Here is a 72089-nt window from a genome sequence, read left to right on the forward strand (position 1 = left end):
TTCCCACGGTACATAATAGCTATGGAGTATTAATCCTAGTAACAAGATAAAGCACAAGGTTCAGAATGAGTAAATAATGAGTCCAAGATCAACCTAAGTTGATTGATCTTCCAATGACATTCCAGACTCCAAAACTTTCTGTGTGTGCCAGGCACCATTCTACCTGACAGGCTGTAGACAAGAGAACCTATTATTCCCCCAGTCAAGAAATAGTAAGACATTGAAGCATAATTTAAAATAAATGAGGAATCCCCTTGCTTTATGATTCTCGAGAGATTTGATTCCCTGTTGATATTGGGGCATGGGCCAAAATCATGTCCTCAAGGAGCTTAGTCAGGATTTGCAAAAGCATAAGTCACTGACTGTAGTCTGAATGATCTGCTGCTAAATTAATTAAACCACAGGGAATTGGTGCCTATGTGATAATTCTGTTATAAACTCTTCAGGTTCTTCTATCCATGCTGTCCTTGGGAAATCACTCCTCTTTCACAGGTAGGATTTGGTGTTGTTAAATACATATTTTGGAAAGTAGAAATAAATGTTTTAGTCAACAAAAAAATCAAATTACGGGTTGAAACATATTCTAATGAATTAGCACAATTGTTGATATTGAGTCTAATGATTTTTAAGAGTACAAGTACTTATACAAGTACAATAGAGTAATAGTTATAATAGAAAGGAAACTAGAGAGAACATCCATTCCATATATGATTGATTGGCTCCATTTTGGGAAAGCACTGTTCCAGGTGCCAATGAGGCTCTAGTTAGAGATTTGATAAACTCTTGTCCCCGAAAGTCACACTCTGATGTTGAGTCTTATGTTAGACTAGACCTGGATTTTTCACCCAAATACAACAGTAGCTACAACTTACTAAGTGTTTCCTACACATCGGGCATACTTGAAAAGTTTTATCTGAATTAAATATCTCATACAAGGGAGTTGTTTTCAGAACCAAATTTTATGCATGAGGTATCTCTAATCTTTGCTGACTCTCATAACCACCCATGGATATGTCTGTTGCTTCATGAAGAAAACTAACAGGATGGTAGTAAATACCATTTTGTTTCCTTCCAAGTTAATAATACTACTCTATTATTTTATAATTATTAGCATCAGATCATGCAATACTCTGTATCCCCTTCAGGGAGAATTGGTCACGCTCAACTTTATAATCTATATTAATTTTTTAAGTGAATGAAAAATGCATTTGATGAAGATACTTTCTCTAAATCTTTTTCCACTTCAAACTGAACCACTGCCACATGTAAAGGAGACATAATCCTTGTTAAAGAAGACACCAACCTTCTACCTCTTTGGATGGCTGCCTAGTGACAGCAAGCATCTACATGACAGAGTCTCAGAATGAGGGTGAATGTCAAATCTACAGAGCCCCCAGGTATCCCCATAACTACTTCTGTCCACCTACAAACACTTTTCTTTTTTTTTTTTTTTTTTTTTTTAAATTTTTTTTTTTTCAACGTTTATTTCTTTTTGGGACAGAGAGAGACAGAGCATGAACGGGGGAGGGGCAGAGAGAGAGGGAGACACAGAATCGGAAACAGGCTCCAGGCTCTGAGCCGTCAGCCCAGAGCCCGACGCGGGGCTCGAACTCACGGACCGCGAGATCGTGACCTGGCTGAAGTCGGACGCTCAACCGACTGCGCCACCCAGGCGCCCCCTACAAACACTTTTCTGAGAGTTTTTTGTTTGTTTGCTCAAATCATGTACAAAATTGTGCTCTCTTCCTTTAAAGAAAAGTTATTGTCGCAAGTACTCAATTAAATTATCTGAAATGATCAAGTTTGTATTGCCTCATTATCCCACAGTAACAAATAAATGGAGATTGTAATTATTTTGACACTTGATTAATGTGTCAATAAATAGATATTAAGAGTACCATCCCAACAAGAAACAGTACTTGTCTATTATGATAATCAATCTTAAGAACTTAGAAATACACAAGATAAATATGATTACATTCATTTAGGTGACTTGTGACATTCATTAGGTGACTTACATTTTAGTACCCTGGCAAATAATTCCAAGGTCCAAAAGTGCAGCATGGGATAATGTAATGGACAGGTGCTGGAGAAAGACATTTACAAATTGCCTTACAGAGTGATCCCTCGCCATCCCTGGCCTCATAGCTATTAGAAAGAGGCAGTGCAACATTGCCATACCTTAGTGTGTGTTTTTGAAAGGAAGTGTAGGTTTTCCACAATGATATTTATGGTACTTTTATCCTGCAGAAATGTGGGGAGATGGACTTGAGGGTATCTTATGTCTCGTCTCAGTTGTAATATTACTATGATTATTCTGGTAAAATCATTTACATGTATTGAAAAACTTAAATAGAATTTATGTCACAGAATTTTTCTCAATTTTTGTGAGAGCTAAGAGGAGGTAGAGTTGCAATTGAATTACTATAATGCATGGATATGTTTGTTAATCTTTTTTTTCATTATTATCACCTCCTCCCATATCAGGGAGTATTTTAATATATTGTTTCCGTTAGTCTCTTACCCTATGAACACTTGATATCACTGATATATAGGTATCTGTATGTCTTATACATACATATATATATATGTATATATACATATATGTCTTATAAATAAGTATATATACATACATATATATTATGTATCATACACATATCTTTTCTTATACCAAAAACAGGATTGACTTTTATGCCTCATGAACCACGTTTTGGCCGTGATTTTGGACAATGATACCCAAAGCAAAGGAGATCCTAGGCTGAGTCTTACATGTTCACTAAGGTTTGGTGATAGGGGACCACCTGAGTAGAGAAGACACCAAGGAAAAGGACATGAATTGCAGCATGAGGGAACAAACTGCTTGAAAAGATCTTGAGTTCGGGGAGGCAAGAGGACAAAAGCTAGTTCTAAAGGGATATGCGTCATTCCCTCTAGCTGCAAAAACCATGTGATGATTTATATACCACATCAAACCACATTGCAGAAACAACTGACTGCAATGTCCCAAAACAGCAACGTTTAAGGAAATTGTAAGTGAACAAAAGTAATACATCTTGCAGAGAAGATTAAGTCTTGTCAACACGAAGAGACTTGAAGAAAAGCATTTAGAATATGACTGCCTTTATAAAAGGAGCTCTCTACTAATGTAGATGTTTAAACTGTCAACTGCGGGCTTACTAGGCTATTCCTTTACGGCACGTGAAACTTACAAGCTTCAGACTAGAACTATCAGATGACATGATGGGGGTAACAGATGCCTGACCAAAGACATGCATCTCTATTTGCTTTCTTTCAGTCCCCATTTGAAGCCGAGCACACACACAATGTTACAGACAAACTACACAGCAGTGACTGAGTTTATCCTCCTGGGACTGACAGATCGAGCCGAGTTGCAGCCTGTCCTTTTTGTGGTCTTCCTGGTCATCTACCTTATCACAGTAGTTGGCAACGTGAGCATGATTTTGTTAATCCGAAGTGACTCAAAACTTCACACGCCCATGTACTTCTTCCTCAGCCATCTCTCCTTTGTGGATCTCTGTTACGCTACCAGTGTCGCTCCGCAGATGCTGGTTCATTTCTTATCCAAGAGAAAAGCCATTTCCTTCCTTGGTTGCCTTCTACAATTCCACTTTTTCATTGCCCTGGTGATCACGGATTATTATATGCTGACGGTGATGGCTTACGACCGCTACATGGCGATCTGCAACCCCTTGCTGTACGGTAGCAAGATGTCCAAATGCGTCTGCCTCTCTCTTGTTGCTACGCCTTATATTTACGGTTTTGCAAATGGCCTGGCACAGACCATCCTGATGCTTCGCCTCTCCTTCTGTGGACCCAATGAAATCAACCACTTCTACTGTGCGGACCCACCTCTCATAGTCCTTGCCTGCTCGGATACGTATGTCAAAGAAACTGCCATGTTTGTGGTGGCTGGTTTTAATCTCACATGCTCTCTTGCCATCATTCTCATCTCCTACATTTTCATTTTCACGACGATTCTGCGCATCCGTTCTGCAGAGGGGAGGCGCAAGGCCTTCTCCACCTGTGGGTCCCACTTGACGGCCGTCACCATCTTTTATGGGACGCTATTCTGCATGTATCTGAGACCCCCTTCCGAGGCATCTGTAGAACAGGGGAAAATTGTCGCAGTTTTTTATATCTTTGTGAGCCCTATGCTAAACCCTTTGATCTATAGCCTGCGGAACAAAGATGTTAAACAAGCAATCAGGAAAGTTGTCCAAAAGAAATTACTTTTTAAATAGATGCTTTGGTCAGAGGTATGTAATATGTCTTATAATCTCACAAATTAATGAACATTTACATTTAGCAAATCACTTTCTGTCATTACATGTTCTTTGTCGTTCCTAATTTGAATATGGGACTTAGAAGACTATATAAGATATTTGCAAACATTTAAAGTGCTGTCTCAGTGAAGAAGGACAAATACTGCATAGCAACTGAAAGACAAGACCAGAAGGCATTGCTCTTGCTTTATAAATCAATAAAGAACAAAAGATTCTACCAATAAATTCGTAATTGTACAAAGTCATAAAAAAACCCCAGAATTGCCAAATGATACTATGTCAACGATCACATGTTCAATTTTTACAGTGCTTAAGAATTTTCAAACTGATTTCCGAAAACTTTTCAACCATAGCAGGTATTTTTTTTTCTTTTTGCATTTCTATAGATCACATAGTAATAAAGATCTCTGGGTAATTCATATTACCCTAAGAAATAACTTTAGGGGTGCCTGGGTGGCTCAGTGGGTTAAGTGTCTGACTATTTTGGTCCAGGTCAGGCTCTCCCTGTTCCTAAACTGGGGCCCTGTGTTGAGCTCTGGACTCACAGCAGGGAGCCAGCTTGGTGTTCTCTGCTCCCTCTCTCTCCCCCTCTCCTCCATTCCCTCCCCTCTGTCTCTCTCAAAAATAAATAAACATTGAAAATAATTAAAAAATATTTATTAAACAAAAGAAATATCTTTAATTTTTTTTTTAACATTCATTTATTATTGAGAGACAGAGAGAGACAGAGCATGAGCAGGGGAGGGGCCGAGAGATGAGGAGACACAGAATCTGAAGTAGGCTCCAGGCTCTGAGCTGTCAGCACAGATCCCGACGCAGGGCTAGAACTCAGAAACTGATCATGACCTGAGCTGAAGTCAGATGCTCAATGGACGGAGCCACCCAGGCACCCCAAGAAAATAAATACCTTTAGAGTGATAATACTAGTTCACTGTAATCCTCATTCATAAGGCATTTGAGGGAATGGCATATTTTCCTTAGAAGGTTTTTATTTTTATTTTTTTTAATTCATATTCACCCTCATACCCTCATCATAAAAGTGGTTTGGTAGTTTCACTTGTATTTTTTTTTTATTATGAACTATTTCCAATGCATTGAAAATAGAAAATAATGTAAAGACCTCCTGTGCAAATGTATCTAATCATTATTACGGCTTCACACATGCCAGTTTGGGCTCAGATTATTTCACATACTCAGCTATTCTCAAACTAAGCCCTCCCTGCCTGATTCCATTTCTCTCGCCATTCCCTACACTCAACCCTGCTGTGAATTTAATGTTTCTTATCCCTATGTAGAATTCTACACTTGCTGGTGTTCTTGTGTCCATAGAATTATATAATATATTTTTTTAGCATATTGAAAACTTGGCTGTAAATGAAATCGTGCTATCCTTCTGCAAGTTATTCTGTTTTCACTAAATCTTGTTGGATTCATCCGTGCTGATTCATGGAGCATGAACTGTCACTGGTAAAGTCCACGTCAGTATATAAATATACCACAGTCTATCTATCCATTCTCTTATTGATGGGGGAATACATTTTTCCTGTTCCTTGGTAATATGAAAATCTAGCAAACATTTTGCTCTGAAATTCTGAGTGTGGACCAGTTAAAGCGTTCCTCCATGTAAATTCCCAAGAGGGTAACTTCTGGGTCATAAAAGAGTATCTTTGCGTTTAGTAGATATTGCCAAATTGCTCTACTTAGTGCTGTCCCAAAAACAGTGTGCGAGATTGGTCTTTACTCCATATTCTTGCCCATTCCTATATACTGTCAGACTTTCAAAATGTTTTCCAATCTGATGGGTGCAAAATGGATTCTAATTTCTTCTTTAATCTTCTGTGTTGTCATTACAAGTGAAATGCCATGTTTTTACGTTCTTTGGTACTAATTGAAAAGCTTTCTTTTCTTCAGTTGTCTGTCTACATTTTTTGTTCATTTTTCAGCTGGGTTATTTTATCTTTATTTTTTACCTTCGCCTTAGCTCCTTATGTATTCTGTACTAGATACCAACCTTTTCATGATATATGCAATGCAAATACTTCAGTCTGTTTGTAGCTTATGTTTCCCTTTTATGCATGATGTATTTGGTGGTATTTTAACATAGTTCACATGTTAATCTTCTCTTTATGGTGGGCTTTGTTTGTTTTGTGTAAACAATTCTTTCCGATTATAAGGATATTCTCTTATATTTTCTTTCAATGCTTTAGTGTTTTATTTTTGCATATTTAAACCTTTCTTTTCCCTAGCATTATAAATGTTGCAAAACAGACTTTAATTCTGATTGTGTAATGAAAATAATAAATTTTCTATCGTTTTTTCAATAGCCTGCCCATTTTTTTATGAGAATTCTATCGTGCATCACGTTTTCCTATTTGTATCAGTCTTTCGCTAGGTTCTCTTTTTAAGGACCAAGTTGTCCATTCCATCATCATTGCAAGCTGTTTTTAAAAAATAACCTTACCACCTCTAATCCGGAAGCTTGAAATGTTAGAGTTTGTTGAAGGATCTTTGGCAGAAGACTTTAGAATATACAGAAATATGTTATTCTCTCCAGAATGTCCATTATTTTCTCAGAAGGCACATGATACCAACTTCATTGAGCCAGTGATGGTGGCTACAAGATGGAGAAAGACATAAGGTACTTATAGTCTATATTTGGTCCCGTGTCCACCCTCTTATTCTGATACTTGCCACTTCAGATCTTCCTTTCCTAGGTTTAACATAGTTTGCAGTTCGTCATAAGTTTTGCATGCCTTGATCATCTCTTGTGTCTTACCCAAACTGGGCCACTTTCCAAACTGGAAGCTGCCATATCCAGATTTAAGAGTTCACAAGGAAAATAGCAACAGAAGTGAGGTGTTGTGTTACTTTCCTCTTCAGCCATTACAGGTGGTCCATTGCCTGCAGGATAATTTGTGTATCCGTCCGTTTCGTGGTACCTTACTGCTCATCTTTGGCATTTTCTCCTGAGACATACAAGGTTTGGAAATCAATGGTGTTGAAAATTACTCTCAAAGGAAACGGGAGCTGAGCAGAGCAGGGTCTTATGAGATCAAGGTCAATCCAGTTGATTTTTTATTTTAAGATTTTCAGTATCCTACAAATGCTTTACTGTTTCAAATATAAAATCTGAGAGGGATGCTTGTGGATTTATCAATTTCTCTTCGTAATTTTTGCGTATTTTATTAGCTCCTGTCAGCTAATGAGTGAGGCTTATCCCTTTTAACATTTTGTACATTCTCTCCCAACTTTGGTGATTAAAACCTAAGTGTGCATTTTGCCTGATATTCAGATACCTTCAGCAGTATTTTTTATTCTTTTCAGTTAGTTGATGCCTATTATGTTCGTTTCTACCCTGACTTTCAGGCCCTGAGTCCTTTCAATTACTGAATTTCATACTTTTATGAATATACATGCTGACGAATACTTTCTAACAGTTTATTTTGCACCTAGAAAGCATTTACTCTGTGTTTTCTACCCTTTCTTACCACGAATTAAATTGTGTTCTCTAAACTTTTTTTTTTTTAGTTTTTTGTTCTACTTTTTATTTGATTAGAATACATTGTACTTTCTACTTTTAGTAAAGTTTTAAAAATTTGGAGAGATATAATGATTGAACAAAGTCATTAGTCATACTTTTCTTGGAATAATAAAAGGATTATAGAATATTTTAACATGGATACTCCTGCTTCTATCTTATATGGTGTCATGAAGAATGATATATGATTGACAATAAATTATCACTTAATAATAAACTGTTTAAATATTACCTGTTATATATGACTACAATTATAATTATATTGAATGTTTATCTAATTTATCTAATATTTATCTAATATTAATGTTCCTTTAAAATTAGCCATTTTTGTCAATGACTCACTGTTATCTTTGTATCCCCTTTTTATCCTGGGTCTAGTTTTCTTCTACATGATTTATACCTTTAATTAGTCATCCTCAATGACCGTTTGTTTGTGTGAGAGAAATTCTGTTTTTATTCGTCTGAAATTGCCTCGTTTTAACTTTAATTCTTGATGAATAACTCATTCAGGTACAGATCTAGATAGACTGGTATTTCCTTTCAGTACATAGAAAATTATTCTTTTTCAGGTCTGTCTTAGTGTGTTCCACAGAAGATTTTATTACCAGATCCTCTGTTATTTCTCTGTAGGTAAATTTTATTCTTATGTCAAATTTGGTGTGTTTTAGTGTCAGTTTTTTTCTTTGCTGAGTAAGCCCTATCCTCTGGGTATATGCTCGCATAGTATCACGAACCTTTAATGCATAGGACTTTTCACACCTCTAAAGTTAATACTTGTATGATATTTGTGTGATCGATTCATGATTGTAGCATAACCAGATTGTTGGCCCCAGAGGGCAAGGTCCATATCTATCTGCTTTTGCTCACTTATTTTAAAGCCAGTATTTTCCCAAACCTAGAACAGATGATTCTCAATAGATCTATATTGAATTAATAAACTATCATTAAGCTCATTGCATTATAATTATGTCATTACAAATTCTACCACTTTTCATCATGATCTTCACAAATTCTTAGCAATTGAAAACCTCACTGCACCTCTTTTCACGTGTCTGTTAGCCATCTGGATGTCTTCTTTGGAAAAGTGTTTATTCATGCCTTTTGCCCATATCTTCACTGGATTATTTGTTTTTTGGGTGTTGAATTTGATAAGGTTTTTATAGGTTTTGGACACTAACCTTTATCAGATACGTCATTTGCAAATATCTTCTCCCATTTTGTAGGCTGCCTTTTAGTTATGTTGATTGTTTCCTTCACTGTGTAGAAGCTTTTTATGTTGATGAAGTCCCAATAGTTCATGTTTGCTTTTGTTTTTCTTGCCTTCTGCAATGTATCTAGAAAGAAGTTGCACTGGCCAGTGTCAAAGAGGTTACTGTCTGTATTCTTCTCTAGGATTTTGATGGTTTCTGGCTCCCATCTAGGTCTTTCATCCATTTTGAATATATTATTGTGTATGGTGTAAGACAGTGGTCCAGTTGAATTCTTCTGTATGTTGCCACCCAGTTTTCCCAATACCATATGTTGAAGAGATTGTCTGTTTTCATCTTTGTCAAAGATGAGTGGACTATATAGTTTTGGGTCCATTTCTGGATTTTCTATTCTGTGCCATTGATCTTTGCGTCTGTTTTTGTACCAGTACCATACTGTTTTGATGACTACAGCTTTGAGAGATAGCTTGAAATCCAGAATCGTAATGCCTCCAGTTTTATTTTTCTTTTTCAGGATTTCTTTGGCTATTTGGGATCTTTTGTGGTTCCATACAAATTTTAGGATTGTTTGATCTATCTCTGCAATGAATGCTGGTGGCATTTTGATAGGGATTGCATTAAATATGTAGATTCCTTGGATAGTAGGGAAATTTTAACAATGTTTGTTCTTCGAATCCATGAGCATGGAATGTTTTTCCATTTCTTCCTGTCCTCTTCAATATCTTTCATGAATCTTCTATAATTTTAAGAGTATAGATTTTTTAACCTTTTTAGTTAGGTTTTTTCTTAGGTATCTTATTGTTTTTGGTGCAATTGTAAATGGGGTCAATTCCTTGATTTCTTCCTGCTGCTTTGTTATTGGGATATAGAAATGCAACAGATTTCTGCACATTGATTTTATATCTTGTGACTTTGTTGAATTCATGTATTAGTACTAGCAATTTTTTAGTGGAGTCTTTCGGGTTTTCTACATAAAGCAAATAGTCAAAGTTTGACTTCTTCCTTGATGATATGTATACCTTTATTTTTTTTTGTTGTTGTCTGATTGCTGAGGCTAAGGCTTCCAGTATTATATTAAGTAGTAATGGTGAGAGTGGGCATTCTTGTCTTTAAAAAAAAAAAGCCTCTCAGTTTTTCCCCTTTGAGGATGATATTAGCTGTGGGTCTTTCATATATGGCTTTTATGATGTTGAAGTATATTCCATCTATCCCTACTTTGTTGAGGGCTTTTTATCAAGAATGGATGTTATATTTTGTCAAATGCTTTTCCTGCATCTATTGAGAGGATCATATGGTTCTTATCTTTTTACATTACATTTTTTACATTAATGTATCACATTGATTGATTCATTGATTGATTTATGAATATTGAACCAGCCCTGTAGCCCAGGAATAAATCCCACTTGATCATGGGGAATAATTCTTTTAATGAACTGTTGAATTCAATTTGCAAGTCTCTTGTTGAGAATTTTTGGATCCATGTTCACCAGGGATATTGGCCTGTAATTCTCCTTTTTAGTGGAGTCTTTGTCTGGTTTTGGAATCAAGGTAATGCTGGATTCATAGAAAGAGTTTGGAAGCTTTCCTTCCATTTCTATTTTATGAACCGTTTGAGAAGAATAGGTATTAACTCTGCTTTAAATGTCTGGCAGAATTCCCCTGTGAAGCCATCTGGCCCAGGACTCTTATTTGTTGGGAGATTTATGATATCTGATACAATTTCTTTGCTGGCTATAGGCCTGTTCAAATTTTCTGTTTTTTCCTGTTTCAGTTTTGTTAGTGTGCGATTTTCTAGGAATTAGTCCATCTCTTCCAGATTGCCCTTTCCTTTGGCATATAATTTTTCATAGTATTTTTTTATAATTGTATTTCTGTGCGTTATTTGTGATGTCTCCTCTTTAATTGGAGATTTTTATCTATTTGGGTCCTTACTCTTTTCTCTTTATAAGTCTGGCTAGAAATTTATCAATATATTCAGCCATCCAAAAAAATAAAAAAAGCAGACAGAGAGAGAGAGAAATCTTGCCATTTGCAATAATATGGATGGAGCTAGAATGTATAATGCTAAGAAAAATAAGTCCACTGGAGAAAGATAAATATCGTATAATTTCATTCATATGTGGAGTTTAAGAAACAAGACAGATGAACAAATCGGATTTGGGAAAAGAGTACAAAGGGAAACAAACAACAATAGAGTCTTAATGGCAGAGAACAAACTGAGGGTTGATGGAAGGAGGTGGGTAGAAGATGGGCTTAATGGATGATGGGTATTAAGGGGGCACTCGTGTGATGAGCACTGGGTGTTGTATGTAAGTGATGAATCACTGACTTCTACTTCTGAAACCAATATGGCACTGCATATTAATTAAATAAAATATTTAAAGAGTACAAATTTGAAGAAAAAAGAAAACTGCACAGTGAAACTTTGCATATGCTTGCCTCATCCCTCCCACCACGGAGTAGAAACTCTTTAAGGACACAGATAGTTTGACTTTCTCTTATACTCTACATCGACAGTACAGTGGTAAGCACAAAATTTCCCCTAAATGTTTGTTAAGCCAGTGAATGAATGAATGAATGAATGAATGAATGCCAGTAAACCTGGAGAATGTTTAGCATGGTGTGAACGCATCGCATTTCATTGTTAAAGTATCAACAACATGCTATTAAAGACTATTGAATGGCCTGACTGAATGCCAGGCTCACCAATTATTATTTGCATCTACCAGGGAAAGCTACGTAACCTCTCCTTGCTTCAGTTTACCCTCTGTAAAATGAAGAAAATGGTGTTAGTGTTCTATGGACTTGTGTGAGGAACAACTAAACTAAGGATGGAAAGCTGATTGCAGCACATAGTAAGTGTCCCATGCCTATCACCTATATTTAATGACCTTCATTGTGATTTGTTTCAATTGGGCCCTTAAATAAATTCCCCACTTATTCCACTTTGGCTCCCCGCAGTTTTCATTTTTGAGGGAGAAGGAAGTAAGCTCAATAAAAGCGCAAGTACCACGGAGGGGATAACCAAGAGTTGCTGTGGATTCGCAAAACCAAAGAACACACGGCCCACTTCTTAAGTCATCCAGCAAGTATCTGTTGATCAGCGATCATATCCCAGGGCCTGTGCTAGCTGCAGAGATCACAGTTCCTGCCCATAAAGATGCAATGTAGTGCTGTCAAGAGAGATGTGGGCAGTAAATTAAACAGATTGTGTTAGACAAGGATGGGGGCAGGGCGCTAAGAGCACATGGAGGAGGGAGGTCAAACTCACTTCTGCGGAGGCGGAGAAAGCATCTTTTGAGAAGACATCCATTTGAGCCTTTCTTGCTGCCAGAAGCAACTTGGATCTGCTGGGAATGAGCAAGGTGTCAACTGTAGGGGAAGCTCAGTGAATATTTAAAGCCAGAGATGGACAGAAGGACAAAGTGTGACTGCAGGGTGAGGAACGGCAGCGACTTTCAGTTGAAAACAGAGTCCGGTCTGGGGGAGCCTGGGTGGCTCAGTCGGTTAAGCGTCTGACTTCGGCTCAGGTCATGATCTCGAAGTCCGTGAGTTCGAGCCCCGCCTCGGGCTCTGTGCTGATGGCTCAGAGCCTGGAGCCTGCTTCGGATTCTGTGTCTCCCTCTCTCTCTGACCTCCCCTGTTCATGCTCTGTCTCTTCCGGCCTCAAAAATAAATAAACGTTACAAAAATTAAAAAAAAAAAAAAAAGAAAGAAAAGAAAACAGAGTCCACTTGGTATGTGACGATAGGCATCAAACTCTACCCTGGCACTTAGGTACTACCTGGTACTGGGACGTTAGTCCATCGAAGCTCCTTTAGTAGAGCCTCTGTCTTTTTTTCTGAAAGTTCAGGATGGAGTCCCTTCCCTTTAGGGTTATTTTGAAGACATTAAATTACCTACTTGAAAGTTGTCCACACAGAGGAAGTCCTCACCAAGGAGTTTGCCCATGACCTGTGTGTGTCACAATGCTGTTTATGACTGTCCTTCCCCAAGACTTCGATGTTCATCAGAGGGGACATTCTGAGCATTCTGGATTTAAGACAGGAAACAGTTTCAGTGTGAAAGAAAAAAAAATGGAAAATCAGACCGTTGTCAAAATTTGAAGATGAAAATTTTGTGTGCCTTCCCCAGAGCTTGTAGGGCAAATAGGAATTCTGACATTAGGGAAAATAAGATTGAGTCATCTGATTAGCTTTCTGATCCCAGGGTGTCCCGATTAATCCCCACAGGCGTGATTCCCCATGTAACACACATCGCTGCTATTCTTAAATCCTTCTGAGACTTGCTTTAAGACCTGCCCCTACCTCCCACATCCTGGTATAAATGCAACAACATTTTACAGCTTGGAAAGGCCTCAGTGAACTTCCTCAATCAGAGGTGAAAAAATAGGGCATTTCACAATCAGAAGTAAGTCTTCGTGTTTTTATGTTCTTTAGTTTTAGTCAGGAGGAAATTACTTAAAGTGTCAAACTGAGGCACAACAGTTTGCTCCTTGTTTGCTTGAAATATGCCCATGCCGTCCCTTCTGTTCTCAGGTCCTGAGTTTGAACCTCACTGAGTTTTCCTGACAAGAGGGTCATTGACATTTCCACTGATCTCCCTGGATAACATTTTACAGAGCTGTCACTGGTGCAAAAGAACAAAGAAAGGTAAAAGGTCTACTATCATAGAAAAATGAAAGGACATTTTCAGACATGGGGTGGAGCTTTCTCTAAGAGAAGAGTTCTTGTAGTTAGAGCGTGGCAATCTATGAGCCCTTTACATCTATCTATCTATCTATCATCTATTTTTTGTGGGGGAAGATTTTGAGTTTGTGTATTAACTCTGGTTGAGGATCCATAGTTTCAATAAATATTTCATGAGACTTATATTTTAAAAAGGAGGAAAAAAGAAGCTTAAGCTCCATTTTTTTCAATGAATTCTCCCTAAGAGTTTTATTTCTTAACTTTACAAACTATTTTTTTTCATAAAAAATCTTTTGTCGTTTACCTATAATTGAATGGGCTACAAAATTACTCTAGACATCTTGCCCATTGAGCTCTGTTACCCTCTAGCGCATTCTCAGTAGGGCTGAATCCTTGCCTGGGTGTTTTGGTTTTTTTTTTTTTCTTTTTTTTTCCTTAGTCTTTTTTTTTTTTTTTTTTTTCTTTTCACAGGAGTGAGGGTGATCTCCTTCTATATCCCCCATCATCAGCTCTGTTAGTCTCTGTGTTCCAGGACCCACTCTGAACCCCCTGTTAAGAATGTTCACCTTTTGCTCTGGCCTTATACAGGCAGCTGGGTCGTCTGTGACGTCCTTTCTGTAAGCACACGCTATGCTATTCATTATCTTTTTATTTTTTTTTCTTCCCATTTATCAGAACTTCTGCCCTACTTTCCAGTGGGTATTTCTGGATCCCACACAAGTCACCATCTCACGAATCAAGACTCTTTCAGTTCCCACAGGTATTCATTAAGTGACATGCGACAAATGAGTTTTTCTACAAATGAAAGCCTTAAGTCCAAGTTCTATAGTGTCTATAAATCTGAAAAGCCCACATTCTGATCTTTTACTTTCCATCTTTCTCTGTCCTGGGGACCACTATCTACATCCTTTCTGAGGGTTCCTGGGTGCAAACAGATGTGAAATCATCTCCTAAGCCACCCTACTGACGTGTGTCATTTAAAGAAATACACTGTTTAGAGGGCAGTTTCCTGCTGGCCACTTCCTGAAGAGACACTGCCACTATCCACAAAGAAAGATCCCACACGGTGACTTTGCCTCTGTTCCTTCTCCTTCCTGGAACACCCTTCGTAAAGTAAGATTATTGCTTGTTCTCGTCCTCCTTCAGTTTGTTGCCAAAAAAGGTCATCTTTTCAGACGTACTTCCCTGATGTTGCTACTTAAAAGCCGAACACCTGCTTCACGAAATTCCATTTTTTTCCCTCCCTAACAATGCCATTTGAATCACCATTTACTTCCTTGCACTAATCTGTGTCTCTGTCCACTGTACGTGAAAGTCGGAAGGGCAGGGATTTTGAAGGTGGTTTTGTTCACTTTTGCATCGGCCGTGCCTCATCACATGATACTTATTATATGAACATCTAGTTTGATATCCACAATGACTCTTGAGCGAGGTAGAACAGATATCATCATTCCCACTTACGAATGAAGAAATGAAGTAACCCACGGTTAAGGATCATTGCTCATTATCAGCAAGTGTTGTTAGTGTATTCAACAAATGTTAAGTACCTACTCTCTGGATAAAGGAGATAAAGCACAAAAAGACATTGCTGTTGTCTCTCTAAAACCTATACTAAAGTAAGTTTCAGTGACTCATTTTGAAATGAGACAAGAATTGGGCAGGGTTCAAAAAATTGAATATGAGAGGAAGGGCAAGAAAAAGAACATTTGAGAAAAAGGAAGATGAAACTAAGCACTGGTTATGATGTAAAGGAGAACAAAAAACCCATAGAATTTGTCCTACTTCTGGATAGGTAGAAGTTGTGATTAACAACTTAAATACTAACCATGCAAAACCTACTTACTTATCAGCACATTATATATCTATATTGCTGTAGAATGTTCTCAAAATAATGAGTGAGAATTCATTTGATTAGATGATTCTTCACTCGTTTATTTGCTGTAACTTTATTAGACCAAAGTGATTGTCCTTTTTAAAATTGTGAATCTGGGAACATCTGCATTATAATCTCCTGGTTACTTGTTACATGTGAAGTTCCCCATATCCCACATGAAAGTATCTCACATAAACTTCCTGTAACTTTTCTTAAGAAGCCTTTGCAGCAATTGTTTTGTACACTAAATTCAAAAAGCTCTTAATTCTCCTGAGGGCACGACATCATGACAAGCTCCATTGGGATACAGAGATGAGTAAAACATATGTAATTAATCCATTTTTCATGCTTCCACTATTCTTTTCTTTTCTTTCCTAAAATTGAATCTGTAAATGTGCAATTAGAAGTCACAGTTCGATAATGAGCTGGACTTTGTCCCTGTCCCGGAGGAAAGAATATATGAGGAGTGGAAAGTAGATAGAATGAGCAGAAAGGTGATAGAATGTGCTACAGAGTGAGTTAGAGGTATGTAGGGTGTGCTGGATGCATAAAACATACTGCACCTTATCGGATAAGTACAGTTTGAGAGGAAAAAATTTTGAAGGGGGAGAGGGGACGTGTAGCTCAGTTGTAAACATGGATAACGGAATAGGTATTATGTACAGTTATCTATAGGTATAGCTATAGGTGCGACTACAGTTATACAGAGAGAAATATAATAGTAATTCCATACAAAGACAAATGAAATAATGGCTTAGCAGAAGCACAAAGTCTGCTTATGGTAACGTTCATTTTGAATGACACATGGAGATATTGAGGAAAATCACTTCAACAGTCAGAAGTAGGATTTGTACCTTTCTGTCTGCTTGACTTCCATTGTTTCCAACGCAGGTCCAGACTCTCAGAAAATGTCCATCTCAAATGCCAGTGCAATAACAGAATTCATTCTCCTGGGGCTCACAGACAGGCCTGAACTCCAACTTCTCCTCTTTGTGCTGTTTCTGGTTTTGTATCTTGTCACCCTCTCGGGCAACCTGGGCATGATGCTGTTGATCAGACTGGACTCTCGCCTCCACACACCCATGTACTTCTTCCTCACTAATTTGGCCTTTGTGGACTTGTGTTACACCTCAAATGCAACCCCACAGATGTTGACTAATTTCTTATCGGAGAAGAAGACCATCACCTTTGTTGGCTGCTTTACGCAATGTTACATTTTCATTGCACTTCTCCTCACTGAGTTTTACATGCTGGCGGCAATGGCCTATGACCGCTACGTGGCCATATGTAACCCTCTGCGCTATAGTATGAAAATGTCCAGGCGTATCTGCCTCTGTTTGGCCACATTGCCTTATGTCTATGGCTTCTCAGATGGACTGTTCCAGGCCATCCTGACCTTCCGCTTGAACTTCTGTAGATCCAATGTCATCAACCACTTCTACTGTGCTGACCCACCACTGATTAAGCTTTCTTGCTCTGATACGTATGTCAAAGAGCATGCCATGCTCGTATCAGCTGGCTTCAATCTCTCCAACTCCCTCTGCATCATCCTGGTGTCCTATGCCTTCATTATTGGTGCCATCCTCCGGATCAAATCGGCAGAGGGCAGATGCAAGGCATTCTCCACCTGTGGCTCCCACATGATGGCTGTGACTCTCTTTTATGGGACGCTCTTCTGCATGTATGTAAGACCACCAACAGATAAGACTGTAGAGGAATCCAAAATAATAGCTGTCTTCTACACTTTTGTAAGTCCGGTGCTTAATCCATTGATATACAGTCTGCGGAACAAGGATGTAAAGCAAGCCTTGAAAAATGTCCTCAGAGGAAATAGGTCACTAAGATGGGACTGACCCTGATTTCCAATGAATCGTCACTAAAACTTGGGCTCAATATCTTTGTATTCTAATGATGTATTTTTATATTCTCTATGAATAAGTCTCAAATATCTCAGCTAAAAATCTCAAGTCTGGGGAAAAGATGAGCTTCACTTATAAATCTGCATTCTTGCACCTCAACATGTGGTCCATACACCAGCAGCAACAGCATCACCTTGGACTTTGTTAGAAATGTAGGAGCACCACGTTCTGCACCTTAGATGCACTATATCCAAACTTGTGTTTTAATCAAATCATAGGTGATTTGTAAACACATTAAATTTGAGGAGCACTGTTCTAATTGAAAACTCCCACTTAGTATGGCATGGAACATTCCTGTGTTCTTATTGTTTACAATGATGACGAGATAAAGATGTTCTCAGTTCCACTCCTTACGTTTGTTCTATTCTTATTATTATCTATCTTTTGGGGCTAGGAGTGTTTGTGAAACACATCCTTCTGTCCTTCTTCTCTGAGTTACTAAGTAAACCCAAAAAGCATGGATCATGATAGTCTTCCCGTTCCTTGTGAATGGGACTGTCAGTATGGGAATGGAGAAGAGAGGAATAGGGTGATTTTTTTTTTTTTCACTAGATCTGAGTTTGTGGATCCAGTCTATGACCTCTGAACTATAGGGACCTACTTTTTCCCTCTGATCTGCAAGGCTGAATCTACGCACCCAGGTCTAGGAAAAGAAAGAATGCTTTCAGTATCACTTGGATGTGAAAAGTTTAGAAATGCCGGGCAATGTCTTTTTTCTTCATTTCTAGTTTATAAGTGAAAATTTGGATTATTGATTTGAGTGTTGCTTTTTTCTCATATAAACATTTACACCCTTTACCTAAACACCACTTTAGCCGAAAACTGCCAATTTTTGGTAATTTTTACATTCATTTTGCACTATTTTCTTTTTTTTTCCAGCACCTCTTCTTTAACCTTTGAGCTATTATAGAAGATAGTGCTTAATTATTGTATATTTGAGAGTTTAAAAGATATTTCATTGTTACATATTTGTCATTTCGTTCTGTTGCCAGAGAACATATGCCTTATGATTTTAATCTTGGACATTTACTAAGTTTAGTGTTTTATTTATAAAATGAGATAAATTTATAAATTTTATTTATAAAATGAGAGATAATTGACATATAACAGTGTGTATGCTTACGGTGTACATTGTAATGATTTGATACATGTATATGTTACGAAATGATTATCACAAGACTGTTTGTTAACACATCTATCATGTCGCATAAACACATTTTTTTTTTCCTGTGGTGGTCACGGTGAAACATTTAAGATCTACTCTCTTAGCATTTTCAAGTATACAGTACAGTATTGTTAACTACAGTCACCATGTTGTACGTTAGATTCCCTTGAGGTTATTCATCTTATAACTGAAAGCTTGTAGCCTTTGACCAACATTTTCCCCATTTCCCACATCCCCCCCACCTGACAACCAGCCCTGTACCCTCTGTTTATGTGAATCCGACTTTCTTAGATTCCACATAAAAGTTAGATCATACTGGGCACCCAGGTGGTTCAGTTGACCATTCAACTTTTAATTTCAGCTCAAGTCATGATCCCTCGGTCATGGGATTGAACCCTGTGTCAGGCTCCATGTTGAGTGCGGATCCTGCTTGAGATTTTCTCTTTCTCTCCCTCTGCCCCTGGCTCCTACTCTCTCTCTCTCTCTCTCTCTCTCAAAATAAACAAACACATTCAAAAAGAAGTTAGATCATATGGTCTTAGTCTATCTCACTTATTTCACTTAGTATAGTGCCCTCAACAAATGTTACAAATGGCAATTTCCACTTTTTAAATGATGGAGTAATATTCCGTTGTATATAAATACCACATCGTCTTAACCATTCATATGCAAATGGACACTAACATTGTTTCCGTGTCTTGAATCTTGTGAGTTTTGCTGCAATGAACGTGAAGGTGCACCGATCTCTTCAAGATTATGATTTCATTTCCACCGGCTGTACATAACCCCAGAAGGGGGCTAACTGGGTCATATGATAGTTTTATTTTTGATTTTTTGAAGAAGCTCCATACTGTTTCCATATTGTCTATATAGATTTATGTTCCCATCAGCAACGCACATGGGTTCCTTTTTCTCCACATCCTCTCCAGCACTTACTATCTCTTGTCTTTTTGATAATAGCCACCTAATAGCTGTGAAGTTGTATCGCGCTGTGGTTTTCCTTTGCATTTCCATGATGTTTTGCGATAAGCAGCTTTTCATTACCTATTGGCCATTTGTATGTCTTCTTTGGAAAAATTTCTATTCGGGCCATTTGCCCACTTCTAAACAGGCTTATTTGTTTTTGTATTAAGCTGTATTTTTTGTTATATATTTTGGATATTAATGTCTTCTCTGATATATTGTTTGCAAATATTCTCTCCCAATCCATAGGTTGTCTTTTCATTTTGTTGATAGTTTTTTTTTTTTTTTTTTTTTTGCTGTGCAGAAGCTTTAAGTTTGATGCAGTCTAATTTTTCTTTTCTTGCTTGTACTTTTGATTTCACATACAAAAAGCCATTGCCAAGACGAATACCAAGGAACATTTTTCCTATGGCAGGTTTTATGCTTAAGTTATTAATTTATTTCAAGTTAATTTTTTATGTGTGGTATAAAATAGAGCTCCAATTTAATTGTTGTGCATGTGATCATCCTCTTCCCAGCACCACTCACCGAAGAAACTCTCCTTTCCACATGGAGTATTTTTTAACTCCCTTGTCAAATATTAGTTGACCGTATACGCACGGGTTTATTTCTTGGCTCTCAATTCTGTTTCTTTGGTCTATATGTCTGTTTTTGGTACAGATAGCATCTTGTTTGTACTACTATACCTTTGTAAAATAATTTAAAATCAGAAAGTGTGATGCCTCTGGCTTTGTCCTTTCTCATGATTGCTTTGGCTATTTAAGGTCTTTTTGTTGTTGTTGTTGTTGTTCCATATGAATTTTAGGATTATTTGCCTTGTTACAGTGAAAAATGTCATTGGATTATTTTATTGGAATTGCATTAAATCTACAGATGGCTTTGGGTAGTATGCACATTTTAACAATTTTAACTCTCTTTCAATCCATAAACACTGGGTATCTTTTTGTTTATGTCTTCTTCCATTTCTTTCATCAAAGACTTTTTGTTTTTAGATTTGCACAGATTTCTTTTTACTTTATTTACTTTGAGAGAGAGAGAGAGAGAGAGAGAGAATGAGAGAGAGAGAGGAAGAACTGAGCATACAAGTGGGGGAGGTGGAAAGGGAAAGAGACAATTCCAAGCAGTGCTGCACAGTCAGCAAGGAGCCTGATGTGGGACTTGAACTCAGGAGCTGTGAGATCATGACACGAGCTGAAACCAAGAGCTCAATCTACTGATCTACTCAGGCACCCCAGTGGACAGATCTTTTCATGCATTGGTTAAAATCATTCCTAAGTATTTTATTGATCTTGGTGCTATTGGATTTTTTTCTTTATTTCTTTCCCCAATAGTACATTATTAGTATGTAAAAATGCAACTTATTTTTTACTTGTTGATTTTGCATTCTGCATAAACTTACTGAATTTATTTATTAGCTCTAATAGTTATTTGGTAGTGTCTTTAGGTTTTCCTATGTATAAGATCTATCGTCTGCAAAGATAATTTTACTTATATCTTTCAGATATTGGATACTTTTTTTTTTGCCTAATTGTTCTAGCTTGGACTTCCAGTATTTTGTTCACTGGGAGTGGTGATTGTGGACACCTATGTCTTGTTTTTAACCATAAAAGAAAAGTTTCACCTTTCCACCATTGAGTATGATGTTAGCCGTGGGCTTGTCATAGATAGCCTTTATTATATTGATGTATGCTCTTTTTATACCCAATTTGCTGAGAGTTTTCATGATAGGACATTGAATTTTCTCAAATGTTTTTCTGCATCTATTGAGATGACCATATAATTTTAACCTTTTATTCTATTAAGGGATGCATCCATTTTTTCACAAACAATTGATCCCTGTGGAGACAGTGAACTATAAGAGGTAATGGGTACACAAGTGTCCATTTTAAGTACAATTTGGGTGTTTTGACAAATGTGTATCCATAGGACTGTCACCACTATTGATTGACATATACAGGATTTCATCACTTCCCAAATTTCCTTTTTATCCCTTTTATGACAATTACTTCCCTGCATACCCCGCCTTTGCTAATCACAGATATGCCTTTTTCTTGCTATATTCATATAAATGGAATCAAACCATATATATTCTTTTGTGTGTACATTCTCTGAGTTGCCAAAATATTTTGGAAAATCATCCAGTTGATGTATAGATCCATAATTTGATATATTTTCTGTTATTGAGTAGCTTTACATTTTAAAAATGTACCACTATTTATACATCTATGTGTTATCAGAATTTGGGTTGTTTCATTAAGTGTCAGACTGTCTTCAGTATCAGGCTTAATTAAAGTGTAATGTCCAGGGCAAAAGAAAATTCTTCTACCAACTTGTTATAAACTCACACGGAACAGATGTGATTACAATTAAAAATCATGACTTTTACCTTGAAAGACCTCTTTTTTATTTCTTCCTCCCTTGATCTAGTCACCATGGATATAAAGTCATCACATATAGCTTATCTTGCCAGACTTTTTTGCAGGTAGAAGTGAACATTTTCTGTATTACATTCCTATTCTACTTTGTAACTGACATTTGTGTGCCTTTCACACTATATTCAATCATAAGGCCAACAAATGAAATCAGGTTGTGAAGTTAGGATGATGGGTTAGAAGATAATAAGTTTAGATGTCTTCTAAAACTATAGAGCATTTGCCCTTTAATGGATGAAGCTGCTACTCAGGTCTCATCATTTGCTTCCATACTAGAATGCAAGCCACATGAATTCAAATTATATTGATCTTTAGAAGAATTTCATGATCTTGCAAGTAGTGCAAAATGTGTCAATTTGAAAACACCATGTCAACTAAAAGATATTTGTGGGTGAAATCCTACTCTATTTTTTTTCAATAAAGTCACTCAGTATGTATTTATGACTAGCATGTTCTAGTCACTGTGCAGAGTGTTGTGTATATAGTGAATTAAAATTTTAGTTTCTTATTCTCTTGGAATTAATAGTCTGGAAGGGAAGACAAATCTTAAGGAAACAGTATTCATTGTACAGATAGATCAAACAATTCTAAAATTAGTATGGAACCACAAAGGACCTGAAACTGCCAAGACAGTCCTGAAAAAAAAAAAAAAAATCAAAACTGGAGGCATCATGATCCTGGATTTCAAACTATATCGTAAAGTTGTAGTCATCAAGACAGTATGGTACTAGCAGAAAAACAGACACATAGATCAATGGAACAGAAAAGAGAACCCTGAAATAGACTCACAACTACATGGTCAACTCATCTTTGACAAAGCAGGAAATAATAGCCAGTGGAAAAAAGACAGTCTCTTCAACAAATGGTGTTGGGAAAACTGGACGGTGACATGCAGAAAAATGAAACTGGACCACTTTCTTACACCATACACAAAAATAAATTCAAAATGGATGAAAGACCTAAATGGGAGCCAGGAAACCATCAAAATCCTAGGGAATACAGTCAGCAACCTCTTTGACACTGGTCAGAGCAACTTCTTTCTAGATGCATCACAGAATGCAATGGAAACAAAAGCAAACATGAACTATTGGGACTTCATCAACATAAAAAGCTTCTGCACAGTGAAGGAAACAATTGACAAAACTAAAAAGCGGCCTGCAAAATGGGAGGAGATATTTGCAAAAGACATATTTGATAAAGGGTTGTGGTACAATGCCTCCTTAAGGAATGTGGTGAAAATCTCAAGACAAGGGAAGGCAACCTGGCTATGTATATGTACATGGCATTCTTCATGACTCTGTAACATAGACTGCCCATTCAGACCGTATGATACCATATACGGGAGACAAAGGAGCAAAAATTGTACAAAAGGCAACCCCTCGTTGTGCTTGGAGCTCAGCCTTTTAGGTTGAGCCCACTAAGCTCATGCCAGCAAAAATAAAAAAGCTGCTTCCTGGAAAGAAAAGCCTCCATGTCTCTACTCTCTATATGTAACTGGCCGCTACAGGATTATTATCCAGAATCTATAAAAACATCATCAAATTTAACACCCAAAAAACAAATAACCCAGTTAAGAAATGAACTTAACATCTTGAATGAACTCTACACAACTCATTATGCTATCCTGCCCACATGATTTTACTCACTGGGTGTTATAATTTAAGCACTTAATTCTGGATATGAAAGTCCTTTCAGCAAACATTCATTCATTAGCAATTGTATGGATAAAACACAATTTAGAATAGGAAAAATCATAAAAACATCAAAGACCATGAATTGAATCATTATTTTATGATGTTATTCATTGTTCTGTTTATCTGATGAGAATAAATTGTCGTCCATAATGCAAAAATTCCATGAGAATAACTCCTAACCACTGAAAGGAATCAGCTCAAAATTATTACAAACTGATTCAGTCCCAAGGGGGAAATCCCAAGACTCTAATTAGTATAAGTCTGCCTAAGTTACTATTTCCTGGGAGTTTTCTCTTTTAGTAATATTGTCATTGTTTTTTCAGTATATATTGAAGAATATCTTAGGAATAGGAGCTTCAAATTACAATTTGGGTATAAATGACTCCCGGCACCTCATCATTTGGACCACTCGTGTCTCCGAAAGAATCTTTCCTGGGATCAGGTAAGAGCGACAATTCTGACTTCTACACTTGCAGTTTCTCTTCCTGTTTTATTTTTGGATCTTCACCATAGGAGTTAGGTGGCCACGAAAGGAGCTTTCAATGTTACCTTAATTTCTTGGCCAGCTACAATGAGTTTGTATGTATTTTTATTTAGATTGGTCACTAGAAAATATCAAACTCTCATGGGAATTAATGCGTTTACACTAATCAATTTACTTTGCAAATAACATTCTCTTCATCCATTCAATAGTTTAACACATATTGAATAACCATATGAGAGGGAGCACCTGATATTCTCATAATTTTTAAAAGAATAATATCTGTTGGGTCATCTAGGTGGCCCACTTGGTTGAGCAACTGACTCTTGGTTTCAGCTCAGGTCATAATCTCATGGTTGGTGGATTTGAGCCCATGTCTGGTTCTGTGCTGATGGTGCTGAGCCTGCTTGGGATCCTCTGTCTCCCTTTCTCTCTGCCCCTCCTCGCTCTCTCTCTCTCTCTCTTCCTCAAAAATAAATAAACATTTAAAAAAAAGAACAATATCTGTTGGAAGAACAGTCCCCCCTCCAAAAAAATCAAATAATTGAAAAGAGAAAAAATTCAAGAAAGAATTATTATATTCATTCTGGCAAAAATAAAACTCTTATAGAACTCAATAAATCTCTTTTTCAATTATTTGGGAGAGAAATGTTTGGGGTAAATTTAATTAAACTGAGACACATGGCTAATAATGGGTATAGGATTTGTAACTACATAAATCCTGAATCAGAATGTTATAAATGATGGGCATTTTAGAAATTATGTAACCAAAGTATGATATTGAATAGATGAGGACTCAAGTTCACAGAAAGAAAGTCGCTATATCAAGGTTAAATGATTGCTTCCTAAATTAAAACAAATAAAAAAAATTAGTGTTTATATGTTTATTTATTTATTTATTTATTTATTTATTTAAAAAATTTCATTTATTTTTGAGAGAGATCGAGAGACAGAGTGTGAACAGAGGAGGGGCAGAGAGGGAGACACAGAAGAGGATCCAGGCTCTGAGATGTCAGCACACAGCCCAATGCGGGGCTCAAACTCACTAGCTGTGAGATCATGACCTGAGCTGAAGTTGGACACTTCACAGACTGAGCCACCCAGGTGCCCCAAAGATCGCTTTCTAAACGAAGATTCAAAGGGGTTTTGTGATGCCATTGGCTGGTACAAAGCCATAATGTGTAACAAGATCTATAACAGTTCATTCATTGTAACCACGTAATGCACCCTGCTCTTAAATTTGTGAGACAATGGAATGGAAAACTAAGACAGGGGAAGACACTGGAGTTTATTTGGCAGAGTAGACAAGGAAGGTGCTCCTTCTGGGAAATTAATATTCACACGAGATGCATGGCTCCACCAACTACATGACCTATTATTTACTTGTTTTGCCATTTCCTACCTTAAAGTACCATTCTTTTTCTAGCTATTCTTGCAGGCTTATCTATGTCTATGAACAGTTGAGCTTGCATGCTTATTGGATTACTGACTCTAAACTTCAATAACCCTTCCTCCTATTTTGTGTGGCCCTATCTTTCGCTTCAATATCTCCGAGTCTCCCACTCAATCCATCTTACAGGAGTATGAAATGGCAACCCTATGCACATGGAATAGTTAACAAAAATGAAAGCAGGTCAGTGTTATCCTGTTACCTTGAACATGTGCCTTTAAACTGGACCCTGAAGAGGGCAAACCATTCCCCAAATGAACATTTCATCCACCAGGGTGTGAGATATCAATGACACTTTTGGAAGTGAGCTACACAGTTTGATTGGCTGATTTTCAGTGGGAAAGTAAAATCTTGGAACTCCAAATTTTCACCAAATATTTACCACGTGTACCGGTTTACCGTATGTGACACCTATTTTTTGCTCAATAATCCCTACTAAATTACAAAATAATGTTTTGTTTTCTTGCGTTGTTACATAATAGGAAACAAATATATATGCATATCAATATCTTTGTGAGTCAAGTTCATCTGCATGAAAAATCTATGTAGTCTCTCTGTTATCTTGTTTATCTATGATCATTCCAATCCGGAGAAAAGCAATTTGACATTATTGAACCAGTGAAACCTTATGTTGAGAATTTTATTTTTCTTATGTTTCTTGAAATAAGGGACATAGATAAAAAACAAAACAAAACAAAACAAAACTCATTGCTACTTTCACTGACTTATTATTACCCAGAAATTTCAAATTGGACACCAAAGCCAGAGGGAAATCTTTAGGAAGGTATCTGGTTCCCCACCTCACTGAAATTTAATTATCTTTCTGTGTGGCATTTCTCATATGGAGAGAAAAACATGTATGACTATTATAAAACTAGTTCAGCAATCTCTCCAATAATTCAGTATGGATTTCTTGGCATTCTATATTGATATAGAAGCTAGAAAATAAGAATAACGGAGGATAAATTTTGCTATTCCTTAAATAAATATCAAATAAGTGAGCAATCTTTCCAACTACAAGGAGTGCTGGGTACAGTAATTTAAATAGGGAGCTTTCAAGAGCAGTTCCCACAGCCATTAAACATGAGCCCAGAAGTGCAAGAAAGCTCTACAAGCTTTTGCTTATAGAAATAAAAATAATACATTAAGTATTCCAAAATTATTCAGCTACTTATTTCCAGTGGAATAAAAGGCTTTACTTCTAATGCAGCAGGTTTGGTTTGGAATTATCATAGAGAGCTACCAAAAATATTTAACATTTACCAACAGTATTTGTCATATGCCCATTTCAGATCTCAAATATCTTTTTTTTTTAAAGATATTGGGAATCATGTTTCCAAACACTTTTGGCCTTTAAAATTTGAATCAGGCAAGAAACTCAAATTAGATGGTTTTGTTTTATTTTATTTTATTTATTTATTTATTTATTTATTTATTTATTTTTTTGAAGATTTCTTTTTTTTTTTTCCAACGTTTATTTATTTTTAGGACAGAGAGAGACAGAGCATGAACGGGGGAGGGGCAGAGAGAGAGGGAGACACAGAATCGGAAACAGGCTCCAGGCTCTGAGCCATCAGCCCAGGGCCTGACGCGGGGCTCGAACTCCCTCCCGGACGGCGAGATCGTGACCTGGCTGAAGTCGGACGCTTAACCGACTGCGCCACCCAGGCGCCCCCTTGTTTTATTTTATTTTTAAACATTTTTATGTTTATTTATTTTTGAGAGAAAGAAAGACAGAGTGTGGGCAGGTGAGGGGCCGAGAGAGATGGAGACAAAGAATCCAAAGCAGGCTTCAGCCTCTGAGCTGTCAGCACAGAGCCTGACACAGGGCTTGAACTCACAAATAGCGAGATCATGACCTGAGCCGAAGTCAGATGCTTAACTGACTGAGCCACCCACATGCCCCTCAATTACATTGGTTTTAGAAACAGGGTCATGGATTGCAAGATAGGTCTGTAAAAAGACAGAAGAGAAGCAACTAGGGAAGCATGATTTTAAAAAGAATATGTAATAATTTCAACACAGATAAGTTAAAATATGTGGAAATTATATGAGAATATTTACAATATGTGGAACCTATGTTATATCCACATACATGGTAATTTAGCACATACCTTAACTCAAATAGACACTTAATAAGCAACCATAATTATTTGCTTGATATGATATGATGTGCAAACAGGGGCTAGTGTTTAGGGTCCAGCTGTACAGATCATGTGCTTGGGAGCAGAAAAGACTTGTGTCCACCTCTGATTGGTAAACAGAGCTCTGATGTCATATCGCTTTCTATTTCCCCAGGAGTTCTTTGCTATTTTCTGCTTGCTTCCATTCCTTCCCATTCACAGGGGTCCTCTTCCAAGCTCTGTATTTCCCCCAAACAATTTTTTTTGAGAGCATGTATCAATGATAAATTCAAAAGTGCTTTAGTATACTACCAGTGGCACTACTGAAAGAAGGTGATTTTCCAAGTAGCGCAGGATAGATTTTACGTTCCTGTGTTTGGTTTTGCTATTGAGATGCAAGGGTTCTAGCAATCTCTGGTGCTCGTGTGGAATTAGGGTTTCTAAGTCTAACGAGAGTAGAGATGCTTCAGGCTCTTCGAACGAGTGAGCTCAGGAAAAGCTGCATATTCTTGCCCACCTTATATAACTTCACAATACATGCGGGCATCTAGAAGGCTCTGAGACTTCCTGCAACAGAGAAACCCATTATCCCTTCTCTTTTTCAAAACACAGCATTCTTTGGGGTGCCTGGGTGGCTCAGTCGGTTAAGCATCCAACTTTAGCTCAAGTTATGATCTCACGGTTCATGAGTTCAAGCCCTGCATCAGACTCTGTGCTGACAGCTCAGAGCCTGGAGCCTGCTTCGGATTCTGTTTCTCCCTCCCTCTCTGCTCCTCCCCATCTTGTACTGTCTCTCTCTCTCTCTCTCTCTCTCTCTCTCTCTCAAAAATAAATCAACATTTAAAAAAAACTCAGCAGTTTTCAAATTTAGTTTTACCATAGACCTATTTTGTTGCCTGATATCCAGTTGATCTGGTGCATACAGTTTTGAAAGTACTAATCTAAGAACTCTGGTGACAGCATGTTGAAGGTTTCTGTGTGCCCCATTCCCCCCCTTTCCTAATTGTAGTCGCTCTGTATTAGTTGCAGGTTCTTCTAGAGGTAAAACAAAACAGAACAGCATCATTGCTTTGTAAAACTGATGTGGCTGTGTGCATGGAAAGAAGAACTATAATCAAAATGTAGTCTCTTCTTCTTAAATCTTAGAGCGTGCTTGCTGAACCTATTCAAAGGAGATAGTAGGGAACAGCAAATTAAATTCCTATTTCTCTTTTATATCTTTATTGCTTTTATTACTTGTCAAATGTAATATGATGAGCAACCAGGTGCTAGTATTTAGGGCATAGCTGTCCAAATCTAAAGATGAGATGAATGTCTTCATGCCATCAAAATGGGAGATTTACATGTACCATTAAGGTGAATATTCTCCAAATAGACTCATCTTTCTGGCAAGTGAGGAAAAAGCACTTTTGCTATTTACACCTATCCTGATTCTCAAATTATTGTAGTTTGCTCTCAAAGACCAAAGTTGTAGAATTAATCCGTAGAAAATTTATCCCTGCGTCTACGTGGAGTATCTTTGATTTCTCTCGAAAGCCTCCTGTCTCTGTGTGTACTGTTCACACTGTCTGAAAGTCCTCCCTACCCTCATCTTTCTAGAAAATTCTTAGTTATCCTCTAAGTCCCAGTTAAAGGGTACCATTCTTTGAGGCTATCCTGCCTCTCTGGACACAATTAATTAGTAACTGTTCAAATCTTTATTACTGAACTTATCACATATAATCTTAATTTTCTCTTCCTATGCCCCTTTTACTATGAAGATACCAACCAGCTCTCTCAAGACAAGCACTATTACCAGTCACCTTTGTCTCCCTAGGAAAGTGACTCACAGACATGCAGTGTCCAATGCGGTTTGTACTCAAAGATTATCTTATTATAATGACTAAATCATACAACATTCTGGAAACATCACTGAGTCGAAGTAGCTGACTTTTGAGGGTACTTGGTTCAATACCCGGGAACAGCTTACATACAGCAAATATAGCTGGTGACATTGCCTTTTCAGTGAATCAGGCATACAGACTTCTTTTTCTATGTTCTGGTTAAAGACAGGCTTAAAAATGAAATTATTCGCCAACACTGTGTATGGTAGGTTTCACATTAAGTAACGAATCCTCATACCTGTTTACATTTGGAAGCTCTTAAGATCTTGGAACATAGGGCTTACGTTATTGTGTAGTAAAAATTCCACTGGCCTGAGTGGCTGCTGGCTTTTTAACCTGGGAGTCACTCTCTACTTCATTTCTGTTCATCCTTCTACCTAGCCCACTTCGCTCATCCTTATTATCTAACTGGCTCTGAGAGGTATTTGAGTTCTGATCCCTTACCTTATTCAGTCTATCACGTACAATAACACGACAACATTGAGAATCCATGATGAAAATATATTCTCCCAACTCCTGGAAAAACAGTTTCTCATTTTATTCTTTCATTATATTTGATATTATCTGAATTGATCATTTTATCCACAAGCATAATCCACTCTTTGACCACTTCTTTTTTTCCCCCAACCTAGGTCTCCCTTTCTCTAGTCATACAAATGCTTCTGAACGAAAATTCCTTCATTAGTGATTGATGCAGGGCTTTGCTATTTTCACATTTGGGGTCATTATCTTTGGTCTATTCACATATGAATGCCATAATTTCCTGTACTTTATTGATATCACAGTGAAACAGGATCCCTTTCCTTTAAATCACTGTAATTTGGGGTTTTCACCTACAACCCATAGGGAGTGTAATTCTCAGAAGTTGAACTTCTACATATGCATGCACTGTTGACTTGCAGAAGTGTTTCCAAACACATGTCACCATTGCATCTGGAACCATTCCCAGGCTCCATGATGAAACCTGTGATTTTATAGAGAACGGTAAGCGACTGTTGGTGGTTCAGTCCATTTTTAGGCAGACTTTGGGTCATAAGGCCCCCATTCTGAAGCAAGCTGGTGTCACATGAGCCATTCTCTTGGGGACCATCTGCACATTACACACCTAGCTTCTAGGGGCCACCACCTTCTTGAAAGTCTCAGTTCCTGCAATCTCAGATGCTGATCATAGTCCTGCGTGAGAGTGATGGAGAGTGTGAGACGGAGGAGAAGGGGAGAAAGAGAGAGAAGAAATATATGATGGACTTCTCATTCACTTCTTACTTTATTTTAATTCATCCACGTGAACAATGCTGGCAGCTAAGAAAATGGTCAAAGGAAATTCCACCTCAGTGACCGAATTTGTTCTCCTGGGATTAACAGATCGTCCAGAGCTTCAGCCCATCCTCTTTGTGCTATTCCTGGTGATCTACTTGATCACCGTGGGGGGGAACCTTGGGATGTTGGTATTGATCAGGATAGATTCACGCCTCCACACCCCCATGTACTTCTTTCTTGCCAGTTTGTCCGGCTTGGATTTGTGTTATTCCACGAATGTGACTCCCAAGATGTTGGTGAACTTCTTATCAGAGAAGAAAACCATTTCCTATGCTGCTTGTTTAACCCAGTGTTATTTTTTCATTGCCATGGTGATTACTGAGTATTACATGCTAGCTGTAATGGCTTATGACAGGTACGTGGCCATCTGTAACCCTTTGCTTTACAGCAGCAAGATGTCCAGAGGGGTCTGTATTCGCCTGATTGCTGGTCCCTATGTCTACGGCTTCCTTAGTGGCCTGATGGAAACCATGTGGACGTACCGCTTGACCTTCTGTGACTCCAATATTATTAATCACTTCTACTGTGCTGACCCCCCCCTCATCCAGCTGTCCTGCTCTGACACTTTCATTAAAGAGACGTCCATGTTTGTGGTAGCAGGATTTAACCTCTCCAACTCCCTCCTCATAATTGTCATCTCTTACATCTTCATTCTCACTGCCATTCTGAGGATGCATTCTGCTGAAGGCAGGCACAAAGCTTTTTCCACCTGTGGTTCCCATCTGGTGGCAGTGACTGTATTTTACGGGACACTCTTCTGCATGTATGTTAGACCTCCCACGGACAAGTCAGTGGAGCAGTCTAAAATTATTGCTGTTTTCTACACTTTTGTAAGCCCTATGTTGAACCCCATCATTTATAGCCTGAGGAACAAGAATGTGAAGCAAGCTTTTTGGAAATTGATGAGAAGAAATGTACTTTTGAAATAAAGTTACAATGTATCCTTCTTTATAAATTATAGAGGGGCGCCTGGGTGGCTCAGTCAGTTAAGTGTCCGACTTCGGCTCAGGTCATGATCTCATGGTCTGTGAGTTCGAGCCCCGTGTCGGGCTCTGTGCTGACGGCTCAGAGCCTGGAGCCTGTTTCAGATTCTGTGTCTCCCTCTCTCTTTGACCCTCCCCCATTCATTCTGTCTCTCTCTGTCTCAAAAAAAAATTATAGAAAAGATGTACTTATGAGAACTGGATCCAACTTTAACTGCATTTACAGTAACGTCAACTTTTAATCTACAATGAAAATCTGCAATCTAACGACAAAGCATGAAAGACAGAGGTACAGGAGATATACAGTTGTATAGGAGATGTGTGAGTGTGCATTGAGTGTGTAAAGGGTTGGAGGTTAGATATGTAGGTAGGGTGGATAATTTCTCTTATATACGTTTACACTTTTACATTTGTAGCATCATATGTTCCTTTCACACTAAAAATTATTCCTTCTTGTAGTAAAACATTCAATCTCTACAGAAGAGTACAAAATAAAATATTTTCCTCCCTTTTCCCCCCACCATGATCTTCCATTGTCTCTTTTCAAAGTTATCACTATTACTGGTTTCTGATGTTTTTGGAAAATTTCTCTATATCTGCAAACCAATGTATGGCTATATATGTACATACACACATAGTTGACTATCATGAGCTAACTTTTAGTAGTTTTTAATACTATACTAATTGCTAAGCAGGGGTTTAATTCCATTATCTAAAGGGATGTGATCAGAACTGCTGATCGAGACTTGCTGTCACCTCTGAGACAGAAAAGTCATGATAACAGCTCCAGGACCATGCCTGATGTCCATTTATTCCTCCCCACTCTCAGTAAGACCCTTTCCTCCTTCTGCCATAACAGTATACAAAGACTTCCAATTAATTTCTAGATATGAACTCCTGAAGTAGGCAATGAATATCTTTTACAGAAATACATAGCTTGCCTCAAAAGAAATTGTAACTTCGGTAGAGTTTATCAGTGATATCCCAGCCTGCTGGGATCTGGGGTTTTCGTACCTTCCTTCATTTTTGTCTATTAATCGATTTTTTCAGGATGGGACAGATATTTTTCATTTGTATCATAGCTCAAATTTTATCCACAATTGTATTTTACCACAGTTAGTTATTATATACCTAATTTTATTATTAAACCTGCCAACATGTTTGTCAATATTTTAATGCTAAAGAATGCAAAAGACAAGCTGATTTTTAAAGAGGTTAAGCTTTCAGGTGACTTTGCAGCTACAAAGCATAAGCAGAGCTGAGGAATGTTTACTGAGTACGTATAATAAGCCAAGTACTGCTCCAATACCAAGCAAGAACCCCCAAGGAGCTCTAGGATTGCATGGTTTTGTAGAATTCTGTAAAGAGAAAAATCAATGCAATTTGTTAAGTGCTACATAGTATAAGAAAACGGGAGTGCTAATGCAACAGAGAAAAAAAGAATGTACTGTGAGTAAATCGAAGTTGGTCTTATATAATTGCAGAAGATGGGGACTTTTTCATTCTTTGTGCACCTGCTCCAGCATACTTATAGCTCCTAGTACAATGTTATGTCAGAGCAGGCAGGATCTGAACAAAATAGGCATTAGAAAATATTCGTGATCACATATGTACATGTTACTTTCAATGAAAAAGGAAAAGCCACGGAACCGTAATCAGTCACTCCCTCAATGGACATGTTTTTCTCAGTCGTATTTCAAAGCTTCTTTTCTACCTGAGAGCTTATTTCTCCTCAATATTTTCTACAAAGTAACATTTTCATATTTATTAATTCTATATTATCCCATTTAATTGTTTCAAATTTTCTATTACTAGATGTTCTTTAAATACCTTTATCTTGAAATTCAAATTGTGGATGCTGGTAAAACACACATCTAAACAAATCGCTACTTTTGTAAATTTTAACATCTAGTTAATAGTGTGTTGGATTCTACTTAAACAGATACCTAGAGCGCTATTGCTGTTTAAGCAGACACACATATGCAATTATTTAAAACCAGCTCCTTTATTCCAATTTTCCGATTTCAGGGTCCTGGTCTCTATTTTTATAGCCTAGCTTGGCACTAAATGAAGATGCAATGGCTCCTAAATTCTCACTCTACATCTTTGCAAGTTAATTCTGAACTTTCTTTTAATTTATTGAACAGATTTAAGCAACACAGTGAGGGAAGAACCTATGTGAAAATAGAGAATATTTACCACACTTCCTTAAGGATCAATAATTACAGGGTATCTTACACTTTGCTTCCCACCTATCTAAGAGATCATGAATCCAACTGGTACTGTGTTAAAGGCTGTTTTAATGTATGTTGTTTCACTTAATCTGCCCACTAATATTATGATTACAGAATTGTTATTCCCATGTTATTTATGTTTAAATTTTTAAATGTTTATTTAGTTTTGAGAGAGAGAGGAGAGAAAGAGAGATGGAGTGTGAGTCGGGGAGGGGTAGAGAGAGGGAGACACAATCCAAAACAGGCTCCCAGCTGTCAGCACAGAGCCCGATGTGGAACCTTGAGATCATTACCTGAGTCAAAGTCGGACTTTTAACCGACTGAGCCACCCAGGCGCTGTTATCCCCATTTTAAAGATGAGTAGAGACCCACAGATTAATTGCTTACCGAAAATCACATAGCTGAGAAGCCCAAATGTGTCTGGCTTCAACATTTATCATTTCCTTTTCCTTCTATGACATACATTTTTTAAAAAAATTAAGTAATCTCTACACCCAATGTGGGGCTTGAAATTACAACCCTGAGATCAAGAGTTGCATGCTCTACCAACTGAGCCAGCCTGGAACACTTCCACCCCAGCTTTTTTCTCAATACTTTTTTTTTTTTTTTTTTTTGAGAGAGAGAGAGAGAGAGAGGTTGCTCAGACAGGAGTTGGGAGGAAGGCAGAGGGAGAGAAAGAATCTTAAGCATGCTCCACACCCAGCATGGGGAATTATTCAGGGCTCAATCTCATGACCCTGGGATCATGACCTGAGCAGAACTCCAGTTGGATGTTCTCTTTTCTCACTACAGGTTTTTGAAGGGGAAAGTCATGTAAGAAGCAAAACTATCATTTTCTGTATCCTCAAAATATTGTTGATCAGGTAATTGACAGCTGAATGCACACTGAATAATATAATCTACTATGAAAAGACATCCTATTTTATAAGGTATAGACAAATTCAATCAGTTCAATAAAGTGAGCTTTGTAGACAGACCCTGATTCCATCGTTTATCAGCTAAATTAATAGTTAAGTACATAAACTTTGGAATCAGACTTAGTGAGCAAGTTACTTAGCCTCTCTGCCTCATTTTCTCCTCTGTAGGATAAATACATATAGTATTTTCTCATAAAGAACTTGTGTAAAAAAATGGATTAATATATTTGTTGTACACTTGAAATTAAGGTAACATTGTGTGTCAACTATACTCAGATAAAAACATTTAAAAAATACCTATAAAGTACTTAGTACAATGCATGATACATAATATTCACTCAATAAAAGTGAACTGATTTTTATTATTATTTTTAAAAATTTTTTTAACGTTTATTTATTTTTGAGACAGAGAGAGACAGAGCATGAACAGGGGAGGGGCAGAGAGAGAGGGAGACACAAAATCCGCAGGCTCCAGGCTCTGAGCCATCAGCCCAGAGCCCGATGTGGGGCTCAAACTCACGGACCGCGAGATCATGGCCTGAGCTGAAGTCGGACGCTTAACCGACTGAGCCACCCAGGAGCCCCTGATTTTTATTATTAACTATAAAGTTACTTTACCTATTCGAGACTTTGTTTCCTCTCATAGCTTTCTGTATTTTTTTGTTATTACATTTATCATTCTTTATATACACGACCCTTATAGTTTTGGTTAATTAATTAATGTCTGTGTTCTCCATAATCTTGTAAACGCCACAAAGTCAGATATAAAATTTGAAAGCAGTTATTTTTCTAATGCTTAGCCTGGTACATAGTCTATGCTCCCTTAAGAGCCAAATAGGTAATAAACAGATGATAGATAGATAGATATTAGCGAATGTTTACAAATTGGAAATTACAACATTAGTTGTATAAGGTGATGGGAATTGGAAAATATATGAGATGCACTGATGGAATCTTAATTGTGTATAATTTATTCACGCATAATTGGTCTATTTTTATTTTCTTAAACAGAATTTCTCTTGAAATGTTCAGGGTAAATCAGACGAGAAGGAAGAAATTTAGCTTCCTGAGGTTGACCAGTTGTCCAGCGTTGCCAACTGTTCTTTGTCTTGTCTACAGTTATTTGTATCTCTTTCTTGTGGAAAATTTGAGCCTAACTCTGTGGATCACCTGCTCATACCATTTTTCACTGATCTGCCAATGCCACACATTTTGGTTAATTTTTTTTTATTGAAAAAGTCTTGTCGTTGATCAATTTATTTGAACAGTGTCACATGATCACCTTGGTGTTAACTCAGTGTTTTGTCCCTGATGCTGTCTGTGACAATCCCACCCATATGACCCGACCATTTGCTTTTCATGTAGTTACGATATTGGGTCCAAAGTGTTCTACTGTTACATGGCGGCCATTGCCTGTATATTAGATTTCATACAGAGTTGTGTCACATCAGACTTGTTTTCTCAAGAGCTGGCCACATGGAACATTATCATCACATCCTGCCACTCTGTAGCTACTGTAACAGTAAAAATTAGATTTTACCATAAACCATATGGAGACTCCAGAACATTCTTAGGAGTATATGGGAGTGTCAAGTTTTCACTTTTGCCAACAAATTTTCAATCTTTCCAGTCATTGTCAACCACATAAACCTCTCTGTTTTTGAATCTAATCTTACAAATGTAGCTGGGTAATGACATCTCCTCAAAAAAATGAGTAGCAAAATTAAAACAGTGTCTCTCTTATATGTCATGACTCTTGTTTTGAACCACCAAATAAGAAAGAGCAAGAGAAAGAATATGATATTTGAAAATATGATGAAATGACTACATAAATCTGTTATTCATAGCTTGAAAAATCACCAGATGAATAATTTGAAAGACTTATGTTATTATGTAATGTAAAAGCCATGTTTTCTTTAAAAAATTAAGAAAAAACATGCTTTTTTTTTTTTTTTTTTTGGTTTGCCTTTCTTGAGAGAAAGTGGTTCCTTATATGAATAACATAATTGGGGCGCCTGGGTGGCTCAGTTGGTTAAGCGTCCAACTTCAGCTCAGGTCATGATCTCACATTTCGTGGGTTCAAGCCCTACATCAGGTTTTATGCGGACAGCTCAGAGCCTGGAGCCTGCTTCAGATTCTGTGTCTCCCTCTCTCTCTGCCCCTCCCCTGCTCTCACTCTGTCTATTTGTTTCCCTGTCTCTCTCTCTCTCTCTCTCAAAATAAATAAACATTTACATTTTTTAAATAAATATATACATACAGAATAAAAATTTTGTAGAGTAAGTGTCCGAATAATGTCCAATCAAGAGTCGAGAATGGTAGCTAGGTAAGTGACTTACTCCAAATCTTTGGCTTTGAAGACTGATTCCTCTCTTTATAAATCTTTTCTGCCTCATATCCTACAAGTATGTGTCCAGTGGCATTTTCATTGTTGAATTAATTCTCATGAATGTTAGGGAACACTTAAGAAATACTGTGATGCTCTGATGAATGAGCTTAAGAACTCGGAACGCATGTAAAAGTATCCATTGAATTGGGGATTGTAATACATTTAAAATCTTTGCTTGTTCTGATGATCTTGAGTTGGGAGATCTATTATAATAAAATGATTTTTTTTTCCTAGAAGACTTGCTCTATTTAATGACCTTAATGACAGCCGGTTTCACAGAGGCAAGACTATGTTGAGGACAAGTTGTCTCTTGCTTAACTGACAAATATCTTTGTATGTTTGTGGCCACATGTTCATTTAACTGATTTTTAGAAAAGTGATTGTCTTTTCTAAGGCTCAGTTCCTTCAACTGTAAAATGGGTTTAATAATACTAACTCGAGGGGCACCTGGGTGGCTCAGTCGGTTGAGCATCTGACTTTGGGCTCAAGTCATGATCTCACGGTCTGTGAGTTCGAGCCCCCTGTGGGGCTCTATGCTGACAGCTCAGAGCCTGCTTCAGATTCTGTGTCTCTCCCTCTCTCTGCCCCTCCCCTGCTTGCACTCTGTCTCTCTCTCAAAAATAAATAAACATTAAAAAAAATTTTTTAAATAATATTAGCCTGAGATTTTTAAGTGAGTTTTTGACAAAATCTTATATGAAAAAAGGAGTTCAGTATGTCAAATTTAATGAAGGTTAGGTACTTTATCAATCAAATATATTAAAAACCCTTAACCACTAAGAAATTCAACAGCTGTACAAAGTACACCATGGCCTAGAAAAATAAGGAGTTGGAAACACTGTCAATCATGTGGATAATGTAGGAGTCTCCAATTGCTTTCATTTGCTCTTGGCCTTTTCTTTTTTAAATTTTTTTTTCAACGTTTATTTATTTTTGGGACAGAGAGAGACAGAGCATGAACGGGGGAGGGGCAGAGAGAGAGGGAGACACAGAATCAGAAACAGGCTCCAGGCTCCGAGCCATCAGCCCAGAGCCCGACGCGGGGCTCGAACTCCCGGACCGCGAGATCGTGACCTGGCTGAAGTCGGACGCTGAACCGACTGCGCCACCCAGGTGCCCCTAACGTTTATTTATTTTTGAGAGAGCACAAGCAGGGGAGGGACAGAGAGAGAGGGACACATAGACTCCGAAGGAGCTCCAGGCTCTGAGCTGTCAGCAAAAAGGCCAATGCGGGGCTTGAACCCATGAACGGTGAGACCATGACCTGAGCTGAAGTCGGACACTTAACCGACTTAACCACCCAGTCACTCGTAAAATACTATCCCTTTTTATCAAGTGAATGTATGATCACTGCAATAATACTATATGGTAGAATTTGCTTGTGTCACATTGGTGGACTAGTGAAATAGAAATTCTTTAGGTGGCACCTGGGTGGCTCAGTTGGTAAATCGTCCAACTTCGGCTCAGGTCATGATCTCATGGTTTGTGAGTTCAAGTCCCGAGTCGGGCTCTGTGCTGACAGCTCAGAGCCTGGAGCCTGCTTCAGATTCTGTGTCTCCCCCTCTCTCTGCCCCTCCCATGCTCATGCTCTGTCTGTCTCTGTCTCTCAATAATAAATAAATGTTTTAAAAAAATAAAGAAATTCTTTAGAATGTAGCTCTTTCTGCTGAGTGATGGAGGCAGTGAGGGGGATGGGCCCAGCAAGGCATGGCAAGCAGTCAGTAAGACCATTACTGACAGAGACGAAGAAGACACAGGAGATAAGTTTAAGCCATCCCTAATTCCCATGTTAACAGTTCTTGAGCTGTGTCTTCAGGAAAGTTTTAATTGACGGAATTGATTGCTTCATCTTGATTTGTTTTAATACCATAGGGAAAAATAATCACCCTTATAAACACAAGCAACAATTTCCCTCACTGATTTTAGAAGGTGCATTGGTTTTCCTACTTCCTTATAGGTAGGGCTGTCTATTTTGTGTGTTAGGAATGAGCCAAGGTGTTACTATGTATACGTGGAATCCATTTTTTTATTTGGTAGGAATCGATGTGTGGTTGGAAATGGGTACATGGCTACCTAGACAAAAATAAGAGCCAGTCATATGGCCAATACCAATGCTCATAATCTGGGTATTTTTTATTCTTCTAAATACCCTGTTTTTAATACCTTTGTTTAATATAAACAAAGGGAAGGTAGACGCTAAGGATTTCTTGTGATAGTTTTATATGCCTCACACATGGTCAGATATTTACATACACTGTAAGTTTTAAACTCGTCAGAGAAAAATCCTGCAGCAACATTTTAAATGTGAGAAAACTGAGGCTTATGAAGGTCAAGATATCTGTAATCACCGAGCTAATGGGCCAGCACAGTTGTACTTTTTCATATCGGATCTGCCAGTTGCAAAACCTGTGAGATGAACACAAGTATTAAGGATACTGGAAACATTTTAGCACAAGATAATTTTTAAAGGTTTGCAAAGCATTAATATACCTTAGTAGGTTATTTTTAAGGAAGGCAGAAGGAAAGAAAAGGGCATGAGCACATGGAAGGGTGCAACTAGATGTTTCAGTGCTCTCTAGTAGGAGATAAGAAAAAGATCGTGAGACACCCCATCCATCTACTAAATAACCATTTTTGGACAGATGATGGTTCCTATTATACAGAAAGCTTTTTAGTTTTTCAAAACATCTTAGTTTGTTCACTAGGCAACAGTTGGTCTAGAGCTGAGCTAGAGGATAAGAGCCAGCAAAAGGTGAACTGCTCAGGATAATATGGAGTTCTTGGAACTCCAGGAAAGAATATTCCAGGAAATTTTCCATATTCCAGGAATATTCCATATTCCATATTCCAAGAAAGAAGAGATAAAGCTGAGAAATACTAGTGGGTAAGAAAACAAAAACAAAAACAAAACACAAACAAACAAAAAAACCCAGAGATATGTTATGAAGCTGGGGATTAAGTGCTATAAAATAGCCCCTGGAAAAATCCTCTGTGGTTACGGTAGAGGAGGAGAATTTAAAGAATAAATATGACTAATGGTTAAATTTTATTTTAAACCATTTTTGTATTATCTTTCCCCTGCATTACAGAGAGTTGCAGTGTGTGTGTGTGTGTGTGTGTGTGTGTGTGTGAACATAGAATGGATGGAAAAAGGTTTATGGCATGTTTAAAAGGTCTCAAGAGGATTACGCTGCGATTATTTAAACATGTCATCACAATTTTTAAGTCATAACTTTGTCTTTGGGCATAATCTCCGAGGGATTAATTAAATTCTAACTAATAATTATCACTGCAGAGTTTTATCTGACATAGATAAAACTTTCTTCTTTCCAAGAGGAACCTTGTTGATTGAGTGGGAAATAAAATCCAAGATTACATATATCTTTGTCTGGGGATCTATATTTCTCTTCTAAGTTATAGCTTAATCACTAGATTTTTTTCTAAGGTGGAAGGGGGAATTTTTTTTAATGAATTAGGATCAAACTAGCAATGATTGAGATTCCATCTCCTGAGGGGTTCGTGTTTGTCACAGATTTTAAAAAAAATTAGTGTTTAATTTTGAGAGAGAGAGAGAGAGCGCGAGCGAGCATGAGTGGGGGAGGGGCAGAGAGAGAGGGAGACATATCAGAAGCAGGCTCCAGGGTCTGAGCTGCCAGCACAGAGCCTGAGTGGGGCTCAAACCCACACACTGTGAGATCATGACCTGGGCCGAAGTCGGCCGCTTAACTGACTGAGCCACCCAGGTGCCCCATGTGTTTGTTGCAGATTTTAACTGTTTGGCCCACCAAGAGTATTGATTCTAGATTGCCTGTATCTTGAAAACCTATAGGAAACAAGCCATGGTAAAGGCAAAGCTGAAGATCAGGATGAGTTCTACAGAGACTTACAGCCATCCTGGAAGTTTAGATTAGTTGGAATAATGAGTTCCCTTCCCGCAAGGGCGAAACAAAACAATAGTTAAGTTAGAAGTTTACTTCTCTTTCATATAAAGTTCTGAGCTGGTATGTCGGTTCAGCTCCGTCAAGGATTCAGTCTTGTGACTTAATCACTCACTTTTCTGCCAGCTCATCCATGTGATCCAAGGTAGCTCCGCACCGTGTCCACAGGAGCTGCCAGCGGGAGGCAGAAAGGTGGGAGGGAAGGGCTAGCCTATGGTGTAAGGGGATGGCGAACAATTGCACACTTCTCTTTCATCACATTCTCTTGCCCACGATCTGCTCTTTGACCGTAGAAAATGTAGTCTGAGAATAAACAACGAGAAGGGAAGTTTTGCGGTTGTGTCGCTTGTTTTGTCTTAGCACGGTTGCATAAAGATCAACTATGGCTCCTAGGAGTAACTGACATGGGTGTGGGGCGGGTAGTGCTGCCGCCCAGGCTTTGTCAAATCTGTGGCTCGGGGCTCTCGTTTTGCTCTTCCCTCTGTTTTCTCAAATGCAGACGAACATACCGGACCAAGTCATTCTCTGGTCCAGTTCAGATCTGATGCACTGAAAAATTAGCCTCTGCAAACCTATCGGATTGTCTGTAAAAATGCTAAAAGACTTTTTGAAAGCTTGCCTGCGCGTTATGTTAGTAACCACACGTGGTAAAACATTTTATCATCACTCAGCTTTTCAAAGGTTTCTCTTTTCTTCCATCTTTCTCTCCAACTAGAATCTAGTCATTCTAAAATGGGAAGTGTCGATTTCTTCTATCTTACATAGAATGAATGAAGATGCATATTTAAATTTAGCCCTCAGTTCTCTTTTACAAAGAACCTAAGGAGTTGAGGCGGCATCGTCAGGAAAAATAATTGGTATCAGGAAAAGAACTGCTGCTACAAAGTTCTCAACCACTAATTATATTATTGGGTATATTCATTTAGGTAACTGGTAGATGCTTGTTTATTGGCATTGGTTAGCAAAATCTGGGATGAAAAAAATTGATGTGAAGTGAAGTAAAATATTGAAAACAGACAAAGTAGAAATGCAGATGGGTAAGAAATGTCTTCACAGAAACCAAAAAGTAAATGGACAAAGAGAAATAAGAGGGATATTTATCAAAGAAGGAGACTTAAAGCCGGCTAGTGACTGGGACCCTGAGGTTTAAGTGTGTTTGCTAACATTTAATTGGATACTGTTTCAATTAAACCACTGTTTCTAGTGTCTCCTGGGGCCAAAAGTCATAGAAAGGGAGAGAAAAAGCATGTAAAAAAATCCAAAATGTTGTTCTAAGAAAATATTATTATTTTTTACCTTTAAAAAACGTTCTGTACTGACCCAAAGTTCTCATATCCCATTGAAGGAAATTATGAGAAGAAATTTCACCTCAGTGAATGAATTCATTCTTCTTGGACTGACCAGTCACCTGGAATTACAGATTCTCCTCTTCCTGCTGTTTCTGGCCATTTACACGGCCACAGTCGCAGGGAATCTTGGCATGATTGTACTCATCCAGGTCAATGCCCGGCTTCACAAACCCATGTACTTTTTTCTGAGCCACTTATCCTTTGTGGATCTGTGTTTCTCTTCCAATGTGACTCCAAAGATGCTGGAGATTTTCTTGTCGGAGAAGAAAACTATTTCTTACCCTGCATGTCTGGTTCAGTGTTACTTTTTTATTGCCTTGGTCCACGTGGAGATCTACATCCTGGCTGTGATGGCCTTTGATCGGTACATGGCCATCTGCAACCCTCTGCTTTATGGCAGCAAGATGTCCAAGAGTGTGTGCACATCCCTCATCACCGGGCCTTATGTGTATGGAGCGCTCACTGGCCTCATGGAAACCATGTGGACTTACAACCTAGCCTTCTGTGGCCCCAATGAAATTAACCACTTCTACTGTGCTGACCCACCACTGATTAAGCTGGCTTGTTCTGACACTTCCAACAAAGAGCTGTCCATGTTTGTTGTGGCTGGATGTAACCTCTCCTTTTCTCTCCTCATCATCCTGATTTCCTACCTTTATATTTTTCCCGCTATCCTGAGGATTCGTTCCACAGAAGGCAGGCACAAAGCTTTTTCCACCTGTGGCTCCCATCTGATAGTTGTCACCATATTCTATGCAACTCTTTTCTTCATGTATCTTAGACCCCCTTCAAAGGAATCTGTGGAACAGGGAAAAATGGTTGCTGTATTTTATACAACGGTAATTCCCATGTTGAACCCCATGATTTATAGCCTTAGGAATAAAGACGTGAAAGAAGCATTAACCAAAGAGTTGATAAGAAAAAAAAGATTTTCTTAAAAGCTATCACTATTCTTTGGGGTCCCAATTTTTTCTCAACCTTTTTTTCCCGAAGTTACAGGATGGAATTGATGATGGAATGAGAAATAGGGTACAGCAAAGGGGAACATTACATTTTCAAAAGTTTTAATAATTTTTTAAAAATCCAAGCACAAAAAGTACAATTTCCATTACAAAAGTTTGTGTGTTTGTACTTGCCATTCATTTTTCTTACTAGTTATTTCAATTTCTTTGCTTTATTGTACACATGGTAGCATTACATTTCTCTGTTTTGGATTTAGGTAGAAGGGTGTGACTATTTCTGGACCATGAGTTTTATTAGAATTTATTAGAATTCATATGTGTCCCTTCTCAGCTGAGCATTCAATTGTGAGAAAATCTTTCAGCGTTTTTGTTTTGTTTTGTTTTGTTTTGTTTGCCAGGGTGACCAGCAATATTTACAATGTAAGTTTTAAACATGGGTTCTTGAGTGAGGAAACACGGAAAGTGCCCTCCACCAACTCACAACAGAAATATAGAATGGGTGTGAAGTTCCCTTTGTTATAAGCTACTATATTATGTTGAATTGCTTGTTACCATGTCAACAAGTAGCCTCTTCTTACAGATACAATATTAATTACACAAAATTCAAACTCGTGAATGCATATAACAGAAGTTAAATACCACAACTCTAAAATCACATCTGAGATTTTATTTTTCTAGGATTTTCTGTTTTTACATATACACGTTTGTACTTAAAATTACTTATTGTAATTATTGTTTAAAATTACTCATATAAAGCATATATGCTTTTTAAAAGTCAAATAATATTATAGGGTTATATGAATTCCTGTGTTACTTCTTCCTCACCCCATCTGCCCATAGACAACATCATCTTGTTATTTTATATGGTAACTTATTTTAAATTATATGTTTATATGGCTATTTTTATTGAGTTTTCAACACACATACAATTCACTGGCATCTTTTTAGTAAAGATAAATTATTAAAATTCTTCCACCAAACACTGAATCCCTATCAGTTCTGTCTCCTCATATTTATAACAGGGTCACATTTGAATTTTTCTTAAATTGATATTTTATTGTTAAAATACTACAAATACGGGGTGTCTGGGTGGCTCAGTCGGTTAAGTGTCTGACTTTGGCTCAGATCATGATCTCAGGGTTTGTGAGTTTGAGCCCCATATGGGACTCTGTGCTGACAGCTCAGAGCCTGGCACCTGCTTCGGATTCTGTGTCTCCCTCTCTGCCCCTCCCATGCCCGTGCTCTGTCTCTCTCTCAAAATCAAATAAACATTAAAAAATATAAAATACTACAAATATGTTATTAGTAATACCTGAATCATAAGATGCGTAATACTGTGAACATTACGAACACTAATTACCAACACTATGAGTAATGCTATGAATATAATTCTCTTCTCGCACAATTAGTTGATTTTCAGAGTCACTATACTTGCTACCTGCTTGTGTGTGTGTGTGTGTGTGTGTGTGTGTGTGTGTGTGTGTGTATTTATTTTTCCCCAAACTTCCACAGAACTATAAAGCACCTCTTATAGGGACAAATGGATAGCTGACCTATACTTTACACATTTTCTCCCTGGAAGCTTTCTGTCTCCCCTTGTTGGATTCTGTACTCCACACATGTTGCAGAACTGTTTCTCTCCACACATGTTGCAGAACTGTTATCTGGAGACTGTGATGCTACTCTTGGTTTAAAATGTTGCATTCATTTTAAACCTCTGTTGGATTCTGGGTTGATTACTGGACCATATGCTACAATTGAGAGATGCAACAATACACAAGGCAGAAAAAGTCCTTTATTATGTTTTCCAGGTGGGCTATTTTGATGGCAAAGTATCCACACAAACAGATAATCAAATATTTCAAGTATTAGTGTTATGGAGAAGGTAAAGTGAGGCAATCAGAAAGACAATGGCTGGGGATCATCGCAAGTGAGGGTGGTACTGATGTGTCAATTTCAGCGGAGGGGAAAGGACTCTTGGAGAAGGTGACACTTTGAATGGAACCCTCATTGGTCAGAAGCAGGCAAACCCAGACAGATCTTTGGGAACTACAACCGGGAGAGTCACTAGCAAGTAGAGAGTTTCAGAATAAAGCCTGGCATGTTGAAGCCACAGAAGGAAAAGCCATGTGGCTGAAGCTTAATAAATGGGAGAAACAATAGGAAACATTGATCCCGGAAAAGTGGCCCCCCTATTTCCTGGATGGCACTGTGGACTCCCAGAGTTGACAAGGCAAACAGACTGCAACACTTTGCTTTTGTGTCCACGTTTGGGTTGTTGCCATGTGATATGTGGCAATAATCTCGCAGGTTAGACAGAATGAGAAGTAGTAGTTGATTCATCAAGTTTTTGTTGGGTTAGGTTTTCAATTATTGTTGTTTTGAGTTAGCAAAGATCATCTTATGGAACATGTAACCGACTTTTCTTCTTCCAGCCCCGGATATCCTCCACATTTCCTCTACCCTTACAATTTAAGACTTAGCTGAAGAATTACCTCTTCTAGCCATTCTTCCCTAATACATTCAGGCTGTGTAGGTACCACATTATAGTTCAGCCATGAGTTTACAATTCTATCAGCACCATTACGGCATGGTACCATGATCATATGCATAGTGTACACCTGTTTCTCCCACTATTCTAGAAAGTTCTTATTAATGTTTTTATTTTATTTTATTTTTTTTGAAAGAGCAAGAGAGACAGAGCATGAGCAGGGGAGGAACAGAGAGAGAGGGAGACACGGAATTCGAAGCAGGCTCCAGGCTCTGAGCTGTCAGCACAGAGCCCGACCCGGGGCTCGAACCCACGAACTGTGAGATCCTGACCTGAGCCGAAGTCAGCAGCTTCACCGCTAAGCCACCCAGGCGCCCCTATTCTAGGACGTTCTTAAAGGAAGAGACCATGTCTTTTCATCTTTGTACCTTTACGACCTTAGCAAAGTGTCTGATAAAGACATGAGGCCCAAGTCATGTTTTTTGAGAGTAAGATCTTTCTGCCTTTCCCTGTCTCCCTGGTTAATTATAGATTTTGGTCTGTGATACTTTCTTCTCCTCCCATCCTACCCTTCAATAATAGATGGTTACTTTGGTTTAGTAAAGTCGTATTCAAGTTCTTTATCATAAATGCCCTGCTACAAGCCCATTGAGAGGAATTCTTTCCAAGCAGAAACTAAGATTGTAAATTTATTGGCACCAGGTAGGAATGATGGCACATTACAGGTGCATTGTCATTCACTAGAGACAGATAAAAGTGAATGCTACATCACAGTGAAAGGACTTAAGGGAACTAATTCCGAGCAATCTTGGTAACAATGCCTCTTCCTTGCGATCCATACATAATTACACATTTGTGGAACAGCTTATAGACAGAAAAGCCTTCACAGCTGCTCAGGCGAGGAGCATGTTGGGTGAAAATCACAACAGGCATTTGCTGAGACCAGAAAAGTTCCAAACCTGGGAAAGAATATACTCTCTTCACGCTCCTTATCCCTTGAGCTCACCAAGAAAGCCCTGATTATTGACTCAGGGCAGAAATTCAGGCGCTCCTTAAGGTAGGGGGAGTGACAATTCTGTGCTGCTTTCTCATCACCAACTATCCCAAGAAAATCTTGTCTTCAACTTCTTGCCTGAAAAAATGTCTCTCACGTTGTAACAGAATATCGTAGTGGGAAAAGTTTAATTTGGAAGTTATTGAGACCCGAGTGTAGATCCCAGTTTTAGTATTTATTTTTCGGGTGGGTATGCTTAAGGGATCAGCTTATTCTACTGCAAAATATGATTAGGGACGCCCATCTCATGGACTACCAAATATTATCTGTCAGGTGCCTTTTCCTCAATTACATTTGAGGCAAGAGTGCTCCGACTTCGATTTTAGACTCACTGCTAGGAAACTTTTCTGAACACGAGACGCATGATAGAAACAATAAATTAAATATGTTATTTAGTCATTTGGATGTTTGGCATATACTTCTTGATTATTGTGTATATCAGGTACTGTTGTTGTCAATGTCTTCTGCATCTCATGTCCCAGGAGTTTTTCTTCTGGAAATTTGTCACTTAGACCTAGTATTATTTATTTCCAGATCTTCAGCATCCCATCAGTGTGCAAACTTCTATAGGGGAAAGACACGGTTTTCATATTCATATTCTGAAAATTGAACAGCATGAGTTTTGAACTTAGTGTTTATTTTGTGCGAATTTTTTAAAGAAGAATGTAGAAAATATTTTAGAGATCTTGAAGTTCTGAAAATGATTACTTGAATTCTGGCTCATGAGAAGTTTTGTTCCTGGAACATTTCAGATTTGGCCTTTAGCATTGCCTAAAGTATTGCCCTGGTATTCATTGCAGACAACTGGTTTGAATCAGGGAAATATCAAATACGGATCAAAAAAGACTTATTTTGAGAGAGTATAGTGCTACCCGTTAGTTTTTCTCCCTCTGAGGATGTTCTCCACTGGGATTACACTTCTAATTGATTCTTCTTGAAACATTTGGGGATTCTTCTGAGATAAATGCTGATGTCAGTAACTTGGGTAAAATATAAATCCCATAGCACTGGCCGGAATTTGACCTGTGGGGTCGTTAAGAAGCTCTAATTTTCATAGGTAGGAGAGGAACTGTGTTGCATATTCATTTCCAATATCTATTAATTTATGTGTTCTCCTCATTAAATTGCATGCTTTTTAGACACCGATGTGTGGAAATAGGTAGTTTTAGAGGAAACTGGCACAGAAAATGCATTTTCCATGACAGAAAATCTATAGGATTCTCACTGAACTCTGTCTTTCTCTTTTTATCATATTACCAGTGTCTTTGAGTCATGCTGGTAGAATTCCATAATATGGATCTCCAGCAGAGTTTCACTATAATTGATCTCAAATAATATTCTTTTGTGTTTTCCATTAGTGGTCTACTGTCCCAAATTACCACACAAAAAAAGACAAATTGGAAATTTAGCTCTAGGTAGTTTTCTTTTTTAAGTTTATTTATTTATTTGAGAGAGAGACAGAGAGAGAATCCCAAGCAGTCTCCATGCTGTCAGCACAGGTCACAACGTAGGTCTCGATCTCATGAACCGTGAGATCATGACCCGAGCCAAAATCAAGAGTCAGATGCTTAACTTACTAAGCTCCTCAGGAGTCCCAGAAATTTAACTCTATGTAGTTTATTCATGGTTAAAACTAAGAAATGGAGTTAGGACGTTATAGGTGTTATCTCCAACAGCAGACTAATTCTTGGGTGCCTGCATGGCTCAGTTGGTTAAGTGTCCTACTCTCGGCTGAGGTAGTGATCTCACAGTTCATGAGTTCAAACCCCACATTGGCTTCTGCGCTGACAGTGCAGAGCCTGCTTGGGATTTTCTGTCTCCCTCTCTGTCTGCCCATTCTCTGTTTGTGTTCTCTCTCTCTAAATAAATATTAAAAAAAAAAAAACCTCTCTCCACAAATTGTAAAATGCCAATAATATTATACATAAACTTGTTTATGTTTCTTTTAGTCTATTACTTAGCATTCTAAATTGCTGTTTAGTTGATCAGTTCGCCCATTCATGTAAGAAGTATTAGCTGAGTGTCTATTATGTACTAGGCACTGTTTTCGTTATCTGTTATCAACGAACCAAACAGAAAAAGAAATCCTTGTTTTCATGAGGCTTATATTCCGGTGGTGTGAGACATACATAAACAATTATCATAATACACAAGTGAATCATATAATATGTTAGTTATTGTATGACAAACTCAGAAAAAAATTATTGTAGTATAAAGGAGCACAGGAATGTCTCTGGCTTGAGAGGCATGAGAATGAGGGTAAATTTAATTGAGAAGGTGATAGTAAGCAAAAACCTTAGGAAAGTGGTCTAGACATTAGCGATGCAGTTATGGGGGGGAGTGCCCTAGGTATGGGAATAGCTAGTATAAAGGGCTTATAATGCAGGCATTCAAGGAATGTTTCAGGGGTGTCTGGGTGGCTCAGTTGGTTAAGAGTCTGACTCTTGATTTCAGCTCAGGTCATAATCTCACAGTTCATGGGTTTGAGCCCTGTATCGGGCTCTGTGCTGACAGTGCAGAGCCTACTTGGGGTTCTCTCTCAATCTCTCTCTCTCTCTCTCTCTCTCTGCCTCTATCTCTGCCCCTCCCCCATGTGTGCATGCCCTCTCTCTCTTTCTCTGTCTAATTTTTTTTTCAATGTTTTATTTATTTTTGGGACAGAGAGAGACAGAGCATGAACGGGGGAGGGGCAGAGAGAGAGGGAGACACAGAATCGGAAACAGGCCCCAGGCTCTGAGCAATCAGCCCAGAGCCTGACGTGGGGCTCGAACTCACGGAGCGCGAGATCGTGACCTGGCTGAAGTCGGACGCTTAACCGACTGCGCCACCCAGGCGCCCGGTCTCTTTCTCTGTCTAAATAAAATAAAACTTAAAAAAAAAAGGAAAAAAGAATGTTTCAAAGACAGATTGGAAACCATTGCACTGGAGCCCAGGACAATGAGAAAATTAATGGACTATGAAATCAGAGGCATAATAGGGCCTTAGTGGCCAATTATTAAGATGCGTGAACTGTTGAAAGGTTTTTACTTTGAGAAAAATTGGAAGATGTGGGAGGGCTCCAAGCTAAGGTGCACTATAAAGTGACTTGTGTTTTAAAAGGCCCACTTCAGTTTTTGAACTCGGGAGTGTAGAGGCACTCGGGCAGGGGGACGTTCCATAATTCGGTCAAGAGAGCGGATTGCTAGGATGATGGCAGAGCAGTAAAGGTGGTGAGAGGCCCTCAGATTCTGGAAATATGTTCTGTATAGATCTCTTGCTGGGGTTGTTGCTTGGAAGTGCGAGGCCACCGCAAACTCTGGTGACTGGTTGTCACCAATCAAGTGCAACTATAATTTATACATGAAAGCTCCAGACCGAGGTGTTTTAAAAGTATGGATGGCTTCCCCACCATTCCTCCAACATCTGGTAGCTGAGGATAGATGCTCAAAGTGACTTTGTTGAGGGCAGAGGACCTGTCAACTGGAGATCCTGAGTGACAGCATGAAACAGAACCCTCAGCTATGATCTGGAACACCTGTTTGCCAACATTATATTCCTAATATTATATGTTTCATACTTTCTCTTTGTTTTGCTGATACTAGCTAGTAATTTGCCCATATGTGCAAATGCCCAACCCCAGATTCTCAAGAATTAGCTGAGTTTTTAAAAAATCAATCCTGTTTCCTTTATCAATTTTTGCCTTTATGTTTATGAATCTCATGGTTAACTATCTTTATATTTACTATTCAATTTTTCGAAATTTGGAATCAAATGCTTAACTGATCAATTTACATGTTTTTCTTATTAAGTGATGATAACTATTTAAGTTTTTATTTCAGATTTGGACCATATCATATATTTTGAAATGCATCATTCCTATTATGTTATGCTTTAAATTTAATTCTGGCTTTGATTTCTCCTTAGAGCTAAGAATTATATAAGTATATATTTTAGTTTATAAATTGTTTTAATAAATTAATGTTATTTTAAAGATGTATTCTTTGGGGTGCCTGGGTGGCTCAGTCGGTTAAGTGTCCAACTTCAGCTCAGGTCATGATCTCACAGTCCGTGAGTTTGAGACCCACGTCAGGCTCTGTGCTGACAGCTCAGAGGTCAGAGCTTGGACCCTGCTTCAGATTCTGTGTCTCCCTCTCTCTCTGCCCCTCCCCTGCTCATACTCTGTTTCTCTCTGTCTCAAAAATAAATAAAAATATTAAAAAAAAATTAAAGATGTATTCTTTGTTATTTTTTTAAAAACCTTGTACTCTTTCATATGTTTTAGATGTTATTATATTATTTTTGTGCTTTTCCACTAGGAATTTTCACAAATATTCAAAAGTTGTTTTTTTATATGCCTTCTGATTAGTCTAGATTTCTGCATTAAAAATGTATATATTATGATTCATACCTTCTATATATTCATTCTTATTTTTGTTTGCTTTTGTAAAAGCTTCAAATATTTTAAAGATGCAAATTTAATTTTAATTTCCAGTATTATCCTTCTAAATTATTTATACTATATAATTCATCCGTTACATATATTATTATATCTTCACTATGGATGATAATGATACCCTTCATCAGTTAAGGGATATTTTCCCTCTTGTTTAATGATTTATAATTAAATACACTTTAATTCTACTTTGCTTCTTGTTAATTCTACATTTTTTCATAAACCTTGGTTTGGGAACATAGTTCATTTCAGAAACATGTTTTCAATCCAAAGTGAATTTACCCATAAGAAATAATGGAAATTCAGATGATTTGCTCTACAACCCAAAGTATTCATATAAAAAATGATTACAATACTGTAATAAAATACAAAATAATAAGGAAAATAGAAAATATAAAGAAAAATAAACAAATTAACCTACACTTACCTTTGAAAATCTTCATGGCTGGTGTGAGGGAGCCAAGGGAAAGTAGGGTTATTGTGTAGACTGACTTTCACTATCACTAATGGAATTACTGCTATCTATTGGCTCAATGGAATCTTTTCCTGCATGGAAGCCATTGTATGTGCTTGCACGGATGTTGACTCAGTACAGTATTAATAAACTTTTGTCATATACTGTATTTAATGTAACTGGCAATAAGACAGCAGAGGAAAGGGTCTATATCTGCAGGCAGCCTGACCTAGAATGAAGCAAAGCATTCCTCACCTGACTCTTGTATGGAAAAGCAAAGGACTGCCCATAGGTGCTTTGAAGGGACAGAAAATATACTAGTGTCAGTTGTGGGCACCTTCCAACTTTCTGAACTTTGAAGTGACAAAAAATACACTAGTGTCAGTTGTGGTAACCTTCAAACATTCTGAAAAGTCACTGATTTCTGCCGAACACCATGGCCTGAGACTAAGCATCTGAGTATGGGAGATGATCACCCACAATCCCTCAGAGAGAGAGAGAGACAGAGAGAGAGAGAGAGAGAAGCACCATTGACTGAGTTGTGATTAAGTGACATTTGATGTCATGTACTACTCATATTGCAAGACATCAGTCTTCTATAAAGTTAAGATTTATTAGAAGTGTTTGCTTATCTTGCAGAACACTCACAGAACAAGCTACTTGCAGTCCAAGGCACTATCGTCTCTACTTTCTTTGTATTTGAATTCACTTGCCCTGTGACTTTTAATCTTGCTGAATTTTAGGTACATCAACAGTAGACAAAAAGTTTTATTTTGTTATCTCCCACTGTACACAATTGAAACACTTCAATCAATTAATTTACATCGCAGTTGTCATCATTTGGGGCAATGAGTTTTCAGGGAGAAGCGCAAGCATATCCCACGTTTTGTTACGCTTTGGTTATTATCCTACAATGTCTCTATTTATTTTGGGGTCAAATATTGAGGAAACGTCCATACAATTTTCTCACAGCTAAAGAGCCCCCAGTGATTGTCCTCAGTTTGTTTCATGATGCCCTCTTGAACATGCATTGAAGTGAGGCTGTAACCAACTTATTTGGCCTACACACATCATGTTTAAATGTAGCTTTGGGTAAATCTTCATTCTGTTAACTCCTTCATTTTTGCTATTTTGACACTTGGGCTTGTGAAGAAAAACATCATTAGGTTGAAGATAGTAATGTGTTCTTATTCTTCATCATTTTCTTTCCTTTATTCACTTGTTCTTTCTTTCACACTTTAAAAGGAAACATTCCACATGCCTCAATGACAAAGTCCAATGAAGCTTTATTGTTCTGTAATAACTTCCTATCATGAGGGAAAAAAGGAATTTGCCTTAGATTGCATGTGTCACCTTGATTAAGGCAGATAACTATGGATTGCAGAATCCCTTCCTCCTTTGAATCCAAATTAGATTGACAAAAAGAGGATCTCATGAGAAGTTTGGAAGGTGGAAGAGGAAAAAAAGCCAATACTCTGTGGTTGGCAGAAACATGGCTCCCAAAGATGTCCGCATCCCAATCCCTGAACCTGTGAATATTTCACTGCACATGGCATGTGCACCTAGCAAAATACTTGATATTGCACAATTATTAAGGGTGCAGTGATGAGTCAGATAGTGTCTTGTTTCAAGCTCTTCATCATTAAGCATTATGAAACATGCACTTAAGACTACACGAGATACAAAATGATAATTACTGCATAAACAATACCAACTGAGTGCTGTGCAAATATGGAGGAGGAAATTATAATTTTATACTGGGACCCCCAAGGAAGTGTTTAAAGGGAAAGTAATTTTTTCATGGCCCATATAGGTAGATAATTGGATGAAACAAACTTTGTGGTCTGGAGAGAACTCTAACTAGAATAATAAAAATTCACCTTCTGGCTCTGCGAACGTTGTCTTATCTGGATTTCTCTGTGCTAAATGAGTTGTTCTTATGACTCCTTGCACTGAGAACCACCTTTCAACATAAAATCCAGAGGAATTACATGAGGCTATTTAGTGTCTTGTAGCAGCTGGCCTTAAAAATTAAATCCAGCACAGTATTTGAGGGAATAAAAAATAATTAACTTGTCATTAAAAGAAATTCTGGGTCCGTGGTAAGTTCCTGTTTCTGATGCAAGGACTAAGACCTCTGTTGCTGGTAAACACTTAGTTCTAAGTAACACAGTTATGCTCTCAAGGTAGCAATTATTCTCTCAAGATCCACACAGAGCTGTAACTTACATATGCTTAATCAACACTCCTCAATTCCAAAGTGTGGCTTCATGGTAAACCTGGAGATTCTCAAACTTATTCTGAGAAACATCTAAGTAATAGATTTGTACCTCTCTTGCCTGTATAGTTCACCAATTGAAAATATAATCAGTTAGCCATTTTCTTTAGTCAACAAAGATTTCTTGAACATCTACCGTGTGCCCAGTAGTATTATAGGTCCTGGGTAGGGCTGTGAACAAGGCAATTGCTCTACTGAAAATCTTATTTGCAATGGGAGAAGAATAGATTTTTGAGGACACTATCAATTTCCTTCAGTGGTCTCAGTAAGCAGAAATAGACTCTTGTTGCATGAACTGAAGTGAGGCCATATGAGTACAGTGGTCAGGCCAGAAGAGGGAACAAGTTGGAGGGCATAAATTGCCAGAGGACTCAATTCATGTGATCAAATGCATATACCGCTGAAATTATCCACATTTTTTTGCTATACAAAGAACATATTTTTGTTCCTTTAAGTTCATTAAGACTGTGATAGAATATATTATACAGAATATATGGTATACACCAATCATATCGTGGAAATGAAAGTTTTTTGGAATCAGAAGTTGGGACTTTTGATCTGTCCAATTAACAGTTACTTTGGGGCTATAGGATGAGATGAATAGCAGTACAAATTCTGGAATCAGAGTCCGGAATCAAGAATCTAGTCCCTGACGTATTTTAAGTGTGACTTTAACTAAGTCGTTGGAACTCCCTAAGCTCTGAGTTTCTTGTCTACAAAATGGAAATAATAATAATGACCTCAAGAGGTAATTAGGAGAATTAAGTTAAATTGGCATGTGCTAACTTCAATATACGCCGTATTGTTGCTATTATTAAATCTCTTACTTTCCTTATTTATAAAACAAAGGATTTGACACAGATACATTTTTCCTGCTTTGATGTACTATAGGTTTAGTCGTAGGGAATAATGATACTTGCTTCATCTTTCACTGGAAAAGCCAAATGGCACAGAGTATGGAGTGCAGAACGCAAGACTGCCTTGTGCAGATTGAGTGACACCATCACTAAGTTTAGCGTGATGCAAACCCAAAGCAAATTTTTCTTAATCTGATCCCAGGACACATTCAAAATAACTTGAGTTTGGGGAAAAATACAATTGTGCAAATCTCTTAAAACAACAAACCTTAACAGTGGACTCTTCCTCTAGAGACGTACTTCCCCCAGGGTTGTTTGTAGACAAAACTTAATTGGTTCTTTTTTTTTTTTTCCCCTAAGGCAAACATTTAAGGGAAGTTTCTCTTGTGGGCTTCCAGTTTATCTTTTGCTTGGTGTACATTGTTCATCATCTCTCATGTAGCATTCGCTTTTCACTTCTGTATTCTTACCAGGAATATTTCTCTTTGTTCTCAGGTTGGTATAAAAATGTATCTGGAATTGTCAGGTTAAATTTTCATCTCATATTTTATCTTCTTTACTGTTTGTAATCACCATGAATTATCCCATGCACGTTATGTGTGTGTGTTGGTGTTTATCTGCGCACGTGGAAGAGACAGAGAAATGGGAGGGTGGGAGGAAGGAAAGTGACAGAAAGAGAGAGAGAGAGAATTTCCCATAGAGAGTTGATTATTTGATTACTACAAACTATTAATGGAAGCTATAATTTCTCAGAGTGCATTTAATAATAATTGTGCCTTGTATATTTATTATGTGTTAATATGTAATATCTCTTTTCATACTCATAATAAAACAATGAAACGAATATTATCAGTATTACTGTTACATCATATTAAGGCATAGAGAAATTAAAGACCAAACAAAACAAGTATGAAACCAGTCCAAGTTAATAAGTCATGGAACCAGAATTCAACCAAAGTTTGACACCAGAAACAGAATTCTTTAACTGGAATACTTAGTGTTTCCTCATACCTGGTCTTTGGGGAAAAAATGCATATTTATTGGTAATTTAATTTGAAATACAGAGTGACACAATATGGGAAGTCTGTGCATGCGTTTTTGCCTTTAGATGGTGAGGACAATCCTCGAAGTGCTAATGAGGTCCCTAAGCACCCCCTACTTTTTTTCAGACCTCATTCTTTTTAAAATTGAGCCTAACTGTTACTCTACTTTCCCATGACTTCACCATTGCTATCTATTACCTGGCTAACCACCTGTCAGGTTTTCATGTACTCAGCTTTTGAGAAGTACGGTCACCACCATCTTTTATAGCATTTTGTTGTGCCGATTCATCCTTAACACCAGGCCCTTGGCTCTGACTTTCCGAGGAAGAATTCCTCCATTACTAACCTTTGGAAAATGCATAAGGGTGTAAAGGTAGCCACAGGCATATTCTGTTGATTCGGATACCAGTACATCTGTTGAAGTGTTTGTGAACTCTTTTCAGTTCCAGAAGCTCTCTTCATCTTTGTACTTTCCCTGTCATCTACAATGGTGTCTAAAATATATTTTCAATAATTTCTCTAGGATGTGAACCTGTAAAACTTTCAAAAGCCAATTTCTTCTTGTTGAGGGACTCTTTTGCTTCTGTTCCCGTGGACTGCACTTGATGACAGGAGCTCACAATAATGCTGCAGCACATTTGAGATAAATACTCAACACACATTTTCTCCCCCTCCCAGACCTTCAAAGAGTATCTCCAAACCTGAGAACATAGCAACGCAATGAAAAGTGCATCCAATAAATGGGGGGAAATATTTTGTTACGTTTTCTTCCTGCCTGATAATAACCTTTTCTCCCCAAAATGAACACAACTTTTTTTTAAGGCTGGAAGACAAAGCTAAAAAAAAAAACCAGTTTATAATGTTAGTGGATTTCAATGTTTAAGATTAGTTTAAAATGAAGTTTATGATTATGTGGGAACAATTGCACGGAAATTCAAAAGAGGAAAAGTAATGGCAGGAAGAACTCAGCCATCGTAGGTAATAGATAGTAACAGTTTGCAACACATTTATATCGCCCTGTCCGGAGAAAAGCAACACCATCCATCATATTCACTTAATTGCTAGTCGTAATGCAGATGATTTATCATTTTATTTGTGTCGTTTAGTTTTATGGAAGTTGCATTAAGTGCTATGCACTGTTACTGTGCATATTGGAAAAAAAATAGTGATAAAAAACCCCAAACAAAATATATTTCCATATTACTACTTTCTACCCTGATTTGATGTCATCTTTTACTTATTACATCGCAAATATATTCCTTTAACATGGTAATTTAACTTTTGTGACAAGAATGATAAATTGGTAGGTAAATAATTTTGACCAACGTATTAGCACACATGCTGTGACTAGTGAGCTGACCAATAACACAGCAAGTGTAGCTGGTTATTCTTTAAGGTAAGTTAAAGGAAACTACATTACGCATAGTAGTCTGATGCTCAAGTCTAATTCAACGCAATCACATTCATTCTCAAAGCTGTAGTTTATCTCTGTGTATCTATGCATGCTTAAATCTAAATGATCATGTCAAATTGGCCACTGGAAAACTATTCTAGGGGAGAATGAGCCCCATAAAGGGAGCATGAAGCCTTGGGGCTGGGGGTAGATGGGGAGAAGACACAGACGTTATATAGAAAGGGTGACACTCTATATATAATAAAACAAAGAATTTTAGAGATAAAATTATTAAATCTGTGACAGATGTATTTCAAAACAATTCATCCAATTTTAGACAACTTTAACTGTTACTATTCTTTAAAATCTTTAAGCCATTAGCTAACACCTCAAGTTTTCATTAGTTCGCCTGAGACTCTGGAGTTATATAGTCCCAATCTCATCAACTTTGGCTGGTAGCTTTCTCTTTTCTCCCAACAAAATTTTTCTTTCCAAGAGGGGTGGGTGGAAGTTACCTTTGTGGATAAAAGTCTGTTTATTCCATTATGGCGATAATCATATCACTTCTGGTGATAACAATGGATAGGGTCCGTCAAACTGTAGTGGAACAAAGTGTAATGCTGGAATTAAAACAAAGGTCTTGGAAACATCATTTGCCCTAAAAATGACATTTAGCCTTCGGAGGGCACGATACAATACCATCTCCAACAAATTCAGTGTCCTGTTGAAAAGCTATCTCAGGATTCTTATTAAATAGAAGTGCACTTTGTGTCCTACAGAACATGAATGTTCATTGATGCTGGTGGAATCTCTCTCTCTCTCTCTCATTTTCTCTCTCTCTTTATCTTTATCATTTTCAAGCTAAGTAAATGCTGGCTATGGTAAGTATAACAGAATTCTTTCCCACAGGACTTCTCACAGTCTACCTTTAGTAGGTAGATTGTGTATCGCTAAGAGATTGGATAGGATATAAAGATTTCTCATTATTATTTGTTAAATGAGAACTTGCAGATTTTTCTCCATAATAATACCTATTAACATCATGGTAGTGTTTTCTCAGGAAAATAATTTGGGTGATATTGTTCTGGGAAAAGGTTTATATGAAACAACCTCTACATTTGTAAAATAAAAATTTGAAAATAAATAAATTGAGGAGAGCGTGGGTGTCTCCATCAGTTAAGCAACCAACTCTTGATTTCAGCTAAGGTCATGATCTCACTCTCATGAGAACCGGCCCCTTCTTGGGTTCTGCGCTCATTGTGGAACCTGCTTAAGATTCCCTCTCTGTTTCCCTCTGCCCTTCCCTTGCTTGATCTCTTGCTCTCTCTCTCTCAAAAAAAAAAAAAAAAAAAATTGAAAATGAATAAATTGAAAATAAGTTTCAAAATATCCAAGATGCTTTTCCAGAGCTCCACTGGATTTCCAAAGTAGAGTGAAACAATCCCCAATTTCTGACTCTACTATAACTCTGTAAAAATATATCATAGTTTTAAAAGCTTATTTGCATAAATACCACTGTAAATTGTGATGTTAACATCTTTGTTTTACATATTTTTTATCTCCAGAACATTATAGTCAATAATATTTAGTAGATTGTAATTACATATTAGATATGCAAAAGAGTCCACACCCAGGGAATATATATAAATCTAAGCATGTGCGTAAGTTTGTCCCTCTTGAACATAAATGAGTGCAAGTATGAAGTTAGCTTAAAAATAATTTTTTTATCTGACACTTAGGGCTGGCGAATTATTTGATTAAGTGGCTTCCATACCTAATCATGGAGAACATGTTTTATGCATATGGTGAAAAAGTGATAAGGTAAAAAACTATTTTGGAGTTGGGTTAAAAGGAGAACTATAGCCCTTCATAAATATGTTAAACTACGAAACTACAAAATACACCAGTATTGGAAATAAGAGATGTTTAAGAAGTAGTCTTAGAAATTTGGCTAAGCACAATATTTAGTACTAGTATGTTTCAATCACAATATTTTGGTATAACTGTCAGGTCCTGTTTATTTATTCACCTCAGTAACTTTCAAAGCCTGTTACATACCAAGTGCCCAGAAGAAAAATTTGCTGTAAAGAATGGCAAAGTGTAGTCATAGATATTGCATAAAGGAAGACAACAAATTACTAAACAAACCATACCTGATTTTTACATTTATTTCCTTCTAGTTATCGCTGAGATTTATAACAATATTGATTAGAATTCAGAAAATGCTCAATTTCACCGATGTGACAGAGTTTATTCTTTTGGGATTAACCAGTCATCAGGAATGGCAAGTTCTTTTCTTCGTCATTTTTCTTGCGGTCTATATTGTCACCGTGGTGGGCAACACTGGCATGATTATGTTAATTAAGATCAGTCCACAGCTTAACAGCCCCATGTACTTTTTTCTCAGTCATTTGTCATTTGTTGATGTGTGGTTTTCCTCCAATGTCACCCCTAAAATGCTGGAAAATCTGTTATCAGAGACAAAAACTATTTCCTATGCTGGTTGTCTGGTGCAATGTTTCTTTTTCATTGCCCTTGTCCATGTAGAAATTTTTATTCTTGCTGTGATGGCCTTTGATAGGTATATGGCAATTGGGAACCCTCTGCTCTATGGCAGCAAAATGTCTAGAGCTGTCTGTATTCGACTGATTTCTTTCCCTTACATATATGGTTTTCTGACTAGTCTGGCAGCAACCCTCTGGACATATGGCTTGTACTTTTGTGGGAGAATTGAGATCAACCACTTCTACTGTGCAGACCCACCTCTCATCAAAATGGCGTGCGCTGGGACCTTCGTAAAAGAATATACAATGATCATACTTGCAGGCATTAACTTCACATATTCTCTGAGTGTCGTCACCATTTCTTATCTGTTCATTCTCATTGCCATTCTACGGATGCACTCAGCCGAAGGGAGGCGGAAGGCCTTTTCCACCTGTGGGTCCCACTTGACCGCTGTCGTCATATTTTATGGGACTCTCATATTCATGTATCTCAGGCGTCCCACAGAAGAGTCTGTGGAGCAGGGGAAAATGGTGGCTGTGTTTTATACCACAGTGATCCCCATGCTGAATCCCATGATCTACAGTTTGAGGAACAAGGATGTGAAAGAAGCCATGAGCAAAGTGGCCAGCAGAACATGCTTAACAAAATAAAATAAAATTCAGTTAATGGTATCTCCTGTGTTTTCATAAGCATTCATCAACAGGTTGTTGTTCAGCGCATCGCTTAAAGACTTTTCACAAAAGCTAACGATTTTGTTCATTAAAAATTAAAAAAAAAAAAAAGAGGAAGTGCCTTGTGGCTCAGTTGGTTAAGCATCAAACTCTTGATTTTGGCTCAGGTCTTGATCCCAGGGTCATGGGGACCCAGATACATGTGGGGCTCTGTGCTGAGTGTGGGGCTTGCTTGGGATTCTCTCTCTCTATCTCTCTCACTCTCACGCTCTCTGCCCCTCCCCCACTCACTCACGTGTGCACATGCACTCTCTTAAATAAACTTTTAAAAAGTAAAAAAAAAATTAAAAATTAAAAAAGAGGAAGTCTTGAATTCAGAAAAAAAAGGAGATAGATCTATCCCTGTTGATGTAAGTAGTGAGGATTAATTAAAATTTAATAAATTAATCCATTGAAAAGGTTATTTGAGCCAAAGTCCACTGGTACACTAATTGCAATTGTTCAAATACTTAGCTACAATGAAAAGATTTTGTTTTTCTTACTTAAAAAAATGCAATGGATGAGTTTGGGATATACTTATCAGTTAGAGAGTAAATTGGGGCCAAAAAAATAGTATATTTCACTTAGTTTTCTAGTATGATGACATCAAAACGGTGGTCTGGCTTACAGTGGTGAGACCATGTGAGAACAAATGCTTTTTTCAAGATGAAGGGTGGGTCTTTTCCGAGACTACCCCATTAAAAATAGCTATCCTATTGTATTTAATCCCTTTTAGATTTTTTCTTTTTTGGTGTTTAAGAGAGATACAACATGGTAAGTGTTTCTCTTTTACAGGTTCCAATAACTGCCATATTTCAATGCCAAGGTGGTCAGTGACCAGACTGTACTTCTCACATGCCCCTGACAGTGTCTTCAATCTGACTAAAGACTGGGTAGAATCGGTGAATAGAAGCACGGCTCTCTAGAGTTCACTTAAAAAATTAAATTGATATTCCTGGGGAATACTTGATACATCTGTGACTAAGATAAGGTAGCTAAGTAGTTTGAAATAATTTTTGTATCTGAAAGACATAAAGTATTTAGGTAGTCTATTTGTTGCTAATGGTAACATGTCCCACCATGATAGTGTTAACATAATTTGGTATTTCTCATATTTCATTTCACAAAACACAAGCATGAGACAATGATGTTAACACTTGGACTTTGTTGGGGCACTTGGGTGGCTTAGTCAGTTGAGCGTCTGACCCTTGATTTTGGCTCAGGTCATGATTTCATGGTTCATGGGATAGAGCCTCGAGTTGGGTTCTGAGCCTGGTTGAGATTATCTCTCTCCCTCTCTGTCCCTCCCTGGCTCATGCTGTCTTTCTCTCCCGCTCTCTCAAAATAGATAAACATTAAAAACAAACAGGTAACAAACAAACCCCCCCCAAAAAACCCAAACCTTGGACTTTTTTTTTTTTTTTTCAATGTTTATTTATTTTTGGGACAGAGAGAGACAGAGCATGAACGGGGGAGGGGCAGAGAGAGAGGGAGACACAGAATCGGAAACAGGCTCCAGGCTCTGAGCCATCAGCCCAGAGCCTGACGCGGGGCTCGAACTCACGGACCGCGAGATCGTGACCTGGCTGAAGTCGGACGCTTAACCGACTGCGCCACCCAGGCGCCCCAAACCTTGGACTTTCTTAAAGTCTCTTGGTAAATGAATAAACAAACAAACAAACTGCTGTTTTGATGTAGAAAATACATAACTATAACAATGTAATACACACTTAAATTATACATGTAAGTAATTATAAATTTACCTTCAAAGATATAAATATAACATGAGATTGATGTGTATGAGAATAAACATTCCCTCCCCCACTCATGCTCTGTCTCTCTCGCTTCTCAAAAATAAATAAACATTAGGAAAAAAAATACTCCCACTGATACAAATTACTAATTTGGATTAAATTATAATACTGTATCACTGTCTCTATGGTTGCAAAATTTAAACACCCTAAAGACTGTAAGATTTAGCACACTGTTACTTGTGGGGTTAGTTAAAAGGAACTTTGTCAGTACAACCATTTATTTTCCACATTTAGAGAGCTCTTGATGTGCCAAATTAGTTGTTGATTACTAATAAATTTCAAAGTGTGGTTTTAAAGTATTTTGATACTTTGTAGTCTGTGAGCAGGTGGGTCTGGATCTTTGTTACCTGTTTTTTGGTTTTTTGTTGTTTTTTTTTTTTCAAAAATGAAAAGATTTCTCTGTTTACTTTTTTGGAGAGTTAGTTTAGTGTTACACAAAGAGTGAGGACATCGAGGTCAAAGGTCAAATGATGCTCTGGCTTGAGTTTGCAAATTTCAAAGCAGTTTGTTAGTCACCTTGGATAAATCATTTTTTATGATTCGCCTGTTAATTTTAGGTGATAGTCATTAACCTCAAAGGTCTTGTTGGGCTCATAATATCTATGATTCTAGTTTCGTTAACAGAACTTAAAGCAATTTTGCCATTTGCTGAGAATTCAAGATATCTTTGTAAAATACTTTAAAAATAAATCTTAGTATTACATTTATTTCTGTATCTGTCAGCCTCATTATATTTAAGCAGCTTTAACATAAAGTGTATTTATCTCTCTTTGTCATGATGCAAACCAAGAATATTTTCCCGATGGGTGTGTGGGTGGCTCAGTTAGGTAAGTGTCCAACTTCAGCTTAGGTCATATCTCACGGTTCATGGGTTTGAGCCCCACGTTGGGCTCTGTGCTGACAGCTCAGAACCTGGAGCCTGCTTCAGATTCTGTGTCTCCCTCTCTCCGCCTTCTCCCTCTCATGCTCTGTCTCTCTCCCTGTCTCAAGAATAAATCATTAAAAGATTAAAGAAAAAAGAAGAAGAATATTTTCCTGAGATGAATAACTGCCAAGTTTGAGTGAAAGAAGGCAGAACCCATGTGACGGTGGAAAAGTTACATCATGTTATCAAGAATTTTGATTTCTTAATTTTACTACAAAGACTACCCTTCTCATTAACGGTCCTTAACTTCTCCCTCCTGAGATACTTCCAGACTTTTAATCATTCTTCCTTTTATGATTACCTGGGCAGCTCTTTGGGGAAATGCTCTCAATGCTCTCAGTGTTCAAAATTCTATTATAAACACTGGGAAACTGTCCTTTGATGTTCTCTGCTGAAGGTAAGTCTGCAGATTGTGTGTTTTTGAACACAGATTAATGCAGTCAAATCTTCTCATGTTTGTCTCTGTCTTGAACATACCACTGAGACTTTCTTTGCATACTTATTTGTTATCACGGTACTTTAATTTTTGAAATTATATTATGGGGAAATATTGTTATCTCTATCCATTCAAAACATCATAGGGAGCTCATTACAATGCGGATTTATAACATTTTATTCTCATTTTTACCCATTCACTCTTCTCTACAAGTACCATTGATTTTCCCATTGTTGTATTTATTTTTAATTTTTAAAGTTTGTTCGCTTGCTTGCTTGTGCATTTATTGATTGATTAATTGATTGATTGATTGATTGATTGATATTTTGGTGGGGGGGGGGAAGGCAGACAGAGAAAGAGAGAGACTCCCAAGCAGTCTCTACAATAGCAGAGAGCTGAACACAGAGCTCGATCTCAGGAACCATGAGATCATGTCCTGAGCTGAAATCAAGAGTCGGATGCTTAGTTGCCACGCAGGTGCCTCCTTCGCAATGTTGTTTTAAAAAATATTTGAGGGGCGCCTGGGTGGCGCAGTCGGTTGAGCGTCCGACTTCAGCCAGGTCACGATCTCTCGGTCCGTGAGTTCGAGCCCCGCGTCGGGCTCTGGGCTGATGGCTCAGAGCCTGGACCCTGTTTCCGATTCTGTCTCTCCCTCTCTCTCTCTGCCCCTCCCCCGTTCATGCTCCGTCTCTCTCTGTCCCAAAAATAAATAAAATAAACGTTGAAAAAAAAAATTAAAAAAAAAAAAATATTTGAATGGAGGTGAGAATATCATGTCAGTGGGAATGATTCTACTCGTAACTATACCTCTATTGTCTTTTTTCATGGGAGATTCCTAAAAGGTTAATACATTTTTTTTTTTTGATAAACTACACATTTTATCTTCTCAATTGTTCTGACAGATGATGCACTTGTGCAATCAACTGGCTTTTTCCCAGAAGTCATTTGATCATCTCATCCCAGATCTGTGGGATTGCTCAAACTTTGAGGAGGAGAAAGAAGCAGTCCATGGTCTGCTATCTTTGTGGTTCCGCCTGCTCCAGGGTCATACAAAGTTCTTCTAGTTTATCGAGGATAGGCTGTTGAAAGGATAACTTGGTTATGTCTTGAAGGATAATCAAGCTAACTTTTAAATGTAAAGAAATAAGATAATAGAATAGGTCATCAAAGAGGCAGCAATATAAGGTCATTGAGGGGACAACACTGGAGTTAAATTCATTGGTTTGCATCCTAATCTGGTCAGTTTAGTGGTTGTCTGACCAGGGAGATGTACTCAGTCTCGGTGCTTTGGTTTCCTCATTGCAAAGTGATGTTGCTGATAGAACCTGTCTCATAGGACCTTTGCATGCAAAAGGTTCGGTAAGCACTCGGTAACAGTCCGCTATTCTTACTGATGTTATAAAGCTGAGACTGTTGTCTCTAGAAGAATCTGTCTTGAAGAGTTTTTATAATATTAGAATTCTGTAATGTATTCTATAAAGCTGACTTGGAGATCACGGCACCGTAAAAAAAAAAAAAATGGTAAGTGTGAACATTCCTGAGTATTATTTATATGTAACATCCAAGCTGGGCAATTACAACCACAGAGCTGATGATTTTGTACAGAGGAGAAGAAATGCACACACAGGCAGGGACTAAAAATTGGAGTAGTATTAATTTATACATCTTAGATACCTTGATGCTTTTTTACATGTTTTATACTTTATTTACTTTTAATGTTTACTTTTTATTTATTTTTGAGACAGAGAGAGACAGAGAGAGAGAGAGCAGGGGAGAAGTAGAGAGAGAGGGAGGGACAGAGAGAATCCCAAGCAGGCTCCATGCTGTCAGCACAGAGTCCAGCCCAATGTGGGGCTTGAACCCACCAACTGTGAGGTCATGAACTGAGCCCAAATCAAGAGATGGACACTTAACTGACTGAGCCATCAGGTGCCCCTGTGTTTTATACTTTAAGAAAGATAGTAGGACCATTAACACAAGTTGACTCTGTTAATTAGAGAATCATAGGTGCATCAAGTAGGGTCAGGAGTTTTTACATAGGGAAATCCCTGCCCTTACCTCTAGTCCCCAACCAGTCTGCAGCTGTCATCTGACTCAGTATTTTCACACTCGATAGGTACAAAAGATGGGTTACAATCATGGAATACATAGTAAGGGGAGACTTAGAATTAAAACTTTGGTGCTTATCAAGGTGCTTGGGTGGCTCAGTTGGTTAAGTGTCTGCCTCTTGATTTTTGCTCAGGTCATGATCTCAGCGTCATGAGATCGAGCACCACATTGGGCTCTGCACTGAGTGTGGAGTCTGCTTAAAATTCTCTCTCTCTCTCCTTCTGCCCATCCCTCCCTCTCATGGACGCTCTCTCTGTCAAAAGAAATTAAATTAAATAAAACATAAAATTAATCATTAGAAACCCTTCGATGCTTATTATGTTATGTGCCTAATCCATAGCATCTTTAATTCCAGTATTAAACATTTTAAGAGCAAGAAATAGTTCTTAGAGAGTAACACACTTAAATTTATCCTGTTACTAATAGCAGGGGCCATAATGTGATCACAGAGCTTGTACATTTTTTCAATATATAAAAGGATGTCTCTAGCAACACCCTTTTTCAACATGCCAAGCAAATACTTCTCCTTCTGAGCTTTTGCACGTCATGCCCTTCATCTTTAATATTTCCACACTGTTCCTCACCAACTCAGAAGTCACCTCCTCAGAGAAATCTCTGCTCACCCTGTATGTCTGTGCCCTGCCTCCTCTTATTTCTTATCTCCCTAGCATGTGGCACTTTTGTCACAGCATGTCCACTCCCTGGAGTCTCTTGCTGGTATCCTTGTGTATTGCTTACTCCTTTTCCATGAGAATAAAGTATGAGGCAAGCCAGAATCTTGTACGTCTCGTTCACCCTCAGATTTCCAGAATTTAGAACTCTTCTAGATATGACAAATATATCAGCCATATAATTGGCTTTGATGTTTGCGAATAAATTAGGATAAGAAATTATAAGCAAAGGTCCATTGGTAAACCAGTAATATGCCCTTCAAACCATTATTACTATGGGGAGCTTAAACTCCCAAGATGGTGCTAAGCCTACAGATACATCCTTGAGAACTTATGGCAAGTTTTTACTTGTTGAGAGAAGTAAGCTGGGCAAGTGTAGTAAATGGGAAAAATATTTGGGGAAACTTTCCCCTGTGATAACATTAACTGTGAAAAATGAATAAGAAGGTGTAGAATTGCTTCGTTCTGAAAACCAGTGGAATCTGAAATAACATGTCACCTAAACTTCACTTCATGATATTTATCTGTTGACAGAATTTTAATAGGGGGTGCCGCACTCAAACAAGCACAGTGTTTAGCCAAACAAAATAAAATATAACCAGGAATTTCATATGTTGCAGGCATAAATCATATGCTGACATAAGGTAGGGCAAATATGTCAGTAACTAGATTGTAACACCAATGTGTAAGTTCGTAAGTTGAATAGGCTTTAGCCATTCCCTGACAACCTTCCGTCTGACTTGAATCATATGTGTGCCTTGTGATTTTAACATTATTATACTGCTCTAGCAAAATATAAATGTCCATTTTTAATAATATATGATACCAATGTAGGTAGTTGTCTATTTTACTGATAAAGAACTAACAAATATTGATGGCCATTACCTATAAGATCTACTACAGGAACTGATGATGCCTTCATATTCTTATCCTGCACATGGCACAATATTTGCATTGATTTTTAAATGATTTGAATTAGAATACAGATATATATGACTCAAAAGTTTCAAGAAAAAAACAGATCCATTCATTTTTTTTTTCCTCTCCATAGGCACTACAGACTGGCTCTGTGTTAAGGCAATGCCAAATTTCACGGATGTGACAGAATTTGTTCTTCTGGGCTTGGCCAGTCGTCAGGAATTTCAAGTTCTCTTTTTTGTGATATTCCTAGTAGTTTACATGATCACTCTTTTAGGGAACGTTGGTATGATCATTCTGATCAGCATCAGTCCTCAGCTTCAGAGCCCTATGTACTTTTTCTTGAGCCATTTGTCTTTTGTCGATGTGTGGTTCTCTTCCAATGTCACCCCCAAAATGCTGGAAAATTTATTATCAGAGACAAAAACTATTTCCTATGTGGGGTGTTTGGTGCAGTGCTACTTTTTCATTGCCCTTGTCCACGTGGAGGTCTATATCTTGGCAGTGATGGCCTTTGATCGCTACATGGCCATCTGCAAGCCTTTGCTTTATGGCAGTAGAATGTCCAGGATTGTCTGTGTTCGACTTATCTCTGTGCCTTACGTCTATGGATTCTCTGTTAGCCTAATATGTACCCTCTGGACATATGGATTGTACTTCTGTGGAAACTTTGAAATCAACCACTTCTATTGTGCAGACCCTCCTCTCATCAAGATTGCCTGTGGGGGGGTCCACATCAAAGAATACACGATGATTGTTATTGCTGGAATTAACTTCACATATTCTCTCTCTGTGGTCCTCACATCCTACACCCTCATTGTAGTCACCGTGCTACGGATGCGCTCTGCTGAGGGCAGGAAGAAGGCGTTCTCCACCTGTGGGTCCCACTTGACAGCTGTGACCCTGTTTTATGGGACTCTCATATTCATGTACCTCAGGCGTCCCACTGAAGAGTCCGTGGAGCAGGGGAAAATGGTGGCCGTGTTCTATACCACAGTGATCCCCATGCTGAATCCCATGATCTACAGTCTGAGGAACAAGGATGTGAGAGAGGCAGTCAACAAAGCAATTGCCAAGGCAAATGTGGGGCAGCGAAACTGCCAAAAAATATTTGTTGTGGTATGTTGCTACCTGTTATAAATGTCCAGGCATAAAAGTCCCAATGCAACAAGGATTTTCTAAAGGTGACTCTTATATACAAGAAAAGGTCCAATCTAACACGGTGATGTTTTACTCCATGAATGGACTCTAACTGCTAAACCTGCTTTATTTTGTGTGTACAACCATCTGACAAACTGACATATTGGTGTAATTCACAGTGTATATAAAATTGGGATAAGTGTAGTCATTGGAGGAACTCGTAAATAAGTTGATAAGTTAATTAATTATAAGTTAATTTGTATGTGCCCTTATTAGAGTCAAACATGATTTCCTAGGGTTTTATTCTCTATACACATGCTTCTCCACCTACGTTTCATATGAAATTTATAATTTCATAAGAAAAAGAGTAAGAATTCATGTCTTTTTCATGAACTTCAGGATGTTAGTGGTCTCTGATTTACCAAAAAAAAAAAAAAAAAAGTGTTCTATAATGTTTATGGATACATGGACCTTTTTTTTTTTTTTTTTTTTTTTTGAGACAGAGAGAGACAGAGCATGAACAGGGGAGGGTCAGAGAGAGGGAGACACAGAATCTGAAACAAGCTCCAGGCTCTGAGCTGTCAGCACAGAGCCCAACGTGGGGCTCGAACTCACGGACCGTGAGATCATGACCTGAGCCGAAGTCGGCCGCTTAACTGACTGAGCCACCCAGGCGCCCCATACATGGACTTTTGCAAATGGAATTGCATTCACGATCTTCAACCCATGTCTTGGTACGATCATAAGGTCTGTCCTCAGGTATGGGTTGTTTGATAGCTAACAATGTTCCTGCTTCCATAAGCTGTTTCAATTACTCTAACTCTACTCCTTAGTTTGGGATCTGATATAAATATCCTGATGTGAAAAGGGGGAATACTTATAACAAAGGAGTTTTGTGTCCCTAATCATAATGGAAAAAAGAGACTGTGAATATTCTGACATATACAATCTGACATTTGGCCTCTAGACTTTGTCCTATTAAATCTTTGGTTGCTATGATTTGGAATTATTGCTGGATCCTAGTTTCTTGCCACTAATATTACATTCTTTGGCTCTGTATTTAGCAGCTTAAGTCAAGGTTTCAGTGCCTAGATGGATCAGTCATACCAAAGCACTGTTTAACCAAATGCTATTGCATGAAGCATGCATTCAAACTTGATCAATAGCATTTAAAATGGTACCCCATTGGACCTGGTTAAACATCCTCAAAAGCTCACTATTCAATTTATCTTGATTGATGCACCTATAGCCTACTTAGTCTATATTCCATTCTGGCTGCAGGTAGAATAGATCTGTCTACCTTTGACAACTTTGCTGATTTACCAGCGTAGAGGAAAATGGGAAATATAAACGATTCCTGGTGAGTGAGATTATTCTTGTGTAAATGCTAATCCAATTAAAAGGTGTGCACAATTGAACGTGCACAGGTGGACTCGCAGAATGAGCAATAACATATAGCTGTGGTAATACCACCACCAACATGGACTAATTCAAGCACAGAAGAGAGTATTATTACTTGGGCTAACTTACTAATCAACCATGGGCCACTGTCCTTCAGAATGGATTGGAGGAAAGGGAGATGGCAGGGGTCGTGGAGTTCTCTTTGGTAACATTAGATTCTGAACAGGAGGAAAGAGTTCCATCGGTTGGCACCAGAAACCATGTCAATAAAGGGTTTTTGTTTCTTTGTTTTTGGCTGTATATTTTAGACCACCCGGTTTTGCTTCTAAAAGGAATTTGTGTCAAGTATAAAAATGAGGGCTGCTCAAGGAACAACTTTCACAGATGTTGACAATATTCTAAGACCATATTTTCTGTGATCTTTATGACAGACATATCCCTACTGTTTTATTCTGTGTTGTAGGAATAAAACTCTTGGCATCTAGAAAACTCTTGACCACAGTTTCCATCTTTCTTTATTAGCCAGGTATGCAACCGTGTTATCAATTTTACCAATGAGCCATCAGTAGAAATCTATGTGCAAAACCTAAGGGTCATCTTTTCAAGGTCAAAGCCACCAGACCTGAATTTTTTCCTCCCCCTTCTCACTCAAAAACATTGCCACTGAAATGGTTGCTCCACAGCCAGACATAGAAGCCCTATATTCAGGGAATAATTGCCTTACTCAAACCCCTGATTCACACAATTGCCAGAGAAAAGACTAAAATCCTCTTGTTATTTTGAGGGTTTACTAGTTATACGACTTAGTCAGTATCCTAAGCCTCTCTCCAAGTGTTCCAATAATACTTTCCAGAAACATGATCTTTAGTGTCTCATCTCTGCCTATTACTACTTCCTAGGGAAATTTTTCCTTTGAAGATAATTGAGTCTCCTAAGATTCTTTCATATTCTGGTATTGGGTGAGGTGCATCTGGTCCTCTATCCTAACCAGAAAAAAGCAAAAACTTAACCCTGCTGTCTTAGATATTAGGTTGTATCCTCTTTCCCTCACTGCTTGATGAGTCCTTGGACTTGTCACAGCCTCCAAAGGTCACTTTAGTTGGTTATAAATCCATTTTGTTCCAGCTTCTAGGCCACTTTTCTCCCCTGACATTTTCATATACAAGTTTCTTTCTTGGGCCCAGGAATTCTCAGCTGTTTCACCTGCCCTGTGTTTGTAGGTATAGACTGAGTGATCTTCCATCAGTCATTTTAGCCAACACATACTGTTACTTACTGTGGATTGAATTGTGTTCCCCCAAAATATATGTTGCTGTCCTAATCCTAGGTACCTCAGAATAACATTTGCAGATAGGGTCACTGCATATATAATTAGTTAAGATACGGTCACCTTGGAGTAGGGTGGACCCTTAATCCGGTATGACTGGTATCCTTATAAGAAGGAAATACGGACACAGGCATAGACAGAAGATGGCCATATGAAGAGAGGCAGAGATTGGAGTGATGCGGCCACAAGTCAAGAAACACTGGGGCTACTAGAAGAAGCAAGAGGCAAGAACAGATCCTCCCTCAGAACTTCCTGGGAGCAAGGCCCTGCCGATTCCTTGATTTCAGACTTTAGACTCCAGAACGGTAAGAAATAAATTTT

At 38.0% G+C, this 72089-nt stretch overlaps 6 protein-coding genes across 6 annotated transcripts; all 6 read left to right on the forward strand.

Annotated features, from left to right (window-relative positions):
• Positions 1–3323: 3323 nt before the first annotated feature.
• LOC147576472 (olfactory receptor 5M5-like) lies at positions 3324–4262 on the forward strand. The gene has a single exon (XM_086679365.1). It carries the CDS (start codon positions 3324–3326, stop codon positions 4260–4262), a length of 939 nt encoding a protein of 312 aa, XP_086535491.1.
• A 12251-nt stretch (positions 4263–16513) lies between these two features.
• Positions 16514–29410, forward strand: LOC112865501 (olfactory receptor 5M11). The gene is made up of 4 exons (XM_025928601.2): positions 16514–17435; positions 22697–22809; positions 24108–24226; positions 29287–29410. Exons 1-4 carry the CDS (start codon positions 16520–16522, stop codon positions 29408–29410), a joined length of 1272 nt encoding a protein of 423 aa, XP_025784386.2. The 5' UTR covers positions 16514–16519.
• A 1600-nt stretch (positions 29411–31010) lies between these two features.
• Positions 31011–31967, forward strand: LOC112864985 (olfactory receptor 5M5). The gene has a single exon (XM_025928010.1). The coding sequence runs from the start codon at positions 31011–31013 to the stop codon at positions 31965–31967; it is 957 nt and encodes a 318-aa protein (XP_025783795.1).
• Positions 31968–42850: 10883 nt separating this feature from the next.
• Positions 42851–43786, forward strand: LOC112865131 (olfactory receptor 5M8). The gene has a single exon (XM_025928172.2). It carries the CDS (start codon positions 42851–42853, stop codon positions 43784–43786), a length of 936 nt encoding a protein of 311 aa, XP_025783957.1.
• Positions 43787–60022: 16236 nt separating this feature from the next.
• LOC112865205 (olfactory receptor 5M3) lies at positions 60023–60967 on the forward strand. The gene has a single exon (XM_025928241.1). The coding sequence runs from the start codon at positions 60035–60037 to the stop codon at positions 60965–60967; it is 933 nt and encodes a 310-aa protein (XP_025784026.1). The 5' UTR covers positions 60023–60034.
• Positions 60968–68062: 7095 nt separating this feature from the next.
• On the forward strand, positions 68063–69040 carry LOC112865133 (olfactory receptor 5M9). Its single transcript, XM_025928176.1, has one exon. The coding sequence runs from the start codon at positions 68063–68065 to the stop codon at positions 69038–69040; it is 978 nt and encodes a 325-aa protein (XP_025783961.1).
• Positions 69041–72089: the final 3049 nt, after the last annotated feature.

The sequence above is a fragment of the Puma concolor genome, chromosome D1, assembly GCF_028749965.1.
Source record: "Puma concolor isolate L17-30 chromosome D1, mPumCon1.1.hap2, whole genome shotgun sequence".
NCBI classification, from domain to species: Eukaryota; Metazoa; Chordata; class Mammalia; order Carnivora; family Felidae; genus Puma; species Puma concolor.

Coding starts and splice junctions, on each gene's coding strand:
- LOC112864985 (XM_025928010.1), top strand. CDS start 31,011: ATGCTGGCAGCTAAGAAAATGGTCAAAGGAAATTCCACCTCAGTGACC.
- LOC112865131 (XM_025928172.2), top strand. CDS start 42,851: ATGAGAAGAAATTTCACCTCAGTGAATGAATTCATTCTTCTTGGACTG.
- LOC112865501 (XM_025928601.2), top strand. CDS start 16,520: ATGTCCATCTCAAATGCCAGTGCAATAACAGAATTCATTCTCCTGGGG. Junction 17,436..22,696: donor AGCCTTGAAAAATGTCCTCA/GAGGAAATAGGT, acceptor TAGTATGGAACC/ACAAAGGACCTGAAACTGCC. Junction 24,227..29,286: donor AGAATCTTTCCTGGGATCAG/GTAAGAGCGACA, acceptor AAATTATTGTAG/TTTGCTCTCAAAGACCAAAG.
- LOC147576472 (XM_086679365.1), top strand. CDS start 3,324: ATGTTACAGACAAACTACACAGCAGTGACTGAGTTTATCCTCCTGGGA.
- LOC112865205 (XM_025928241.1), top strand. CDS start 60,035: ATGCTCAATTTCACCGATGTGACAGAGTTTATTCTTTTGGGATTAACC.
- LOC112865133 (XM_025928176.1), top strand. CDS start 68,063: ATGCCAAATTTCACGGATGTGACAGAATTTGTTCTTCTGGGCTTGGCC.